The sequence below is a fragment of the Culex pipiens genome, chromosome 3, assembly GCF_016801865.2.
Source record: "Culex pipiens pallens isolate TS chromosome 3, TS_CPP_V2, whole genome shotgun sequence".
Taxonomy (NCBI): Eukaryota; Metazoa; Arthropoda; class Insecta; order Diptera; family Culicidae; genus Culex; species Culex pipiens.
Genome location: NC_068939.1, coordinates 5,083,721 through 5,147,081, shown reverse-complemented (window position 1 = coordinate 5,147,081; position 63,361 = coordinate 5,083,721). Strand labels below are relative to the sequence as shown.

Here is a 63,361-nt window from a genome sequence, read left to right as displayed (position 1 = left end):
AGTGATAAAATCAGATACGAGATTTAAGCGTAGATATTAAAGAAAACATCTATAAAAATGAAACAAAAAAAAAACATTAAGCATGCAGAAACAAGTACAATTTAATGTTAGTTATTTGATTGTAAAAAGAGAAAAATAAAATTATAAATTATTAGAGTATAAAATTGGAACCCGGTGTTGTTTTTAATACGCAGTTCTTCGAATTCCAAATTAAATTATTGTCGAATTAAAGTGTTTCAGAACAAGAAATAGATTTTTTTTATTAAAAAAAAAACTTTGTTTCGGAGCTATGACCAAAACAGCAAAATGGTAAGTAAATTTTCAATAATCTGAATCTCGGGAAGGAATTTTTTAACCGATTCGATGTTTTTGGCAAAGTTGTGTGTAATAAGCTGCCGTTCTACGCATAATTTTCCCATGTTCAAAAAAGTGCAACTGAGAAAAACGCGATTGAAATTTTTCGACCGATTTCTGTGATTTTACGCATAATTGTCCCGTGGGTCCCTATTCATCCTATGTGTCCCTAAACGCCCCAGTTAGCAGTTTATTACTCTTTTTGGTACTCACCTTGCTATACAACAGATAAACAAAACTCAATGTTTCGTGAAATTTATGATTCCGTGGAAGAAAATACTTGGTGGGACAATTATGCGTAGAAGAATACGTCAACCTAAACTGAAAAATGCTAAAAAGTCAAAATCGTCAAAAAACGACATCGGACAAGTATGCGTAGAACGGCAGTAAGGACAAGGTAAAAAATGTAACTAAATTTTTTACATAATTTCGCTGCCGGCCAGCATTTAATAGTTTTTGTTATCTTTATTTTCTCAAATTTACATCTGTCCCGCCCGTGTGGATCAATCGGACCGCGCACTGGACTCACAATCCAGAGGTTGCTGGTTCAAATCCCGCGGCTGGCGCTCTAAAATTCTAAGTGTAAATATGGGTATCCAGCGCCGTCGCTCCGTGCCATACTCAAACACTTAGGAGCCTAGGGCGGCGAAGTTCTTGTAGTTAAAAGGAAGACACTAGTGGTTGGTACTAGCAATGGTGGCCGACAGCTATAAAGTCAACTTCGTTTTTACATCTCAAACAAATCTAAAGAATCTTCAAAACAGACAATTTTTCGAGTATTTATGTTAACGTTTGTGTACGGCCAATTGCCCAGATTGAGTAATTATCTAAAATTATTTTTTTCCAATATTGTAATTTTTTTATTTGGAATAAACTTTGTTTATGCATTATTTTTGTCAAAAAAGATATTTGCATACAAAAATACACAAGTTATTATTTCCATACAAGAAAAAATCCAAATATTTTTATTAAATAAAAATATAAAAATAATCAAATTTTGATTTTTTTATTATATTTAATTCATTAAAACGTAATACGACATTTTGCAGTATTGTGCAAATTCTGGTACCGGAGATAATATATAATATATATATTATTATGATAATGATCAATGGTAAAATTGAAAAAAGAACTGTTTAAAAGCTAACTGTCGTAAATATCCGAAATAAGTGTTTAAGTTTGTGAGGATATTAAAATATTTGTAGCAAGAATCTTGGTGCACAAGTTTTGGTTGATGTACACCATTAAAGCCCTTCAAATGTTTACTTAGTTTTCCCATAATTTCGTTGCCGGCCATCACACACATCACACGAAACTAGTTTTTCTGACCTTTATTTTCTCAAATCTACATCTTAAACAAATTTAAAATGTCTTCGAAAGATATAATATCTCGAGTATTGACAGTTTTGCACAGGCAATTGCCAAAATTAAGTTATCCTCTAGAATTTCATATTTTTAAAGTTTGTTCATGCATATTCCTTCTGTATTTGAGAGCAGATTTCCTGATCGATTTTTTTTTTGCTTGGGAAGGTTGCAAATTATGATTAGTCGTAACTGTCCAAAATAAGTCTTTATAGCCCTTTCAAAAAGTTACTTAATTAAGGGTGCACAGCAACCAAGGAAGTCTTCTTATTCCAAAATTTGCAAACTTACGGAGCCAATCCTGCAAAAATCTGATTGTAATAATAGGTAAATTTTGTTGTAGTGGACAGTTTCTAAAATATCTAAGCAATATCTAAGTACTTGTTTTGCGAAAAAAAAACTTTTTGTGACACTGGTACTGGTAAATTTCACAAAAATGCAAGATTTTTTTAAATGAACCCAAACAAGCTGAAAATAATTAACAGCGTAGGAAAATGCATTTAAAAATATTTTCAGTGGATAAAACATATACTTTCATTGAAATTTTTGAAGAAATATTTTTTGCTTTTCGAACTTTCGACACATTTTGAAGGGGAGTGACATAAACTTTGAAATTTGCAACGGTCGGTCTTTCAACGAAAAAACATAAAAAATATATTGTCACTCGATATCCTTTAGAAAGCATTAAATTTCCCTGTCCAAAGTGTTACTTTTAAATATACAAAAACCGCAATTTTCTTAAAAATAGTATATTTTTACCACCCTAAACCAATCAAACCCGTGCGCAAGTCTCATTCACGTCTCACAACTCATTCATGAATCGTGCTCACAAACTCATTCATACTGTCAAAACACCGTTTTACTGCGCCTCTCTCACCACAAACTTGAGCGAGAGAAACCCCAATCCCATTCAAATGCCAGGCCAGGTGTGTTCTTTAATCTGTCAAAAGGTTCGCGAGTGTGTGTGTGTTTGGAGACGCATGTTTACAACTCGCGTTTTCGCAATCCGTCCAAATTCGGCGCCTTCTCACCATTATCCCTCTCCTTCCCTCCTATAACAGTACCATGCGTGCGGACTTCAGTCCGCTTTGAGGTCCCAAAAGTAGGCCGGTGTGAGTGCGACCACGTGGGTGTGTGTGTGTGTGCGAGATGAGATATTTACTGCAGCGTCGAGACTCTCGAGAGCTGCCACAGCTGGAGAAGGTTATTCTTTCGTCGACGCTGACTGCGATTGGGTCAGTTTTTGACTCGTCCAAGTACGGTTTCACACGTGCATAGTTGCACGCGCGCGGGGGCCACAACACGCTACGCGTCAAGGACGTAGCGTTTTTTTTTTGTGCTGTTGGCAGAGCAACTGGGACCTTTAAACCGTTCAGAACCATTTTCTACGTGAGTGAGAAAGTGCCTTCCTGGAGCCGGAGAGAGCGGCGAAGAGAGTGTTTATTTAAAAATCGATTTGGTGATAGTATAGTGACGTAGTTGTGGAAGGAATCACATGTGTGTTAAGAATATAAGGTTGAAGGGAAGAAAATTGCAGTATTAGAAGAACACAAGTACAATATACCCTGGGCGAGAAGGGATTTTAGCGCACAAGTACAACCCAAGGGAGCTGCACAAACACAACACTGCCATCGTAATCGTCGTCGTAGATCGTGCGAGGAAGAAAAAGTGCACACAGAATAGTGTGTCCCTAATTAAATTTAACATCAACACAACGTCCGAAGACAACGACGACGGCGAAAAAACATGAACTCGAAGGTAAATCCTCGTGGGGCCGATTCCCGCAAATAGCACTCTGGTGCCGTTCGCGGAATTGGCCGCGCCACAGTTCGCGGTAGGCGTTCCGAGCGGAACCATCGATCTCGACTTTCAAGCTCTCAATGCTGACTCTGCTATCTACAATGAGTGCCTTTCTGTTTAATCTACTCCTGAAGCCTCCGTCCCCGGCCAACGGAGCAGCAGCCGGGGGAGTCAATCAGCCGTTCGTGCCGTACAACATCGACTGGATCTTCCCCAAGTTACGCCGTCCGTCGCGCCTCTGGCACATTGCCAGCACTGGAGTCATCGGCCTCGTCGGGTTCTTCTCAAAGATCGTGATCGGTGAGTGGCGGTGGTTCCATCAAGGTCACTAGTGTAGCGTTACATAAGCCAAGCCCCAGAAACAGGTCAAACCTCTCCGCAGACTTGCAGTGCAATCAGCCTAATTTGTCTGAACAAGCCTGGAACGATTCCGACCTTTCCGACTAGACCAATTACTGTGCTGTGAAGAAGGTTGCACAACTCCCAGTGAGCTCGCGGCATTGATTTGGCCAACCTTGTGGTGCGTTTTTCATAAGTTGTCTGTTTCTTATGCTTTCCTCTTTTTTTTGTGTGAGTCGAACCAGTCGGTCGGTCGATTCTCGTCGCGGCTCTTTTATTTGGGAATTTTACACGCACATCCGACGACGGCGACGGTATTCGGTGTGGCGCGAGTGTTTGTATGTAGATTAGCGTTGGTTGGGTAATGCTTCTGGCTGGCTTAGCTGAGACTTGTGGGGACTTTGTGGGACTGCATTGAGCTATGGCAAAAGGAGGAACGGAGCGTCGCGATGAATGGACTTTTGTGAACGTCAATGGACTTGAATTCGACGAATGAATTGATATGATTGACAAAGATCATTGATATCATATACTGTGTCACTGAAAAATCTTGGATCAAATTTGCTTGCTCGTATAAAACAAAACAAACCTTATCTGAAGTCAATTCTGTGTGCTAGGTATCAGAATAACTTAATCCTCTACTTTTAAATATGTTTTGTCTGTGTTCAGGAGGTCATCTTGTGCAATTTTAGGTCCACAAAAAGCTTAACTTGTTTTGATTATTGTCTTTTTACAATTATTTTTAACATTTTTGTTTGCATTTATCTTTGCAGATAATTTTCAGAAATTTGTATGAACTTATCTCACACTCCGGAGCCAATCTCACTCTTGCTAAGGGTATTAAATCTGTTGAAATAACCCCCAATCAAGTTTTGGAAGTATTTTTAGGGGAAGGTGGGGCAAGACGACCATATGGGGCAAGAGGAACAATCGCTCGTACGGCCGTAATTTTTACAATTTTTATTATTTCCAATATGAGGAATTGTTGCTAGCAATGCAATTAGCTGATTCTACTACCACGTAACCGTCAAAACGACGTAAACGCCACGGGGCGTGAGATTTAATGAATTTTTTTTCAAAACCTTTGTTTTCTTATAAGATTTGGATAGTACAAAATAAGGCTTAGGGTTCGTTTTAAGGCTCATTTTATCAAAATGCTATTTTTCCTAGATCAGTACTGTCCCTACCAATGACATGCACCTATTACAAAGTATGATTTAACTTTTGGTTATTTTTGTTGAGAGCGTTTAAAAAATCTTGTTCAGGAGGGGCAAGTGTACCATATCGATTTTTAGTATGGAAAAAAATACGAATTGCAGCAACAACATATTTTATTGGGAAATAAATACATAAAAGTACTTACAAATTGATAAACAATTGTTAAAAAAATTGTCCATGCTAAATATAGTGATATTATGAAAATTTCCTTTTTTTCATCCAAGTAATAAATTTTTTTCGTAAAAACGATCAATTTTTTAGTAAAATATTATGATTGAATCTAAAAATTAAAGAAACGTTTCAAATACATTCTAATCTGATGTATCTAAGTGATAATAGTTCAATTGTTAGCAAATTAACATGTTGTTTCATGCATTGTTCCTCTTGCCCCAACGGGTTGTTCGTCTTGCCCCACTAGTTGAGAAGAACGTACGGAAAATTATTTTTTTTTAAATCAACTTTTTACATTGAAAAACAGGATTTTTAAAAAACTTGTTCTATCAAAGTCTTAGTTAAGACCTGCAATAACATGATTATAAAAAAATCCGACAGATTTTTTAACGTTTTTGATGGGGTATAACGAGCATTTCCTTAGCTTGTTACACTTGCCCCACTTTCCCCTATCTCATTTTGCCACGTTCTGTAAACATTGGGTTTCCAGAACACACTTCAATTGAAAGAATTTAATTTTGGTTCATTTACTGTTTACTTATTCTGACTCAAATATTTGCCAAAAGCACTGTTAAAGTGGGTGAGTAATTTAACGGCATGATATTTATAAAACAAAGGTTTTATGATGTTTGTGTCGTTTCGTTTCAACATTTTTTAACTTCAGCAATTATTTCATTCCATACCCGTCTTGAATGACCGGCAACGTATCAACTCGCTCCGCTCAAGAAGCAAGTTCTAGATGAAACACATTACAATTCTATCTCCTACTCTAATGGGAGCTTATAGTGCAAAAAAGTTGAGGGGAATAACCAGGTCGCAATGACTCGATTTAGGGAACATACGTCGCTAATACACAGTTTGAAGTTCGAAAATTAAGTATACCAATTTAAAAATGCATTTATCTGGATGTTTTATATGTGACTAGATATTAGAGTGTAACATACTAAGCCTAAATCCAAAATATGAGCTTGATTGGACGTAACAGAAGCTGGCGCTCCACCTTTCAATTTTAAATGGGATTTAACCCGTAAAAAAAGATTTTTTCAAAAATGTCACTTTTTGAGGCATTTTGGCCACTGAAGCGTTTATTTTCAACATCATTGGCGTGTAGGCCAGATCCTTGCGCATCTTTTGGTATATATAACATTGACATTTGGAGCACCCTGGAGCTCGGTACAGGCCTTCAAAGTTTGGCATTTTTTCGAAAAATCGGTCCCGGCAAAAAAGATAGGGTATTTTAACCATTAGTGGACCCCCTAGTAGAGCCGATGCACATTTTTCACAAATGTTCAATATTTTAAGCATTTTTTCATAACCCTTTGTACAAAACAATGAAATCTGAAGTCTTTTGAACAATTTTGACTATTTGTTTCATTAGTTATTTGTTTTTGAACAGAAAAAAAGCCATTTGAAAAAAAAGTTTTTTTGCCTTGTTATGGACCCCCTTTTCCTATAGTGGACCCGGGTCCATAATCCGATTGTGGACCCGGGTCCACTATAGGCAAACTGTTATTTTTATACCAAATTTAACCGATATTTGATGTTTTGATGCATGGTGTAGGTCTAATGATAGATATAATGAATAAAAGATGGATTTTGCTCACTTTTCATTATAAACAAATATGTTTTGTTAACAAATTTAGCTTTAAACAACAAAAAACTTAACAGACATTTAAAAACATTTATTTCCGAAAAAGATCAGAGAAAACGTTTCGAAAACCACTATAAACATAAAAATAATTAAAAAAAGTAATCTTGATGCAAATTTTTCCATATTAATTACATAAATGGTTGACCGAAACTAAATAATAGATTTGTTTACAGTTGCTGATAAAATCACGCATGTTTATTTAAAAAAAATGTGTTGTTATTGATTTATTATTATAAAATATCATTTCAAACTGCATTTATGATGCTTCAGTTAAGTACAATCAACTATAGTTTTGATTAATTATAAATTTTCACGGCTTCAGCATTTTTGGTACTTTTAAAATGAAAACATCTATATTTATACTCATAATTGAAAAAATATGCGTTTAGGTTGATAACAACAAGCATTTATTGTATGTTTTAGAGAAACTTTTGCTTGAATATTGCTTGTGGATAGGTAATCAAAAGTGCTTTCAAGGACCTTAAGTTTGCACATTTGGCAACCCTGTCTAAAGTTAAGACTACTTAATAGATATTATGTACTTTTTTGAACCCCTTTGGAGGCTAGCTATTAACTCTTTAAAAAAAATGCGCGAAAAACCAAGTAACCTTATTACAAAAAAGAACAAAGAGTTAATGAAAATTGTATCTGCATCATTCATGTGACCCATTTTTAATTAAGGGTGGGGAAGGCATCATCTACGTAGGTGTTTATGTTAGTTTGTTTGTAATAAAGAAATCATATGGATTTGGAAACAAATTGAGTTTCATAAAACCATCGCAAATGTTAGAGATTCAGCTCTATAGTATACCGATGGAATCTATAACATCACTTTTAGTTTGTGAAGAAAAGTAAATCACTACGGAGCAGAAACTACCCGAAGGTGCACACAGTTGCTGGGTAAACCACTTCTATCCGATCGCGCAAGTTGTTACCGCTTGGTTGGACCGGTTTGCGGAATCGCGAACTAGAATGTGCACACTTTCATTGCACAAATTAAAACTGTTGAAAATATTTAAATTGAGAAAATTTAAGGAAACTTGAGATGTTAAGAATTTTTTAAAGATTCAAGAAATAATTCTAAAGACTGTTTCTCAAACATTTTGAAGCGTAATTTTACCCCAACATCCTCAAACACTGTAGGACACGTGCAATTGCGGCTTCTGGCTCTGCCGTTTTGCCGTTATACGTATGTAGTTTGTTAGTACGCTGCAACTTTACTTATCTCGTGGCTGTTTTCCGGTTTTGTCGTTGTGCAAGCGTAAAACGTGTTTTCGTGCTCAGTTTATGAATGTAGAGTAAATGTTGTGGTTGGTGTTACTTGGAAATTTGTTTTTCATTTTTAAAATTTGGATCATTTTCTATCAAACAAATTTAAGGACAAGCTGAAAACAACAGGTTAAAAAAACTCGATCTAGAATCGACCACCAGAAACAAGTAGTCGATATTTCTTTGTCCAGGCTTTGTGCCTCCCTCCCCATCATCAGATCAACCGACGTTGCAACCTTCATTAGGATCTTCCTGTTTCAGTCTCGGCGGCGTCAAGCTTACAGAGATCGTTTCTTGTTCGCGTGTTGAGCGGGTTGATGAGCTCTACTGCGTCGTAAGCATTTCCCTATCAAAGTCGGTGTGAATCAGAGTGCATCTTAGAGCAAGTCTGCGTCGTGTCTCTGCTCTTCATAACGCGATGACGCACGATATTAAGTTCGTATGAGGTATAGTTTGAAACTGTAAAAACAGCTTCAAATATTGTAAACAACTAACAACCGCGATTTAATTGCACACGTCAAAGCCGCGGCTTAAGCCATGTGGCTCGATCGATGTATTGAACCAGTTAACTACGCACGTTTGTATTCGTTTTGTCTATGGGAAGAAATTGCAGTGCAGCACCACAAGTGCAGTAGTGCAACAAATACAGCAAAAAAAAACGCGCTAAAACCGCGACTAAGACCGACCAACCGCGAACGACGTTGGTTGGTGAGCACACGGCGAGAGAGTGACCCTGAAATGTGCGTTTGGCGGTCGTCAGTCAGTCAGTCAGTAATTCTTCACCCGTCGTTCGTTGTTGCGTCGGCATGGCCATTGTGATCTTTGCACAATGCATTAATCGGATGAGTCGGAACGAGCGAGGGGATGGTTTGGAATTACGTTTATATTGGTTTTTTTGGTTTAATTATTGTGTTTTAAAAAACATGAAATGTTATTGTTTTGTTTTTGTCCCATGAATTAGAATTTTAATAATTAGGGTCATAGCATGTACGTTGACAAATTTATTTGTTACAATAGTATGAAACAGCAAACTGGTTTGAATTAGGACCGAATCCTTAAACTATCAAACTAACTGGGCAAATCAATCACGAATGGGTCTTCAAAATATTTTTTATGACCCTTTTCCTCAATTACCTTTTGAGTGACTAGAAATTTCATTTATACTTAATCCTTCCGCTTCAACATAAAATCGATACTTTTTATGTTTGACATTACTTATTAATGATTTGTCCAAACTGGATGAAATGGCTCTGAGTAAACATCCTTAAACAGATCAAGCAAGAAAAATAAGGCCATTTCGTTAGATATTTTCGAAACATACCATCAAGTAAAAGTAAACATGTAGTGGAGCTACTATGGCCGAAATTTAATCAATATTTTCAGTCAAATCGGAGCAGATTTGTCAATTTTGTAAAACAAAATGGCCCATTTTTGGGCAAAACCAATTTAAACCGAAAATCCCAAAAAATATGATTTTTCTTCTACAAAACCGACAAATTTGCACCAATTTGGCTGAAAATTTCACCGGGCCGTATTTTGATCCAAAAAGAAATCTACTTTGATAGAAAACAAATGTTCTAAAATTAACCTTTTGGGAAAACATCTTAAAAATTGAAATCGTTGACCAGGGATGGAATTATCGAAAAAAAAATAATTTTCGCTTGCGAACTTATTTCACCCGCGAAAGAGCGACAAGGCAGATAACGCAAAAGAAAATCACTCCCGAAATTCTTCATGAAAATCAATCTGCTGATGATTTTTTGTGAATTTCCTTGTCAGCACCACTTAATAATATTTATTTCACTTTGTTTACACACATTGCCCATCTACAAATAGTGACAGGTAATTTTTCGACGTGTGACGTTACACTTGCAAGTGTAGTAGTGAAAAAGATGTTCCGCCGAATAGAGTTATCTAAGCCCGAACTCACGCACACTAGCACCCAATTCGTTTTGCTGGCGGGTACAAAATTTAACCTCAATCTTTTTCATGCAAGTACACGCAATACATGCGCACGTAGATAACTCTATAATCAAGATGATGATTTTTTTAGATTCTTTTTACCAATTTTCCGCGCGCGAGAGAGGCGAGCCATGCCCCCTTCGGATTTTTTCTCTTGTTGAACGTCCAAAGATTTTCTTTTGCTGATGATTATTCCTTCACTGGCGTTGACTAAATACATACAAAAATACAAATGTCTTTAAATGTAGTTCAGTTTCAAAGTATAATAATTATTTTTGATATTGGTTTCCGTAATTTTGAATGGATTGAATGGATTTAAAAAAAACTGCGATTTTTTGTTTTGCAAAATGTTATTTTTTCACAAAAAACGCAAATGCTAACACTTTTGAATTCAATATAAAATACTGAGATCTTCATAAAAAAATATTTTTGGTTTTGGAAAAATACTCAAATTGTTATAAAGATTTTTATTGTGTTATTGTTTAGGTATAAAATATTCAAATATTCACAATAATATGGAATTTACGGTTTAAAGGCTATTTTGCAAATAAGGGCATTGCAATAAAAGAAAAAATAAATTCAAGAAGTAAATAACATTAGTTATTACAGAAATGCAGAAATAAAAGAACACAAATTTCAACCCAAGGTCAGCCACCTTATGGCTACTTAAATTAATCAACATTGCGTTACAACTACGATGCATATTAATTCCGCACCCCAGTCACCCTTCACTGACCCTCCGATTATAGTATAATTAAACACTCATTTCCCACTTTGTTCTGTTCTTTCCGCAGTATGGCTCAACAAGGCGCGCGTCCACAACATCCAGGTGCTCGAGAATGCCCTGGAGAACCGACCCAAGGATATTCCCCTGCTGACGGTGTCCAACCATCACTCGTGCTTTGACGATCCTGGGATGTGGGGTAAGTTGGACCCTGTTTTGTATGCTAAATTGCATTACTTTCTTTCAGCTTTGATGAATTTTCAATATATTTCATGAATTGTAACACATTGTTGTGTGTTTTACTTTTTTTTCACTTTGTAATACTCATTTGTGCTAAACAGGACTCTTGACGCTTCGTAAATTTGACGATCTTTTTTTGATGGATTGAAGGTTTTTACTAATTGGACTCATTTTGCCGTTGTAGGACTGCTGAAGCTGCGAAATGTGTGCAACAAGAACGTGATCCGATGGTCGATGGCTGCCCACGATATCTGCTTTACGAACAAATTGCACTCGATGTTCTTTATGTACGGAAAGTGTATTCCGGTGGTGCGTGGAGGAGGTGTCTACCAGCCGGCCATTGATCTGTGCATAGAGAAGCTGAAGCTGGGCCACTGGGTGCACGTGTTCCCCGAGGGTAAGGTCAACATGACCAAGGAGGATCTCAGGTAAGCGTACGTTAAGATCAAAGTTCAAGGTTGATATCGCTGGATATTCTTTCGCAGGTTCAAGTGGGGCGTAGGTCGGATTGTGTACGAGACCCCGATTTTGCCAATTATCATTCCAATTTGGCACATTGGAATGGAGACTGTGCTTCCAAACGAGCCACCCTACTACCTGCGGACGGGCAAGAAGTTGACCTACAACTTTGGCGAACCGATCGACCTGAACAGCCTGATGGAATCACTCCGGAAGGATCCGGTGAGCGAGGAGCAGGCCCGCAAGCTGATCACCGACCGCATCCAGGAGGAGATGATGGTAAAAATTTGCATAAATGCACGTGTTTCTTGCGTAACATTATCTTAATATTTCCCATTTTAGAAATTGAAGGAAGAAACGGAACGGTTACACCACGACTACCTGAAGAGCTGAGCCGAGGAGTCGGCCCGCGGCTGAATCCAGCTCGCCGGCCACTGCTCAAAAAGCATGCCTTTTACCCCCTCTTATTCTAATTGTAATAATGTGACGTGCATGATGATTATTCATGATTATATTCCATCCGCCATTTCTATGTCTTCAATGCTCACCTCACCACACCGGACAATTGACAAACTGAACTAACGTATTGAGAGAGAACTAGACAACTTTCAAAGCTAAACCAGGAAAGTTCCGATGCATTTTTCTCACCTTCACGAACAACAATCACAAAAACACACACACACTTACGCTAATGATATCGATTACTACTATTTCTATTATAGTAAGAAGGTTCGATCATTTCTAGTCAAAGCTTGTGGAACTCAAAACCGGGGGGGCCGTGAAGTAGTTGGAGAACCTTGGGATAGAGAATTACATAAAAATGCCTGCTAGGAGAGAAGCAAAGAACAAAAGAAGCAATCGCGGCGGAGAAAGAGGCTAAGGAAATACCTTTCTTTTCGGTTCTTCGAATAGATTAAGTAGTAGAGTAGTAGAATGATTTTTTTTATTTGACCGGTTAAATGTTTCATAGATTGTAGTTAGCTGAATGCTTGTTAAGATCAATCGTTAAGACAATAGAATAAATTGCTGATGAATTATGAACAAGACTTTCTTTACGCTGGAAATCCCTGAAGGTGGTATTTTATTGCGCGAAATTGTCGTTGCAAACTAGGCAAGAAGCTCACCTTCGACAGTTTCCGAGTTTTTTTTTTAAATCGTGAAATCATTAAGATAAAACAAAATTGTAGGGGTCGTGCATAAACCACGTGGCCCTCAAATTTGAATTTGTTAGCCCCCTCTAAATTGCGTGGCATTTCTCCATATAAATTTTTGTAATAATTTTGTAGTATTTTTGTATAGAGCGAGGATTTTTCCTGGATCATGCATGTTCAATAGATAAGTCAAACTTTTATTTAGTCACAATTAAAGAAATTTGAAAAGTAAGCATTGGTAAATAATTTTAGTAACTTTTATTCTCATATTTCATCAGGAAAATGTCTGGAGCTACATTTGAAAAGGGTGCATACGCATTTTGACAGCTGCAATTATTTTGAAAGTTCCGAGACAACAAGTAACTATTTAACAAACCTAGAAGTGTTGAGAGATAGCTGGGGAGGACACTGCGAGGTTTGTGAACAAGTTTCCTAAAGCTCGGGAATTAGCAAAATAGTTCAAACTGTCAAAAGGGCGAATTTCTCGTGTTGCTCCAGATATTATGCATCGGTAGTCCCTCGTATTTTTTGCTCCACTCACTTAGTGAGCAACATTCGTTGGCTGGGCTACTTGCTCAGCCCAGTTACCGAACAAGTACTGTATATATTTTTATTTTATAACTTATTCGATTTTACTTCAGAAAAATCGTTTAAAATCAAAGGATTTATTTACATATTTATCAAATTTCTTCTGTAATTCTGATAAATTTACATATTTATCAAATTTCTTGTGGAAAAACCTTGAGACACCTAAATACATATTTCAAAAAAAGTTAATCTAAAAATAAAAAGTTTCAGATTGAATTTCACCACATTTTCAGCTTTCATTGAAATTACACAAAAACCTAAGCTGGAGGAACAAAGTCCATCGAATAAAAATCTTTTCTTTGTTCATGAAAATACAGCAATATATGGCCCGGATACTAGTTTGAGCATCAAACAATAGTTAGCTTAGAGTACTTCATTAAAAAACTATTTACATATTACCCAAATTGCTCCCAAAATTATTTTTTCCATCTTTTGCTATTATTTTTTCCAGATTTCGGAAATTAATCGAAATAAGAGCGCGAGTGTTTTCATCCCACGAAGCAATTTTGGGAAACAAGACTAGAAATGTATTTTCTCGAATTTGGCCGCCATCTTGGGTTTATTGGTTTTGTAATTCTTAACTTTAGAGTAGTTTATTAGGGGTGATTCAACATAAATAAATAACAAATCACGTGTTTTTCTAATTCCAGATATTTATTTTTCCAGAAGTTGTTGCCAACAAATGGTGGCTAACAAACGAACACAATATTTTATTTGACCACCGTGATTCGTGGACGCATAAAATAATTTGGATTATTTTACAAAACACCTTAAAATTCCTAGAATAGGAAACACTAAATCTAAACACAATTTAACAAAATACGATAAAATATGATGCAGACTTGCAATCTGCGGCACGAAAAGATAAAACTTAAGTGCTAGAGACGTGACAAACAGAAAAAAAAACCTATACAAAACTATTTACAACAAGCAATCCGCTCAAGCATGTCGTGCAGCGTGACTCGGACATCCCCGGAGGAAGGACGCATGGTGGCCTCGTGCTGCCAGCACTTGCGATACAAACAGCGATAATCCTGCCGGAGATGATTCAGCTCGATCGAACTCACATCCACGCTTTGACGGAAGATGGCACCGAGCGTGGCGATGCTCAGCTCATCCGGATCGAGGTTTTCCTTTGCGGAAGATGTCCCGAAGGAACTGGGCGGTTCCACCAGATCAATGCCCTGCTGCTTGAGGACATCGCTCATGGCAGCGGCGGCACACTCCACGTTCGGTGGCAACTGTCCGGAAATGTTCGAACACATCCGGATGCTGCTGTGGAAGCTTCTTTGCGAGCTGGTTCTGAAGTAGGACTGAGCGATCTCCAGCGAGTTGTCGCTGTTTTTGCGTGCCCGGAAGGCTTGGGGTGGTGGCTGGAGGTTAGTTTTGGGGATGGGAACCGGTTCGGAGCGCAGAATCGCCACCGTTGTGACACTATCCGGACGGAGTTTCTTCTTGACCACGTTGTACGCAACGGCTTCGTTGGACACGATCGAGTCGTACGGATCTTTGCCCTCCGACAGTTGCCACATTGTGATCCCGAAGGAGTAAATGTCTGCTGTTTCGGTGACACCAGCGGTTCCACGTAGCTGTTCCGGAGCCATGTACCGAATGGTTCCCCGGTTGCTGGACTTTTCGTTGATGTTGATCGTGTTAAGGGTCAGTGAGGAACCGAAATCACACAGCTTGCAGAGGTAGTTTCGCACGTGGCTGCAGCTGGAGTCGGGATATCCCGGAACCACCAGACAGACCACGACATTTTGAGGCTTCACATCCAGATGGACGATGTGGTTACGATGGCAGAAGCACAACCCGTTGATGATGTCACACAAGATCCTTGAATACAAAGAGTTTTAGCTTGATCTAACCAATAAAATATCAAACTCACATCAACCGATGATACACGGATATCTCGACGTTCTGATTCAGCACCGTCTGCAGACAGTGTCCGTCGAAGCGTTCCATGATCACCAGCCCGTACTGCGCCCCGGAAATGATCTTCAACACCCGCACAATATTCTCATGCTTCAAGTTCAGCACGTTGGACTCGTTCCGCAGCGAATCGTACCGACACTGGTGCTTCTTGTGCTTCTCCAAGATCTTGACCGCCACCGGTCGGGCTTTGTAGCGTGCCTTGATGACCACCCCGTAGCTGCCCCGGCCAAGGATGGTGTACCGATTAGGGCCACCGCTACCTCCACCGCGACCCTGCGGATACTCATCCCGCAAGAATCGCTCCCGGTGCGGCGTGTCAAAGTCGATCTCGATCTTCGGGACGGTTAGCGACGAGGGAGGCGCGGGGAACCTGGCATAACCATATTTATTTTTAATAACATAATTTGCTGTTTGCATGCCAAACGATAGAGTACTTACATACTGGGAGTTCCAAACGACTGATGGACTCATTGAAACCTTGGAGATTTTACGCACCGTGGTCTCAAAATTACTATAAAATTTCTAAAATACTTAATTTTTATGATAAAAACTATAAACGTGTTTTTTGTACGACGTGCACACGGGATCATATACTTCACAAACAACAATCCTTTTGTTAGTTTGTAGAATGCTACAAGAAGGGTAGCACATGGAACGATGAATTCGTCGGTTCGTCTTGAGTTTACGATCACTACTTGAGGATAAGTCGTGCTCTAGCAGTATACATTCAGGCGCAATCGTTAGTGGTCGTATGCACCAGTATGAAATACAAACTTTTTTTTAATTAGACTAAAGAATTATAATCAGATTTTGTCTTTTTATTAAAAAAAAAGTGTTTTTAAAATCATTCAGTCGAACGCAAAAAAACATGCTCTATTTTTTCAAATTTTGATGCACTTCTCAAGATTGGACTGGTTTGCAGAAATATTGATGAACTTTGTAGAAAATGTTCAAATATTCGTAGTAATTTTACAAATCAAAAGCAATAATAATAATACAATTTTCAAAACAAATTAAAAAAAAAGCATTGGAAGGAGCATGTTTGAGATTACATTTGAATGATAAATGATTGAAAATTTGTTGGAACTAAGATTCGTAAGAAATATTTCCGTAGTAACAGTTCAGTAGGGCGAATCTGCGATTGTAAACAAAAAGTCTATCACTTTTGCTCAAGTGACAGTTCACGTCAAGTAAGAGGAGGATAGACTGTTTACTACAGATTTGTTCAAACTTCCAAACCTCTCAACTTGCTGAAAATGCATATGGGACATTAATGCGAACATGGGCAATAAAAGATCAACCTATGAGGTAAGGTTGTCAGATCTTCATACTTTAAACTTGACTATCTTTAATCAGTATAATAAAAGATAATCAAAAAAGAATAAAACTTAATATTCTAAATTTCGGAAAAACAAACAAATCTAGCGAACTTTTTGAAAAGTTTTTCTGCAAAGGACATACTTTAGCTAAACCTTTCTTATCCGCACTTGCGATCGATCCCGCAATCAGCCGATTACGCACGCACGTAGAAGCAATTATTTCATGTTCCCATTCTCAACAACCCCAAAGTTTGAAGCAGTTATTATTATGGGTGGTGGTGTGGTGCGCCTCAAAGCTCAAAAACTCCCGACCCGATTGGATTGAACTGAACGAACGAAAATAAAAAAAAAAAAAACTTTACTTAATCCACCTTTTGGTGTTTGGTGCCTTCCTTACATTCATAAAGTGAATACACTACACAGCGTATAAATAACACTTATTTTTATCAAAATATCTGAGATCAGGCCTCAAAAAAAGTGTATTGAAAACACTAAAATACTTATAACTTTTGATAGGGTTGTCAGATCTTCAATCTTTTGGGGTCGTTGGAAAGGTCTTTTTACTGCCTATCCAACGATGGGTCGCATAATAGATCCGGACAACTTTTTCGTCAAAATATTTGAGATCCGGCCTCAAAAAAGTGTATAAATAACACTTAAGTGCTCATAACTTTTTATGGGGTTGTCAGATCTTCAATCTTTTGAGCTCGTTGGAAAGGTCTTTCAAATACCTTTCTAACAATATATAGCATGACGGGTTTTCTTACAAAAACCACCCTTTTTACAATCTTCCGAAGTTTAGCTAAAACCGTTTTTTAGCATAACTTTTGAAGTACTTATCTAAACTTCATAATATTAACTAGGGTCTTGTGGGACGCCAAGACGGATCGAATGAGACCAAAACAGTCTAAATCGGTTCAGTCAGTCCGGAGATAATCGTGTGCATATTTTTGGGTGCACGGACTCACATCCAGACACACGCACAGACATTTGTTCAGAATTTGAATCTGAGTCGATAGGTATACGTGAAGGTGGGTCTAGTAGGTCGAATAAAGAAGTTGATTTTTCGAGTGATTTTATAGCCTTTCCTCATTGAGGTGAGGAAGGCAAAAAACAGGCCAATATCTAATGTTGTATAAACATACACAGTGCGAAACAACAACAACAACACGTGGCATCACATTCCTGTGTTCAGTTATGAGGAGGAGTAGTAGCAGCAGCATAGCGGCCAATCCACCCACCACCCCCACTGTTGTTGTTGCTGTGGTTGCTGCGATCGGTTTGGGTTTGGGGGTGGTGACCAGGCCTGCAAAATGTTTCCAACCCAGCGTACACATGAAGCAAACCAAAATGTCAGTTCACTGCTAGCATTTGACTGTAAGCCTACTGTGTCCGTTCAACCACTGCCGCCTGACTCGTGCCGGTCGGCTGCTGGAGAATGAGAGACGTGAAAAATTGAGCTACACTCACTCAATTCGTGTCGTATGACTGACTCGTAAAATCCTCTCTAAACACTATTTTGACTATTTTTAAACAATTGAATGGTTCTAGACTGTGCAAAACACTTAAAACAACCATAACTTACATTCAAAATTACATTTCCACGCATAAATACGAACTTTTTGTGTAAAAACTTGTTTCTTTATGTGTGTGCGTGCAACGTCGAATGAGCGTTGGTCGACTACTGCCTCGCATTGCAGCTGCTCAGTGAGCTAGGGCACTCACGACTGAGTCGGGTTTGTTTATGTCACGGTTTTGCGGTTTAGTGAATGGATCTCAAAAATTCGAGTCAGCGTCACCGATTTTCGAGTCAGGACCCCTGACATTTTCAGCTCTGGTGGTGACGATGAGCAAAGTGCAGTATGGCGGCTGGGCACGCAACAATAATAAAATAACTGTTCGAAGTGAAATCGAAACACTTTATTTAGCAGCAGCTCGCTTTTGGTTTTGCTTCTGGAACGAATACCTTCACCACAAGGTATTTAAAATGTTCAAATTTTAAAAGCATTTATTATTCTATGAATTGCCTTAAAACAAATGAGCTTAAGCGAATTTTAGTTATAATTATAATATATCTAAATAGATTTTAATTTAATTTTGTTATTCAATAAGAAGATTATTTAAGTTTAATCGTTTTCAAAGAAAGCTTTAAATGCCTGCAAATGAACTAAATCATGCTAAAACGGGTAGAAATGGCTACACCGCCCTAGTCTGGTGACTGTGGGCAATGTTGTATTTAGTACCATCAACTAAAAAGCTTCATTGCTCGCAATGGTACAATACACTACAACAGAGCAATTCTCTAGATGATCGCAATTTTTCATGATGTTCCTTATCATTGTAGGGAAGCGATTTACCATAATAATTTAGTACAAGTAACCTCAGAGGCATCGAAACGTTGAAAAGTTGAACTTTTCAGCACGCAAATGACAGCTATGATAAATTTATGAACGGAATTGTAAAAAGCAGTTTTTTGCATTCAAAAAATCAACTTCATAAAAACCTGCGTGGGAAAACTAATGACGCAAAATTCAAAGAAAAATCTATTTGCGAAAACCTAGAGAATTACTCAACAACAACGAAAACACAGACACAGCCAGTCACTGTTATTGCTATATTGTTTTTAACGTTGATGTTTTCGTTGCCTTTTGAGTTGTGATTGTTGTTCGAAAGCGCGCGCGAAATAAATGTGCTAAATGCACGACAGGAAGCGCGCCACCATCGTCGAGCCTTAAAAGGGTGACGAAAGTGTGCTTTTGACCTGCGGGACTGAAGGTGCCTATACAATGGTTAAATTGTAATTTGTAATAAATGAAACGTGACAGTCAAATGGCAGCCTCATATTAGTTTTCAAAAAAATGGCAACAGGTTAATCTTCAAAGAAAAATATTGAAATTGTTTGTCGACTCCAAATTGTATGACCCTTAGAATAATTCTTTCTTAAAAAAGAATTATTAAATTTAATTTTCATTAAAAAAAAACTCTGGAAAAACAATGAAACCGATTGCATCGTGGTGGTATGCCGCAAAGCCTGCTTCGATCCACCAGCCATGTCCTTCCCGATAAACTAAACAAAACATCAAACTTTCCGTTGAGTAGCCTACTAAGGTGCGCTACACCCAATCAGGACCGCCGGCAAACTGCACTCTGTGCGGCAGGTGTTGCTTCGATCCAGGATAACACAGAGAACTAAAAAGTGGAACGGGAACTAAAAAACAAAAACCCTACCCCGGGAAGGGAAGGTGTCGACACGACCTACTCCCCTCTATTCTGCGGGGCCAGAGGCGTTTAGGTTCCAAAAACGGGGTTCGTTCTACAATCCCAGTTCCTCACTAAGGCAGTCGGTTTGTGGAGTCCCGCTCGTTCACGCGCGCCATTGTTTTTTTCGTTCCGCGCGTAGTTTCGGTATTGCATTTTTTTTTGGGTAATGAAAGTGCCATTACCTGTGCTGTTGTGGCGGTATCGATAGTTTGGTTGATTGGAGTTTGGTTTGGTGGGCTTTACTTGGTGAAGAGGGCCGTTGCACTTTCCATTGACTTTTAGTGACTACGACCCAGTAACGACGACCCACTTGGTGCATCGCAAACATGGCTAATTGGGGTCCCGTTAAAGTTAACAGCAAAGAGTAAGTTGGATTTATGGATACTAAACTTTCGCTACGGTTTCCTAGGTGTTGATGGATCTACTTAAAAAGAACAATAAATTGACTTTTAAAATTGCAAAACTTAATTAAAAGTTTGCCATCCATTAGACCATATCAATAACCTTTTAGTATGTTGCTTTTAAATACATAAAAAAATGAAAAAATATGAAGAAAACTAATTTAACTTTTTATACAAACGGCGACCTTGGTGAAACTAACCCAAGAAATAACAATATTTACAGTACTGTAATGTACAGCAACATAATTTTCGCAGTGCCATTTTAGCCTGTTTTTTTCACGCCTCATTAAAACAATAGTTTTAATTCATCAATATTTAAAACGGGTAATCTGCACGTTTTTGAGTTAATGATGCAGTTTGGTTCAAAATCGGGTGTTCTTTCAGAAAAGCATATAACATCCAGTACTACAGTTCTAGAAATCAGGAGGAAATCCAGTTTTTTCACGAAAACTTAACACGTAGCCTTATGTGTGGGACAAACTTCAATGCGTTTTTCTCAGCTTGCTGTTTTTGCATATGGGACATTAATTCTCCGTCAACTCACATAGCAGTTGCCCCGACAGCTCTTCGATTTGCGTGATTGGTCACGATCCCCTCGAAAACAGCATTTGTTTGGCCATTAGGGTGACCTACGCCGTGTTAGGGTGGTCCGAAAAAATGGTCATTGTCGAAATTTTTCGCAAAAACCACTTTTTTCAAAAAATTATACACCCGATTTTAGCTGTCTTAGACGCAAAAGAAAGGTGATTAGTTTGGCTATTTCGGAAAAATAGAAGGAAGTTTCAAAAATCTAGCTTAACATTTGAAAAGGTCGTATGAAAACTTAAAATGCTGTTTTGAAGGTCTCGGGACCAAAAAGCCTATGTCTGAAAATATTTTTAACTGATTCCTTGGAAAATTTTACATAGCATATCAAAAAATGGTAAAGTTATGTTTTCAATGTTCTGAGAAACGACAAAAAATCGACTTTTTCCACTAAAGCTGCAATAACTTGAAAATTTCAGCGATGACATATACATGTTAGGGTACCAAAAGTTGCGTATTTCAATTTAAGTACCCTAACATGTATAGGTCATCGCTGAAATTTTCAAGTTATCGCAGTTTTAGTGAAAAAGTTGATTTTTTGACGATTTCGTCACATTCCCGTTTTCGCGCGTGGCGCGTCGCAGCATTTTAAGTTTTCATACGACCTTTTCAAATGTTAAGCTAGAATTTTTAAACTTCCTATTATTTTTCCTTATAGCCAAACTACCTTTCTTTTGTGTCTAAGACAGCTAAAATCGGATTAAATAACGCGGAGATATGATTTTTTGAAAAAGTGGTTTTTACGGAAAATGACGAAAATGAGCATTTTTCCCCCTAAAACGGCGTAGGTCACCCTAATGGCCAAACAAAAAAAAATACGGGTTTAATTATTTTGGCCAAGGAACCCCTAGAAAAATTTTGAGCCCGCTCGGAAAACTTTTTTTTAAATCATGCTGTTTTCGTGGGGAATTGCTGTATATAGGGGCGGTATGACCAATTCTACTTTTGAACATTCGAAAAAAGACTTGTTTTCTCAATAAATTTCAGTCTGAAATGGTCAATGGTTTGAAAATTTCGTGTCAAAAAACTTTTTTACGTTCGAATTGATGGCGTAATTATAATTCCAAAAATCGTTTTTTTCATTTGAAAAAATACAATAATTCTGCTAGTTTTCGTTGCTCAAGTGGAACATATTTTGACCCATGTAATTTTATGCACCCAAAATTCAGAATCGAGATAATCGTTCTCTCAAAATTTATTGAGGGCTCAGTGCCAAAATCGATAGAATAATGGTACCAACTCACACCATCATAACAAATGAGTTCATTCGTTAGTTGAATCAATAAATCTCCAACAAGTGTCATACATCGACTTCTGACTTCTCTATGGTCACCAAGCTGTGGTGGCTGAGGCAGCTAAGTCATTGGATTGGTTTGTCAAAGGTCTCTGGTTCGATTCCCGTTGTCGACACTTTTGGTTTTTTATTTGACGGATGAACTTTTTTTGCAAATGAACCTCGAGAGAATAGTTCTATCGCCCATCTCGAGCTGTGTTCTCTGCGTCCGTGAATGGTACCACTATTCTCTCGACTCGAGACCATCATTTTCTCGGACTAGCGCTGCCAGTTTTGGGTGTGGGAAATTTAATGTATTTTCGAATCTGCAATATTTATTTTCATTTAGAACAAAAGTTTTTATTTCAGAATTTCCAGTTTTCATGTCTTATTTTGAAAAATATGAAATTCCACGAAATATATTCGAACTCAGACATGTTTGAACTAATATTTGAAAGAACGGAAAAACGAACAAAAACATTACTGAATACAGAAAAAAATATTTTGAAAAAAAACTCATGTTCAAAAAAGGGAAAAGATAATAAAAGAAGAAATATTTAATAAACAAAAACTGAACAGGATTTGGTACGATGGACATTGGGGTGGTTCAAATTCCAAATTTGACGAGATAGCTCTTCGGTGTATTCAGTTCTAGGGAACACTGTTCTGAGCAATTTTGCTGAGGAGCACAAAACTCTATCTTCAAAGGGATTTTAGAGCCATTTTTGTGATTTAGGTTAAAGTGTTTATGATAAAATGAGTTTTTTGAATTTATCAACTCAGGCTTATGTCGTAGCATGTTGATGTCTTCTAGACTTACACATTTACACATTTATCTTCCAAGACGACAAAAATTGAAGCTATAGCCAAAAAACGACGAAAAAGACGAAAAAATGCGAATAACTTGAAAAGGTGGTGGAGTTTGACCTCTCTCACACATTCTAGAGTACATTTGCTGAAAATTTCTCTTTTTTCTTTAATCTTTTTTGTTTAACTCATTTAATCTCAATTTGAAAATGAGCATTTTTAAATCGTTTTTTGCCCATCACTTTGACCAAAATTCAGTTTTCAAGAATAAAATTTTTGACAAGCTCTACAATTGTCTAAAAGGGCCCAAAAATGTGAAAATGATCTAGTGATTGTAAAGAAGAAACAAGTTTTAGCTGATATATTTCAGGAATCCAGCGTATAAATGTTATTTTTGTGCAGTTTTTGGGAGTTTGGGCAATTCCGAAGAGTTGTTACAAACCAAATTTCTATAAAGTTGTTGAAAAGGACGAACCACAAATTTTAGAGATTGGTTTTTTTTTTTGCTTTTGAAAAATTCTATCTGTAAAAAGCTAAATTTTAGAATTCAAAATAACAAAATTTTAAAAATTAAATATTCTTTGTTGTAAGCTTATTTCTAAGAAAGGGAATAAAATTGAAAAATTGCTCAGGTTTGTTCAAAAGAAGTTTTTTTTTGTTTTTGAAACCACGGGGTTTAGAAATGATCCCATCGCTTTTGATTACTTTTAAGGTCAATATTGTATTCGTTTGAAAAAAAAAAAAAAAATACAAACTTTACGATTTGGTGTGAAAGTTTTAACATTTCTAAAGTTTAAAAGATTCATAATGAGATTTCTATCCATATTTTTCCACATTTTACCTAAATCAACTCCACCGTGTTAAAGTGCCTCCACTAATTACGTAATTTAAAAATCGTTTTCCACGCCGTTCTGTTCCCCTATCCCAAACAGGAAGCTCACGCGAAGTCCCAGCAAGTCGAGCGGAAGTGGGCTGTTTAGCGAAACGTTGACGGCCGCCCTTGGCAAGCGCAAGAACAGGTTCAAAGAGATCACCGAGGAGCTTAATCTGCGTATTAATAAGGAGGAGGAAACCGAGGAACTGTACGAGCCGCCCTTGTTCAACGTGGAGAAAATCCAGCGGATCATGGAGCGGGTGGTCGAGAAGCAGTTCGAGGTGAAGGACGAGGAGGAGGGGGCCAAGTACATTTACGATCCGGCGCTGAATTTGAAAATGTGTCAAACGATCGCCAAGCAGATCAAGGATCGCGTCAAGGCCATGAATTACAAAAGGTTGGAAGAGTTGGTTGGGGTATTTGGAGGTTGGTTGATGTAATGGCTTGTTTTGTTTTCAGGCACAGAATTATCAGCTTGGTATCGATTGTTGAAAAGCAGCATCAGGGAGTTTACTACAAGATGAAGTATATTTTGGATCCCAAGATGGACAACTTTGTGCGACATTACCATGAGACACCCTATGTTTATATTACTGCAACTGTTATATTAGTTCATAAGGATTGAATAAAGTTATTTAAAAATGTTGTGTTGCGGTTTCTTTGGTAAAAATTCTAAAAATAAAGTCTCTTATTTCACGAAACCGTTGTAACCAGATCCAGTTGAATCGAGCAAATCGATACTTGACTTATTTGCTCCAGTGTCAGCATCTCAACGCGAGAAGATTGATTAGTCACTGGATAACCACTAAACCAATGCGTCATCGTACCTTCATTCAAATGTACCTATATCTACTACTAGCACCACTTAATACACATGTAATGGAAGTGTTGTGTTTGTAGTCAAGTCACCGCGAGATAGCCCCGTGTATCTCAACACCGGAAAGCAATCCATCTCGCCGAAAGGTCTCGCCGTCTAACGTGCTGACATGGACAAACAGACGAGGTTTATTTCACCGCCGGTGAAACGGTCTAATAAGACTTGTACCAAATTTATTTGAAACAAGCCTTACCCGACAAACTTCGTCTTGCCTTTTTTTCTTGACGTTTTTAGTTTTTTTACTTGTTCAGCCTCCTGTGATCAAAATTTGATTTCTACGTAAATTTTCCCATACAATCTGCAGATGCTCCGAAATCGGTCCAGAGTGGCCAAAGTGGCAATTTTTTAGCATATAAACCTTCCTTGGGCTTACACGAACCTACTGCAACAAAAAGCACCTCGATCCGACGTTCCGTGTTCAACTGATTCGCGTTCGAACAAAACCATCGAAATTTTTTATATATATAGATTTCTCAATTCTTCTTTCAAGAAAGCAAAGTTCAATTGTCTAGGGCACTTCAAGCGCGAAGCACACAGCTCTGGACAGTTTGTGGAGTTTTGACATCACGGCCTGGTTCAAATGCCTTCACAAACAAACACGCTCGGCTTGAAACGTGATACTTGTGAGTGACTAAGCCAACCAAGTGACGCCAGGCGTATAGAACAAATACCTGAGCCAAACAGACCCGAAACCAAAACCACGAGCAAAAAAAAGCAAGTCGAGGAGAGAGAAGCAAAAAGTTTGTTCTTGCTTACAGTTGCAATTTGGTGGGCCACAAGTGCTCGAAAAAATAAATACTGCGTCAAATAGCTGAGCAGTGTGGGCTCCTCTGTTGGCTCCAAAATTCGGTTGTATTTGTGGCCGAGCGAGCGTTCCGTTAAAATTGCTCTGACCGCTGGCTGCGGACACATGTGGTGTGGGAATTTGTGTACTGCTTGAATTTCAGTCGGTTTCTCTCTGCAGTGCTAAGCAGCATAGAGAAGTGCGCAAAAGTACAGTGGGGCAGTGGTTGACATCCTAAATCCAACTTAATATTAAAAAAAATGTCTTTGCGCATTCAACATTTACCCAAAAAAAAAACAAATTATTCAAATAATGGTTTACCTAATTTGAAAAGCTATTCAATCGATTTAAAACATTTTAGAAAACGGTTTATAATGTTTTTTTTTTTCAATTTTCAATAAAATCAAGCACAAAAATAAATTTTAGACCACAGACTCAAAAAAAAAACATTAGGCAATTCTCTGCAAAAACGGCCGATTTCGACCAAATTTTTTTTTTATTTTTTTTTTGTTATTTGGCTCAAACTTTGTGAGGGCCTTCCCTATGACCGAAGAAGCTATTTTGTGTCATTGGTTCACCCATACAAGTCTCCCTACAATTTTGGCAGCTGAAAAATGGTACGTAAATATTCGAAAATCTGTAACTTTTGAATGCATTTTCTGATAAATATGGTGTCTTTGGCAAAGTTGTAGGTACTTTTGAGGAATATTCAGAAAAAAAACAATCAACTTATTTTCACAAAAATTCTATTTCCCAAAATACGTATTTTTTTTATTTTCGAGATTTTTTAATATGTTTAAGGGGACAAGAATCCGCAATTTTTGAGCCATAGCCATAAATTCTGCCGCCGAGTTATAATTTTTTGGAAAAATAGTAATTTTTGGAAAAAAAATCGAAATTTCGTGCAAACAAATTTTTGACCTATTTTCTTATGTAAAATTGGATTTATAGCATAGCATAGCATAGGTGTCTACCCGTAGCTGCTACTTCGTTATTGACCAGGACCCCCAAACATTGCTCCGTGGACCACAGATGAAAAGTAGGAACCAATCATCACCCCTTCGCAATTTTCAAAGGTCCCTATCGTGCTGATCAATACCGACGCCGGCCACGACCAGAGGTAAGACACGGGGAAGTGGATGGGAATGTTAGCCGATACTTGAGTGCTGAGACCGCTAAATCGGCTGCGTCTCCGACAAAGTATCACATGAGTTTTGAGGGGTTAGTAAGATGGGTATGAGGTCAGGATTCACTGTGGTAGGCGATGCGACCATAAGCAATATGGTTATCGGTTGAAATTTTAAAAATCTTAGGCAGCCGGCTGCGGAAAGATAGCTATCTAGAGATTTAAATATAGTATCAATTCGACCGCGATTCTCCAGAAATTTTACGTCGGCGTGCCTTCCGATCAACGGTGATGTAGGAAGGGCTTCATTCATTAAAATTATTTTATATCATAAGCCTTAAAACATATTCGTCAACGTGCCTTCCGATCCTCGATGATATGGAAAGGACTTAATCCAGCAATACGACTTGCTTGTCTCAAAAAAACAAAAATCAGATCGTTTCTATCAAAGACTATATAAAGAGAACAAAAAAAAACTCATCGGCCAACGAACGCGCGAACTAAAAAAAATTAAAAAAGAATAAGAAAAAACCAATCACCCCATGCACTCGAACAGCAACACAAAAGATACGGAAAATAACACGAAAAAACAGGACTGCGCGTCCCCACAGGCACCGCACTACTGGTCATTCTTATGGAGGCATCATGTACATTGTACATTTTGACATTTTTTGGGTTATTGCATATTCTGAAAGTACTCCTAATAAGCTACCTCTCCACAAAAAATGAGGAAAAGTTACTTCAGTAAAGTCAGTTTAATAATGATTTTAAATAAAGTAACATAAACAAAATCTCTGGCATCAGCAGTGCCTGTTTATAAAGCCCTGTCAACCTGTGAATTAAAAGAACATGAACCTCGTGACGAAAAAAAAAAACATCATGAAAAAGACGCCATGTACATTTGCTGACGTAAAGCGAACCATAACAAAACTTCCCCTCTGCTTACAAATAGCGCCATGTACATTCGGCAAAGAGAAACGAATCATAACAAAGCTTCCCCTCCAATGACAGCAGGGTGATACAAACATTGGTGGTTTCAAAAGAAGTTATGTTTGTTTTTCTTAAATATAATGACGGAATCAATGTTTTATTGAATATTAAAAAAAATCATGTTCTATTTTATGATTTTTCGATCGATCGAACTCGCGATCGTCAATCAAACCAGGTTCAACGGCTTGAAGTCCTCTGGCCCAGGTTCGCCGCTCAAGTATAAGTGGGAAAGCACGTTGTTTGTGTGGATGTGGTGAGTGCGTATGGCGATTCTCTCCGACTAAGCTGCGGCCTGAGCCGCGTCCGTGCTCTTGATGTGTCGGACGCGGGTTCAGGTTCAGAGAGTAAGCAATACACGCGGGCTTCAGTTTCCAGTGGCCGCCCGTAATGCAAAGTTCGATCGAGCGCGCGCGCGAAAACTTAACTTCTCTCGAAAATTTTGTGTTATTTTGCGCGTCTTCACACTCTCTCTCTCGTCAATTTACATCTGCCTGAAGATCGCGCGGTTTAATGCGATATAATTACGCACACATTAAATTTTTCGGTGAACAGTGTGAGAAAGAGAGTTTGATAACTTTTTTTGAATATTTTTTTCGGGACCAACTTGAAGTGCGTTTGCGGGAGGATCGTCAGTTTCCAGCGGATCGTCGCGAAAGATAGTGTTCGGGAAGAAACTTTGGACAGCCGGCAATACCCCTCGTGTGATCGTGAGTGTATGTGTGTGTGCTTCAGGGTTCCAGTGTCTTTGTTATACCTGCCGAAATTGCGTTACACGCGAAATAGCCCAAGTGTCTAGAGTTGGCCAGATGATTTAACCGACGACTCGGGCTCTACGGGCCTCAAAAAAGTGTTCATTGATTCGGGTTGAAAAAAAGTAATCCACAAAAGAGAGGGAAACCCATTATAACTGTGTATAGTGAATTTAATGACCCACGGGGTTCGTTATCAGTAAATAACCACCGCAGTCGCGCGGCTCGAGAAGAGTGAAAACGATAAAGCCCCAGCAAACAAAAGTTTAAAGATCGCACCATTTTGCAATTGTAATTGAGGCTGCTGCGAAGAGATATTGGTGACCAACGACCAAAACAACGCAACCATGAGTACCATGAAGGCGGAAAACAAGATCTCGCTGAAGATCGACCCATCTAAAAATAACATGATCAAATCTCCAAGTAAGTACCCCCTTGCCACAGCGGCGACTTCTCCAAAAAACAACACGCCGAGGGGTCCTCCACCTTTCTTTCGAGAGTGCCACTTTTAGTCACTCTCTTTGTCGTCAGTTTAGTAGTTGATCTGCGCGTGTTCGGTTGACATCTCTCTTCGCGACGACCTCCAAAGTTAAACTTCCCGTCTTGTGTCGAGTTCCGCGACGCGACTGTTCATTTATTTATTATTACTTGTGTGCCAAAAACCGCCAATACTGCAACTTAAATGCAGACCCAATCCACCAGACACTCTGGCGAAACCTAGAAGTTCTCATTCCTGGAGTGCTACCGCGGCTTTGTCCAACAAAAAATTGCTGGTTCCGTCTGGGTCGTCAGTGAAATTTATTGGATCCGTCCTCCGACGACGTGGTGACCTCGCTGTCTGACTCCTCAGTTCCTCTCCTCGCTCTATGGACGTGGTTATAATTGAACCAAGGCAGAAACCAGAACGGAAGAATCTGAACATGTCGCAGTCACAGTGGGCCAGATATGGTAATTTTGGTGCAATTTTTGAAAAAAGTGAGACGATATGTGTTGTTATGGGATTTTGAATTGAACAGTTTTGTGAAGAGTCATTTTTAAGTTTAAAGGTGTTATTCGGTATAAAAAAAAACAGCTGACTCATCGATTTAAAAAAAATCTTTGCAAGATTGATGACTATGTTATCAACCACTAACCAGGGGAAAAACGTGGAAAGAGTGGCTCAGTATTTGGATAGTAAGCATTGGCTGAGTAATTCATTCATTGACAATGTTTGCAATAAATTTTAAAAAATATATATAGAAAAGCTTATCAAAAATTTTATTCAAGTTTTAGAGTATTTTTTTTTTTACTTTTCGAAAGTTCTGATAATTCAGATCACTGATTGAAAAAGACATGACAATTTATGATATCTTTTCATTCAAATAGAGTAATTCTCTGAAACAATGTTTTTATTTTAATTGAATGAAACTTTGTGTGTATTTTTTATGACTTCGTTCTTTTACCAAAATAGTCAATTATCATAATCAGTTCGTCCTTACAATTTTGTATAACCTATATTACAGCCAATAAAAATGGTTATACAGACGACTCTCTGGCTGTCGATCTTCTCGATATCAATATTACTCCATCTATCGATGAATTCTTCAGTCCCTTAAACTGCATACTTCGATTGGCTTTATTCCTCGATATTTTCTCTTGCTTGAAGGATCTCTTCCTCGACGGTCCCTTGGATTCTGTTTGCTTTAAAAATCTCTTCCGGTTGTCAATATTGTCACTATCTCATGGCTTGCATAGACATTTTTCTTTGCGAAACGAAGCTTTGAAGGGTGTTTGACATTAGTTTGTTTTTGTTTACTGGACGTTGCCATGATTCTCTCCCATAGCTGAGTACCAAGAAAAACATATTTTCAATCGAGTCTTCATTTTGCATCGTTCTGTAAACTGATGATTCTCTTCCTCGACGGTCCCTTGGATATTGACAACCAGGGAGTCGACTGTAGAAATATTCAAAAAGCTGTATTTTGACAACGGATTTTTTTTTAACAATTTTGTATTTATCTCCGGCAAAGTTGTAGGTATTACTTAGGACTTTAAAAAAAGTTATTTAAAATACCATACTATTTTTTTTATTCAATAAATAATGGATTGAGCAGAATAACAATTTTTGAAAAATCTTATTTTTGGATATGTTTTAGATGAAAACGATTAACATAAATTTGGATATCGTGAACCGTTTTCAAGTTATACCTTTTAAAAATAGATTTATTGTTGATAACGTGACTTTTTTACCTTTAGTCATGAACAAGCTTGACCATATCTGAAAATATTTTTTTTCGAAAAGATCACAAAATTTACTATAAATTTGCTTCGAAGATATCTGCGCTAGCTAAAATTCCCGTCCCTCAAAATCGAGATCTACAAACTGACATGGTGGGCGCCGTTGGTGGCCAATGACTGTTACCTGTTCGCAACTGAGTTAGTTTTAGCTATCATGGTGTTTTATTTTTTCGGCGCATTCACACATGCTGTTGATAAGGGAAACACCACTAGATCGGCGAAGCCTATGACCAGTAGTGCTGAAAGGATATTACGGTTCTGTTCAGCAACGGAGGGGCAACCATGGGTGGTCTCTCATGCTCTCTCTCATGCTATAAATTTGCTTCGAAGATATAAAAGACTGGACCAATGTTTGATTTAGAGAAAAACAAAAAACATAAAAATCTAGAGTGGTTACTGCCTTCCTCACAGTAACATAGTTTTGTTTTTAGTAAAATTAAAATATTCAACCTACAAATGATAGGTTTAAAAGATTTTCAATCTAATAGTATCAATTAAAAGGCCTTCTCAATATCTAACAAACGATGGACAGCACTATCGATTCGGATATTGCTTTCATCGAACAAACTGAGATCCGGCCTCAAAAAAGTATATAAATAACTCTTAAGCACTAATAACTTTTGATAGGGTTTTCAGATCTTCGATGTTTTAGGCACATTTGAAAGGTCTTTCAATTATCTTTCAATCCTTTGACGACGGGTCGCACGGTGGAATTTCTTACAAAAACACCTTTTTTACGATCTTCCGGACTTTCCTAAAAAAATGTTTTTTTTAGCATAACTTTTGAAGTACTTTACTAAACTTCATAATATTTAATAGGATCTCATGGGTACCCAAGATGGTTCGAATGAGATCAAAACGATTAAAATCGGTGCAGCCAGTGCTGAGATGATTGAGTGAGAAATTTTCGGTGGACACATCCACATTCAAACACAGATATTTGTTCAGTTTTTGATTCTGAGTCGATAACAACTGTAAATTAGACGAGTTTATTGATTAATCGAGATATGGATAGATTTAAAATATTTCTTTGAATTTAATTTTGCAAAATAATCTGATTTTTCTAGACATCAAGGCAACGGAAGCTGTTTTTCAATTAACCCAGTTACCTCGAGCCGCCTAGCACATTCTACAAATCGGATAGTTTAACGGCAATTAATATCTAATTTAAGCGAATCCCCAAGCCGCACGGGAAACGCTTAACTTGATGTGAGTAGAATAGTTTATCTCATGTTTCCACACTTGGACTCGTACTCTAAGCCGTATACTATGCAAGTATAAACCATTTACAAATAAATTACACTCGCTGGTCCAGTCTGCTACAGCGCGGGGTACAATGACATATGGCGACTCTAGTCACACTCCCTTTACTAGAGTGAATAGACTTGGTTAGTTAGTATACCCACATCAAGATTTAGAACTCGTCGCGGCAACAAAGAGTGTTTACAATAAGAGAGACCACAGTGCAGTGCACTACAACCGGTATCGTATCATACTCTTGGCATCATCTGACGACGATCCGCTATAATAATCCAGAGTATGTACAGAAGAGCAGATTGTTTACAAGCGGATTCAAGTCCACAGATTAACTGCGGCGATATCTTTGGTCAGGGACAGGCGAGGGATAATCATCTCGATCATCTTGGTCGTCGCATTTTTTGTTCGTGGAAGGCAATTAACGTCATGATTCGAAATCCGGACACTTAGAAGCATATCATTTTTGTTATAGCTGGCAAAAAATCATGTAATAAGTTGGAAATGTAGAAATATCATAAGGATGTAGTATAAACAGTCAGTTTCAAGAAAATGCATGCAAAATATGTCTTTTAAAACAATTTTTCATCAGAATTTTAAAATTAAAATGACTTGTTGTGCTTCGAATCCCGGACACTGATAAAAGCTGATTCGAAATCCGGACACTTTTGCTTCGAATTCCGGACACTCGATTTTACTTATGAATCGCACAAATTTGGACTGAAATGTTAGTGAATGGCATTCTTTAGGTCTCAAATAAGCTGTTAACATCAAAACAATCGATAGTTTATATAAAAATTTGCTAGAATTTAAGGAAATCGTAACCATAAATTTCTGCTTTGCCTTCCCGGTGATTCGAACGTCTATGAAATATTTCAAGTGAAATGTTTCGCATTTTTGGTAAACTTATAATTATATTGTATTTAATTGTTTTGGCATTAACTACAGCGTTCAAACAAACTTTAAATGAAAGTTGATGTTGGAGTTCATCAAATAACACAGTTTTGGCATTCATAATGCGAACTTATATCCAAATAATTGATAAAACAAAATGAAGTGTCCGGGTTTCGAAGCGTCCGGGAATTCGAATCATGACGTTATGCCACTACAGTGTTTTATACAAGTTTCTAAATTATGGGAAAATATGTTTAAATTTGAAAAGTTTTTCCACTTACAGATATTTGACAAGTGTTAGGAGAAATTCTCGTATGTTTGGCAGGTTAAGCACTGACTCCTAACTCCGTCCAAATTGCTGATTATTTTGTGGAAAATCAAAATTGAGCTATTAATCACTCGATTTCAGTTGAAAACGCTTTTTTGGAGCTGTTATTGAACGTCAAAGTGCTGATATGGCAACATTAGAGGCACGATTTAATTAGATGCTGTTCCCCTAATTGATAATAAAACAGCGAAGGTAAATCTCAGCACACTCAATCGAATGTTTGTTTGCTTAACTCAACACATCCAGGTGTGATTTATCCTGCTGTGTTTCAGAAGAGGAAGTTGGATAATTGAAGTTTCAACCATGATAATACCAAACGTATGCAAAAGAACTCGCACTTTTGCTCTGTTTCGACCACATTTCGGCACCTAATTTAAAGATTCCAGCCAGCTGCTGGCGCTTCCCGTTCCAGTTCTGGCCAGCAGTGCACACCAAAAATAGGCAGCGTGAATGAAAAGAAGCTAATTTTCAATTAACAGCAGAAAAACCGTTCGAACTAATTTCGATACTCTCAGCCCCTTTCCCCTCAATCCCACCCCCCTTGAAGAGTTTGTGTGTTAAGAGGAATTTTCACCTGCCCTTTTTGGCGGAGTTCAGTTTGATGCGGTGTGAAGTGAGTGAGGGGAAACTTTCGTTGCTTTCTCATATGTATATGAAAAAAAAAAGTTTAGCTCAAAAATTGCTTTTTTTTATCACAATGCACACAACTTTTTCCGTTTCGACGAGCTCGTGGCCGCCCGGAGTCAATAGCCCGAGGCCGCGGCCAATCGTACCTCCAAAAAAGAGAAGCAGATTTGGTCCATGTTTGGTTTAGCGTGGAATACCCACACACGCACTCCCCACAAAAAAAAAAATCAAAACTAATGCAGCGTGCATAAAACGGTGTGGAGAGTACTCAAATATCCAAAATACACACGATTTGTTATGATTGCTCCATTTTTTTCTGTTGTTATTTCATTGGCACTAACTTTATTATTTTTATTTTCTGCTTTCTTTCTTGTTTTGCCGCGCTTCCACCATGACTTGTGTGTGTGTGTAATCTCATCCGGACCCTGTGGGATCGTGTTCCTTGAAAATCATCGGACAACGGACAAACCCCTTTCCACACACTGGCTCCAACTATCATCACCACTGTCACCACCCAACAGCTGTAAGTATAAACTGAGCTTCTTTTTTTTTATTTACCTCATTTAGCTTAATTAGTTTTATTTAATATTAACAACAGATTGTTATATGTACTGTTCTATTTGAAAGACATTGTCGTTGTTTAACATGTAAATATTTAAATATTTTATGATAATAGACTTAATAGCTAGATTTTAGATGAATTCAAACAACTCAATTTTAGTAAAATAAACATAAAGAATCCATTATGTTAAAGCAATTTGAAGTAAGTTTAAACTTCTAACAAAAAAAAAATGTTAATGGTCAGTGTTTTTTTTTCAGAAAGTGTAGTACATACAACGAGTCTTACCGAGTTGGATAAATATGACGAGTGCTGATAAAATCGATTTTTGAAACGAGTAGTAAACCCACTATTTGCAGTGGCACAAACATGTTTCAAAGCATAATGATGTTTGTTTGTCGTATTTTTTCAAGGCATCTTCAAGATGAATGTTGAAAAGATAATCTTTTTGATGCTGTTTTAAAAGGTTGTCGAAACTTTTCAGAAATCAAAATGGTGCTATAATGAACTTTTCAGAACCCTTGTGTAATGTTGAAAAGTAAGTTGATATGCGACGGCTTTGAAACAAACTTGTTGTTCAAAACAAAATTTATTGCCCATCAGTTTGGAAAATAAAATCCACCATCCTTTTTTGTTAAATCTCAATTTAGTAATTTTTCCTTGCAATAAAAAATATATAGATGATGTCTAAAATGCCAATTTTCCTTAGTGCTAACGCTTTGACTTTTGTTTTTCAAATCGTCGTAATTTTGAAAACTAATTTATGGTCATTTTAACCAGCATCCTGCCTAATCCTACCTATCCTTTACCAGGCTCTAAAAACAGAAATGGAAACAGAATTTTAATGGTTAAGATATTTTGCTAGTCGAAATATATTTAAACTTTTATTAGTACTATTCGATAGAATTTATTGTTGAAAAATAAATGTGAAAAAAATCAGATAAAAAAAAGAAATTTAGTAATTCCTTTACAATAAAAAACAATACACCAAAATTCATCAGGGAATGGTGACAGATTTTGTGCAAAAAAAAAAATAACATTACATCAGAAACTTTTGAATTTTCATCAAGTTCACATTTTTACACATTTTTTAGGTAAAATTACTCAAAAAAGAGGCAGGCGAAATATACCATTTCCAATCAAACACCTATCTTCGTCATAAGGAGAGTTTGATGCTCGATTAAAGCAGTGTTCCCACGAGCCTAAGCCATCGGCTAGGCTAGGTTCATTTTTTTGGTTCAGGTTCACACCACACGTCGGCAAGCACCGTCGGCTCAGGCTCACTGAGTGCCGTGAGCCATGGTTCATTTGGTTCAAACCAGGCGAGGCTAGCCAAAATGAACCATTGGCTTGAACCTGGCTTGAACCTGATCAAAGAATGTTAGGCTAAACGGCAAGCTTTGTTACACCGTAGTATGCTCAAACCGTAACATTCGCTACACCGTAGTATGATTACACCGTAACATTGTTACACCACAACATTCGTTACACCGTAACATTGTTACACCGTAACATTGTTACACCGCAACATTCATTACACCGTAACATTGTTACACCGTAACATTGTTACACCGTAACATTGTTACACCGTAACATTGTTACACCGTAACATTGTTACACCGTAACATTGTTACACCGTAACATTGTTACACCGTTAAATTGTTACACCGTAACATTATTACACCGTAACTACGATGCAACGAATGTTGCGGTGTAACCATGTTGCGGTGTAACCAAACTACGGTGTAACGAATGGTACGGTGTAACGAATGGTGCGGTGTAACAATGTTACGTAGTAACACTGCTACGGTATAACAATGTTACGGTGTAACCAAACTACGGTGTAACGAATGTTATGGTGTAACGAATGGTGCGGTGTAACAATGTTACGGTGTAACAATGTTACGGTATAACAATGTTACGGTGTAACCAAACTACGGTGTAACGAATGTTATGGTATAACAACGTTACGGTGTAACAATGTTACGGTGTAACAATGATACGTTATAACAATGTTACGGTGTAACAATGTTACGGTGTAGCAATGTTGTGGTGTAACAATGTTACGGTGTAATCATATTACGGTGTAACGGATGTTACGGTATAATGAATGTTACATTGTAACATTGCTACACTCTAATATTTGTTACACAGTGCATTATTCCTATGGTTCTCATTAGCCTGGTTAGCCTGGCTTAAGCCATGGTTCATGGTTCACTGAACCAGGATTGAACCACAAATTGAGGCTTAAGCCGAACCAAGTTTATAGGTGAACCTAGCCTAACCGGTTCATTTGGGAACTCTGGGCTATTAACTTACCAGCAACAGCACCGCCTCGAGTAAGCACGCAAATATATGCTACTTGCTGGCCGAAAAGATCAAATTAAATGCACTTTTGATCATAATTTCTATTTTGTGAGACCATTTCTCATCATTTTGGTGGCACACACAGTGACACACGTGAGAAACCCTCAAACGCTTAATGAATATCGCCAAAATCAACTTTTCCCTTTCGCTTACATTTTCACGGCGCTTTCGATACAAAACTGCCCCCAACTTTCGGCAACATTTTATTTTGCACATTAGTTGGTCACTCACTTAAAAAATAATCCCGAAACATGTAAATAATAAACAAGCGCCATAAAAAAAAACAAACGCGCCAAGTTTTTTGACGTTTGACTTTTGACTACCCATTCCAAACGAAGGCTGAAGAAAACCAAGCGAGAAGCGAAGGCAAATAAATAACAAAGGGTGGCTACCTACACCACCAGCGCGCCTGTTGGAGTGAGCCAGTGATGTCAGGAAATTTTCTCTATAAATGCTACTTTTCGTGAGTGTTCGCTTAAAATTTCATCAATTTTGGCAACACGAAGTAGACGCAAAAGAGCGCTGGAAGTAAAAAAAATTAAGCTGAAAATATAAAAATGGGCGTTGCCCAATGCAATCGTTTGATTAGAATACATTTTGGAAATATTTTTTTTTAATGCTTGTTGTAGAGTAACTTTTAAGAAAAGTGAAAATCAACAGAAATATTCACAAAAAGTTGCTCTACTCGTTTGTGTACTTGGTTTTAGTAAATTTCAAAGAACACTCCAGATTATCCAGCATCATTCAAACAACTATAACCGGAAAAAATAAATAATCAAAACCTAAACCAAACAAGCTTATGGATTTAATATTCGGGCTTAGTAAACCCATAAAAATTTAACTGCTTGCAAAAAAAAAGTTGATTCATTCTGTAATTCTTGGTCAAGTGCTATTCAAATGAAACAGATCACTAAATACCACTCATCTATACCAATCACGACTGATCCTCTACAAAAAAAAACGTTACTTTATCCACCTTAAGGTGGATGGTGCCTTCCTCACATTCATGTTTCATATTTTAGGTTGTATTTTCAAATTATTTTAAGAGTTTTTTTTTTTATTTTTTTTATTACATTTTTTTTTATTTAATTTTATTTACATTTTGAACATACCTTCTTGAGCAGCACTCAATGATTCAGGATATCCTAATTGAAAAAAAAAAAATAATGAAATCGTGAATCTTGGTTGTGCCACCAATAAATCTAAAAATATCTAGTGCTTGTCATGAGCCTGATAAGCCACTATATTTAAAGTTAAGTACCCCCTTTCGAAGGTGTAGATTTCTATACCCTCCTGAGCCACATGCTAGTAACACCCTTGTATGGCCTCATCATTGCCACCACGGCTGGTCAGACTCAGTCCCCGGTGATGGACAGTAAGTTGATATGTTGCCACACGACACGATTTTCTAGCTAAACACTACAATTTGACTAAGCCAGCACCACTGACATTGCATCACTTTCTAGGGCAAGCGAGCAAAAAAAAAACAACTGCACAAACTGCAACAGCTATTTCAAAATCACGTAATGCTTAAGCATTTGGTGCACTTTTACATCCACAATACCAGTAGCCAAGTATGAGCTGCTATACTCAGCATGGCGATATGGTTTCAGCGTTTGTTGTTTTTAATTTTTTCCATGTGCGGCGACAAAGTCCGACTGGCGCTCCGGCCATGTTCATGCGGTGATGGTCATCGTTCTGCAAGGCATTTGCCGTTGCCGCCGACACGTGTGAATGCATACGAGTTATGAGTCCCCGGAAAGTCCCGCCCGATTTGCGGAAAAAAATAAACGCGGAGTGACCAGCAGTGGCCAACACTGCAACAGTAGTTTGCAACAAACTGAGCGTAAAATTTGCGATGTTATTTTTTAATAGTGTAAAGTGATCCCTCCACGGATGAGGTCGAGCGCCTTTGGTTGGAATACAGAAGGTCTCTAGCCAGGAAGGACTATCGTGAACATGATCGTGTGGATAAGTGAATTATTTAATTGGTTGCAAAACTAAAAATCCACAAAGCATTAACTTCTATTGATGATTTTAGAAGTTAGCCTCGGCCTGCGAGGCTAGAGAAAAATGAGAAAAATGTCATTGCTTTTTAGATAACAGGGTGACAGATCTAAAAAGTGCCAATTTGATTTTTTAGACTTTTTAGATCACTGTATAGTTTAAGTAAGTTTTGTTTGGACAACTCGTTTGGACATAACATTTCAAAACAATAAAATTTAACCACGCATAGAAAAGCGATTACGTTTATGATCTATTTAATTTGAAGCGCGTAAGGTGATAATTTTCATAAATTTAGGATAACATACATAACACTCTCCATCCAGTGGCATCCATAATTCATTAAAATCGTACTAGAAAACAATAGTAAATTTCCTCAACCGTAGCCTTACTAATTTGATCAAACCACCATGAACCACGCCGCCGCCGTCTGGTGCAAAATCGTTACAAATACGATGCGACCAACACAGCAGAGTGACCATTTCACGCGTGCAATCATAAAATAAAAGGAAATGAAATTATCCAATTCTCTCTCTCCACTGACTAACTCACTGAATGACTGACTGTGATGATGACCATGGTCCGGGGACCACCGTCTGTCACTCAATCATTTCGACGGATTTGTGATCAAATCGTCGTTTTTTATGTGTTTCACTTTGTGCAATTAACGCGAAATTCCAGCTCAACAAAATGCACTTTTGGCGCTCTTTTTCCGAGTGATTTACGAGTTTTGTCGAAATTTATTGCACTTTAAAGGGTTTTATAACTGCTCGGCTCGATAAACGGCTAAGTGCCATTTCATAAAAGAGCCATTAATTCAGTTTGTTTAATTTTACGGTAATTGATTCGCAATGGCGCGCGAACACAAATGCAACGTGCATGCATTCTGAACGTAAACAATCATTAATATATTCTAACGTTGAATCAGTGCAAAGAGAAAACGCGAAGACGTTTTGAAAAAAAAAAAATATCTCGGCCCATTTATGGGGAAATTGAGCGACCACAATTGACCCCTTTTGCCGTTGCAGAACTGCCAACGTCGTCGTGGCGACGACGCACGGTGGCGACGGAATTGGGGTCATTAATAACACTTGGTGCTCCTGGACACTTTGTGTGGACATCGGCAATCATTGTTTTCTATCAGCGTACGAAAAGGGGCTTGCTCGTAAAAAAAATGGCAATGTGCCATAAATTTGCAAATATGACGCGCCGCAAAGTGCTTCGTTGGGGTTGAGACCTTAACATTCAAGTTATTCAAATAGGATTTATATTACAGCAAACATTATTAAACCACATTTTCCCCTAAATTTTTGTTCCAGGTTACACATTCAAGAGACAGATTGCACCCTTCCAAAATTCCACCCAGGCATCCCGTTAGTATGAATAAACTATTTTCAAGTCTTCGTGTGCCTTTCCACCTTGGTAGATCGATCAATTCATTGTCTTTGTAGTTTTGCTGATTTTTGATTTTCGACGCCTGTGAATACCTCATGAGTTGTTTTAGATTCTCCAAAATTTATTCATACAATGTCGCCCATTCCATTCATGAATCAGTTCATTCCATTGTACAAAAAAAAAAAGATTCTAATGACCACCCTAATGCCATCTCCCACAACCTCATCCAACACCCATTGAGATAACTAATTGAGTGTGTGCTGTGTGCAGTAGAAGTACATGATTTTGTAGAACCGAAATTTCACCACCCCTTCTCCGCGTGGCCACTTTCGTAACGTTTGGGCAGGAGTCGGACCACGAAACACGCACACCTGTGATCGAAGATCCAACACTTTTCACTTTCGAAAAAAACGAGACCGCACTCGATAATGACATGAGACTAGGCTCTAGTCAATTACGATGGGTCGTCAACCGCGGTCAAAACTGCCGAAAATGTGCGCCGATTCGATAACAGGCCGCACAGTTTTCAAATTGAATATGGAATATCTATCGATCAGTACGCATGTAGGAGGTAGGTATCTGGCCTAGGCCAGTCACGGCGATACCCGATCGTCAATTGCGCGTTGATCAACGATACCACCACATTTTATTGGCCGCCAAGATGGACCGTCCGAGATTCACCTGATTTGCAAGCGGTAACGGTTCCACGGTCTTGTCTTTTTTTTTCGGAACTAATGCGGCCATCTATATTCAATTGCTAATTCGGCACTTACCTTTTGCAGAGTGGGTCGCGGCGCATCGATCATGTTTGGGGGTTCGGTTGCGTCTCTGAGCTGGCCCAATTGATCGTGAGTGCGAATACCTGTAGAGTAAATCAATCAACAGGGAACAGCAATGAATTAGTCAACAGTTAGTAACGTTTGTCAAAAGGAGGCAGATTTATTCAAGAATAAATTAATTAATTTCCACTTGCAACAACTATTTACTTTTTATAGAAAGTAAAAATTGGGCCTAATAACTCTTGTAATTATTACGGGAGTATCATTGTCATTATTTGATATGGTTAAATTATTGTTGTACAAAAGAACTTACCAAAAACTGCATTTTGTATTTTTTCATCACAGAAATTGTTTTCAGGAACTTCACAACAAAAAATGTTAAAATATTCAATTACAAGGTAATTCAAGTATAAAATTTAATATTTTTTTAAACAAAACGTTCTTTTAGTTAACTGTCCAAAATTTGCGCCAAATTTGCAGAATTGTTTACAAGGTTTTCTCAAATAAATAACCATAAATTTGCTGAAAATATGGGTTTCCTATGCTGATAGGTTCTTCTGAAAAGGTAATCTAGAATTTTAAAGTTAAGTAGTTCTGAGTAATCCACAAAACTTGCTACAAAATCGATCTCATTATTGGTTATGGTTTAAGTTTCATTTATAGAACAATTTTTAAACACAATTTGACCTAAATTTTATTGACACTTTTATTTATCAAAAGCACCGAATTTCTCAACATTTACAGTCAAAATTTGTGAAAAATAAATTTACGCACGTAAAAACTTCCGCCGAACGAAATCAAAACAAACCGCCCTTTCCAACTTGCGCGCGCTTTTACGTCGGTTGTACTAAAAAGCTCTCATACGACAAACACGAAAGCTTCCAACTCCTCCCAAGGTGCTAGAATTTGTTAGGTGTGATCGACATTGAAATGTGGAAATTTAATTATGTAATTTTTACATTAATTTTCACATTTCAATGAGGATCACACCTAGCAGTTTGCTTTTTCTTATTTAAAAAAAAACATAATTTAAATTATTTTGTTTTTGTTGGACAAAACGTCAGTTACATTTTTTTTCAAATTTTATTATTTTTTGTTGAGATTTCCAAATTTCTAAACTGTCCGATAACGATTTTTTTCACAAATTATAAATTGTATGTGAGCTCATACTTTGGTTGATATTTACACTTATTTTTAACGGTACTCACACATACTATATAATATCTTGAACAAAACCAATTATTTTTCCTAAAAGCAAATTGAAAAATTGAAACTATCAATATTAAAAACACAAGGTATTCCAATTAAATTGAAAAATCTAAGAAAAATATCTTCACTCTAAGAAATATTTTTCATTTCAATTTTAAAGATGTATTATTAAATAAATGGTTATTTTTTAAACATGAATTAAAATTTGAAATTGAAATAAATAAGTGAATAATGTTCAATAGAATCCCATAAAAAAAGAATTTGGAAATTTAAATGAAAATAATCAATAAAATAAATGAAAATTGTTGGAAAAAACCTACTATCAAATTATAAGCCCAATTTCAAAAGTTTTGGATGACAAAAACTTGAAGCAAAATTTCTATTTGCCTAATTGGGCCCTAAATGTAGTTTTCAGTGCGGTTATAAAATTTCGTAATGCTATAGGTAGCTATTTTTATTAAGCGTGATTCTTGGCGCGATTGCACTTTTATCGGCTAATAATTTTTCAATTTTAGAAAATATTTGATATTTTTAATTGGTTTTAAAGCCCCGGCTGGATTTTGTATAAATCAAACTATCATAATTGTTGATTGAAGAGCTTGTTGAAGAGTGTTATAAGTTATTTGATCAGAACGGATGTTGATAATATTTAAAGCAACACGAGAAATGAGCGGATAAGCATTTTGACAGCTGCACACAGAAAAATGTTTTGTAGAATCAGCCTGTATAGAGTTATCTAAGCCTGAGCTCACGCACACTAGCACCCCATAGATTTATCTACGTGCGCATGTATTGCGTGTACGTACACGAAAAAAAGTGAGGTTAAATTTTGTACCAGCCAGCAAAACAAATGGTGTGCTAGTGTGTGTGAGATCGGGCTTAGATAGCTCTATTTGTTTTGCTGGTGGGTACAAAATTTAACCTCAATCTTTTTCGTGTACGTACACGCAATACATGCGCACGCACTCTATGAGGTTTGAATCAACAAAATTTTTGTTAGATATAATCAACGCCGATTTTGCGTTGAAACAAACCTTGATTTTTTCAATTCCACAAAAGTCTTTTGTTGCTTCGAAAAAGCTGCTTTAACGTTTAGCGTTGATTCAACAAAAATAATGATTTTCAAATCAACAAAACGTTTTGTTGATTCAAATATGCCTTATTTTTCTGCGTGTGGAACTATTTTGAAGATTCCGAGACAACATGTAACTTTTTTCACAAAACTCGAAGTGTTAATCAATAGCTGACTTTCCCAGATAACTTCTAACATTGCGGGTTTTGTTAAGTTACTGTTTAATAGTTACCTGTTGTCTCGGAATTTACAAAATGTTGCTCCAGATATTAAATTTGGTTTATCGCCATCAGCTCCTTCCTTTTATGCCTACCTTAAATTTCAGTAGCCTTGAGAACCGGCACAGCTCTGTCGTAGCTCGCTGTCATCAACATTTTAGAACGTTTTTTAGACCACGCATGTTTTGCATCTGTAGTAGTACCTTCTAATGTATATGTGACTCCAGCGTTGCCAGAGCAGCAAAAGATAATAGTTTTGCGATTATTTTTTTTTAATAAATTAATAATCAGGAGTTTTTTTTTAAAAAGGCCCAATTAACCAAATTTCCAGTTTTTGCTTTTAGGGTGTTTTTGAAACCGCCTTGAGTCAGGGGTATTAAAAAACACACAATAAACAAACACTGAAAATTTGGTTTCTTTGACCAGAATTCTAGAGTTTTTTTAAAAATAGGTCCTATAAACATACGGAAGACAATAATTTATAGGTCTTATTCAAAAAAGAAACTCTGGATATTTGTTAATACTTAATAATATTGTTAGAATATTATTCCTGATTCAATGTAATGTTTAATAGCTCTCACCTCTCATTACATCTGGCATCCCTTCTCGCGATTCTCTCCAGCTCCTGGAGCTTTGCCTTTGCTTTGCGATTCGTTTTCATTCAGTCTGGTTGTGACAAACACTGGAAGCGGTGCTACCCCCTGCTCGTCTGTGTGTATTTACGAGGCGTCGCGTCGCGCGTGTGTGTCGTCTCTCTCTCCCTCTCTGGCTGTTCTCTTCTCTCCCGTTTGAAACCGCCGCTCCTCGTCCACTGCTGCTGGGCTGGAGAAGAGTGAGGAAGAAAAAAGGAAAGAAAGAAAAAGGAGGAAGAACTCCGTCGTCGAATCGGGAGTCCGGCTGAAGAAGTGTGACCGTTTTTCGGCAGTTTTCGCGAATTTTTGGTGGGTAAACGGTTCCGGAAAGTGCGCTGCAACGGCGGGGGTGGGCGGTGTGTGTGAATTTCCCACTGTAAAGTGCGTCCCGGGGGTGGAAGTGGCCTCGGAAAAGTGCAGATGCGCCGCACGACGGCCTGGCGGAGGATTTTCTTCCTGTTTTTCTTGTTCCTGTCGCAGCAAGCCATTTTAGTGTTGGTGTGTTTGTGACATCACGAAGCAGAAGAGTTGACTCAGCTCCGTTCCTGGCGGCGACGGCTAGGCCTGCTGGGATTGTGTCCTGCTGTCAGCCTTGAATGAATCGCTGCGAGGAGGGAACCTCCAAGTTGTAAACAAAAAGGCTTTTTGACAAGAGGGAAGAACCCAGTGGGAAGCCTTATTTCCCGGAACCGTTCGAGGGGACCCAGGTTTGTCGTGGTGGTGTTCGAGGGACACCCCCCAAAAAAGGAGTCCTCGATGAGAGGGTGTAAGCAAGTCCGTCCTCTTTGGTGTGTGAGCAAGTATTGGTTTGAATGGGCCTGGTGTTTGTGTGTGGTTCGCGAGACTCAATTACGCCAACCGGAGAACACTGTGTCTGGTGGGCTCTCCTGTGGACAAGGATTAACCCGGACGACGACGGCTGACTCGATTCCCAAATTACCCAGAACGAAATCTCCACCAAATCGTTCCAATTAAACTTAATCAACCCCATCAGCCAGCGAACAAATCGCGCCCCAAGTCGCTCTCTCATTGAACCTTGCGGCAATAAATCAGCAGCCAACACCCTTAAAAAAAGAGCGCTGACTAAAATGACTGCCACAGCAGCAGCCGAGTCAGCAGTCGTCGCCGCCGCGTCGATTTTGGGCTTGTCGTCTTCGAGAAGGAACAAAAAATCAAGGTTGCACAAGGCTCCACTAACTGAGCGGACTGTCCACAAGTCGGAATTTCGTGATGACGACAACATTCGAGTCCAAGAGTGTTGGTGCGCTCGTTAGTGCGATTATTGTGCAATGGAACACCACACAAGCCTCTTTTCCTCTTCCTTGTGTCGAAGCCCCTGTGTGCGGTCGAATTTATTGGCGTTATTAAAATTAATACACTGTCTGGTCGTTGGGCTCGCGATTTATGTAAGCGGGGGATCCTCCGAAAGTTAGTCTGCGACTCTAGTCTCAAAGAGTAAGGAAGAAGCGATTAGGTGTAGACGACGCAGCAAGCACACATGGTCAGACGATGCGAATTTGATTGTGCCAAGAGATCAATACAAATCTCGTTAGCAGCAAGTGTTGCTGGTCGCTCTTTGGCTTATCGAGTCGCTGAACAGTTCTTTGAATTTTGGAACTTAGGATGGAATCGATAATGCTCTCAGAAATGTGAGATGACGGAACTTGTTTGATTATTTATTCAAAAAATTTCTCTCGTTCTTATCAGACTGTCTATTGTTTTTGATAAAGAGCTTTTTCCTAAGGCCTGTCCGACGATATTTTGTGTTTCTGTAAAAACCCTTGATTCCTGTTTGTGAGTACACCTATATGTTTGTATTGTCTTGAATTAAACGTCAAGTTGTTGACCAGAAAACGGAGTGGAAAGACGCCAAATTCGAACCGAGGAAAACAACAACAACAATCCAAGTGGTCAAATAAAATAGAATATAGAATACAATACATTCAAGATCTTTGTGCAAAGTTTTTTGTCATATTGGTCATGTGTAACATTACCATCTTAGCCATTTTTTTATGAATTTTATTTTATTATTTTATAATATATTGGTTGTTGGTAGCATTTTTGTATGGCTAGCATAAAAACCCTCTCAAAATTTCTCATACTCGAGGGAATTGCTCTGTACCTTATACCTGTAGATTGGCCAGTATATGGAAAATGAATTTCAGGAAAAAGCTGACAAGAATAGTGGCTATTCTTGAAAGAAGCAGACACAGTCAACTTTCTAGGAAGTCACCATTCTTCCCGTGCACCACTTTTTAGAACCGTAATCAACAAAATGTAACAAACGGAGAAAGGATTAATTTTCATCCGAACAATATTTATCCCACAAGCACGGGAGGGAAACACCCACACAAACAATGCAATGCCTCAAACAGAGAAAGAGCTCTGCAAACGCAAACAAACAAACATCCGTGGCATGTGAATTCCTTCAAGAATGGAACGGCTTCAGCATATCTCTCAACACACTCGTGACTCTTCTTTCACCATCCAGAACCGAAAGGAACGAATCTTTTTTTCTGTGGTTGGTTCCCTCTCGTTATTCTCGCCGGAGATGCGCAATAACAATAGTGCACATTGTTTTTATTACATTTTCGAAAGAAAATGCTTGCCTTTTTCCCCGAGCGAGCGTCATCCAATATTCATGGATGATAATGCTCTCAGCTCGGCGCTGAATCCCTTGGCAAACCGCAAAGGATGAACGTTAAATGAAATCTCTCGGTTCCCGGGGGTTCCGTGGACAGGAAACCACATTGTCTTCGACTTGCTTTTTTGACTGCCTCGGGCTCGGTGTTCCAAACATGGACTCTCCACCTGAACCTGCCCATGTCCATAATCGACGTTTGCCTTTTCGCTCCCTTCCGGTCCGGCTTAAGGCATCTCGTTCTCAATGCTTCAATATTGATTGACAATCGAACCAACGTCGAGAAGAGACACTCAGGTATGGTGCTTTCGGGATTACGACGCTGTGATTCTCCCGAGCCCAGGGCATAAAACAGGTTCCAACTCCAAGGCAAACAGCCATGGCGATGCACACATAATGGCAAATCGATGACTGATAAGGCCACTACTTCCCCCCGACTCAACAAATATCAACAACAACAACAACAAGTGGTCTTCGTCGCCGTCATCTTACCCGTATCGATAAACTCTGGCGAGACCTTTCCCAACACTGATAAGGCGTGGGGAATGCGCTAGTGTGGCCTCCTTCCATTACAGCGGGACTAGCGCGGCGAACAAGCGAAGCTAATCGAAGAAAATATCAGCCTTGACATAATCGAGCAGGAATGACACTGTTTTCTTTTGCCATCGGGCAGAAGAACGCTGGCATGAATATTCATACCGAGTCAGTATGGTGTGTAACACTTTGCGTTTCTGTGAATTGACTCGCAATAATGCAGCAAGCCGGAAGGAGACGGAGTATAGAGGACCGCTAAATTGAGCAACTCATTCAAATGTGTCAACGCGACTTGTTCGGGCCCCAGGTCCCTCTACTCCACTCATTCACACAAAGGTTAATTCGTTCAATTTGTCACATTGTGTTTGGATCTGCTTAGCTAAATGGTGTTACTGTGTAGTTGAAGTAGATTTGCATACCTCAATGGGGCATAGGACTTTTGAGCTATTTCCTAACGTTAGATGGAATGAAAAAACGGATTTAAAAAAAAAAACCAACGTGTAGAATCGATTGTTCATGTCAGTTTAGTTAATATTGAGAGGTACCGTAAAACGGGGTGACTTTGATAGCCGGGGTGACTTTGATAGGTTCGCGATTTTTCCGCAAAGAGTTCAATTAAAATACGTATGGAATGGTTTAGAATCATACTGACTGTGGTAGTGAAGTGTTCAAAGTACCTCAAGAAGAACTTTTTATAAAATTTTGAAAAGTTTTAAATGTTAGTTAACTGTAATTAAGAAAATGTTGATGAAAGTCATTATTTTAAACTTCTCAAAGTTTCATGATTTTCTCAATGAACATAATTTTGAATCGGTAAACGGAATGCCTTTTCGGATTCATTGGACAATTTTCCACTAGGAGAAGGTTAAATAAATTTATAAATAAAAAATATACCTATGTATTTTTGAAACACAATTTAAAAAAATCTATAAATTTATAGACAATTTCAGTTGAACAAGTTTCATGTAAAATGTGAAAACTTGTGATTCGTGCTTCGAATTTAGTATAAAATGCAATATAAATAAATCGATAATTTTGAAAGCAAAACGAGTTTTAACAAAATTCAGGCAAAATTCAGACTTTTTTACAATTTTACCTAAAATTTAAATGTATTTTGTTAAAAAGCTTATAAACTTAGATAACTAAATATAAACATTGATTTTTTTCTTAAAAACTATATTAGCTACTTTAGTGATGGTACATTTAACGTACAAATAAAGTTTGAACATCAAACCTAAAATATTAGTTTTGCATAAAATTTAAATTAAGATTTTTTTTAATTTAAAGATCAAGATTTTTCTTACACACAAAATACACTCTTTTAAATATTTTTCGTGGCTTGTACCTCAGCAACAAAAGCATGGATCAAAAATGTTCAAAAATGAAAGCAGTTAAGAATTTTCTCAACCATTCCAATTTTGGAGATAAAATAGAATTATTGAAAACAGCTACAACTTCTGAAAAGTACTATTAAATAGAATGTTTAAATCTAAAAACAAAACAGTTCTTGAAAATCTTTTGTATGTATATTTTGTGTAGTTTAAAAAATCTCTGTTTCAACAACAATTCGTCCGTACATAAAAAAAAATAAAAAAATATATGGGATATGTATGTAGAAATGAAAAAGTCAATGAAAGTTTGGTTTACAAAAGGAATATTCCCAATTGTGTTGACATTTTCAGTAGATAGTTTAAAAGAAATAACGAAATACATTTTATTTTGAAACTTTACTAAGAAAACTGATTTTAAGAAACGACGTTGTTTGGCCTATCCAGTACAAGTTTTAAAACAAATCTAGAAACAAGATTAAACTTTTCAACAATATTTAATTTAGCATTGAAACACATCTTTAACGACATTTTTAATGCTTTAAAATTCAAGTCTTAATCAAGCATCAATTGAAAATTTACACAAAAATAAAAAAAAATATAATAAAAACCCATAGTCTCAACATTTGAATGCAAAAAGTTTTTAAAATGCATTTTACACTAGTTCAGTTATTTTGCAATCATTAGTCTTCAAAAAATGTAAGATTTGACGAAAACTAAAATGTCAAAGAAAAAAAAAACTTTTTACGATACTAAAGATCGACCATTTTCACCAAATTCAAGAGACTATTAAATCAACCCAAACATGCTTAAAAATGATTCTAAACGCAAGGGAATGCACTTTAAACATATTTCAGCTGATTAAAAAAAAATTGCCCCCTGATTTTTCGGGTCAACTTTCAAGGGGGGCGACAAAAACTTAAAATAAAATTTGTATCAGCCTTATGTGTTGTTGAAAAAAATCGCAGAACGGTAATTTTTTTACGATTTTTACCAGTTTGTGTTTTGGGTTTTATAGAAAAATTATTTTCGAAAAATTCCAAATTTTATTAATGTGTGTATTAACTTACCAAAGATAATAAATCGATAAAAAATCTCAAGGTACTGATTTTTTTACATTTGTATGGAACTTTTCCTGCACTGCTGCCAAAGTGCATACATTTTTGTTTGGGCTAATGATGCGAAAAGACTTTTAAAACAGTACTTTCAGTACAGCCAAAAAATAATAATTAATTCTCAGGAATTGATAATTCTAGGAAGAACCTTTCTTCTTGAATTCACAAAACCTTTTTTTCAAAGAAAATTTACGAGCATTTACAAAACATTCCATTTTCTGCTTTCTAATAATAATTTATGTTATTCTAAAAAATAAAAACTTTTTTTTTATTTTGAGTTTATAAAATCTGTAGAGCATGATGATGAAAAATCCCAATCATTAAGGAAATTAGAGGTTTGGATTGGAAACAGATAAAAACGGCTTCGTTTACAACTTACTTACTTTGTTCTCAAGATATTTAAAAGGAATTCTTTAGGAATTCAAACTTTGAAACAAATTTATGCGTTCAAAAAGTATGTTGATACTAACGTTAGCCTGAAAAAGATTGAAATTTAGTTTAAAAACATTCCGGAAAATTTCTTCTGGTATCGGGAAAACCGAGAAATTGAAAACCGAAATGTAGTGGCCACCCTGATTTTACTAAACACTATTAAAAAAGCTTTTTTTTCTAAAATAGTGCATGGACTTTGTGTGGCCTACCCCAGTACATGTTTTAAAAATAATAATCTTGAGAAAAACCTTAGCTGTTGGAAAATATTCCAAAAACAATTTGAAATCCTATCAAAGTCACCCCGGTTTACGGTACTATAAATTGAAAGAAGAGTTTGGTGAACGCTTGTTATCCTTCAAATATTTATGCACTCAAATATTTACGGTACTTGAAGTTCACATCTGTGTTTGGAGATGGAAAATTGTAGGTACTTGAAGTTCACGTCCGTGATCGGGAAGTGCAAATGTTGTTTGGATTTTTTTAAATAATTTTGCTTGTTCCATAGTACAACGCCAACATTTTAAATGACGTTATGCACATGTTGACACTTTCTGGTTTTTTGTGTGTTCGTTACGAAGAAAGTTTGATTTTTTGTACGCATTTTTAACTGACCTGGGCTAATAGGTGGATCGATCTTAAACAAATATTTGTTGTAACAGGTTTGTAGATCGCATTGAAGGTCCCATAAAAAAATGAAGTCTTTTCAGGGTGCAAGCAACCAAGGAAGTTGTTGTCTTCTTATTCCAAATTTGTCAAACTTACGGACCCAATCCTGCGAACATCTGATTGTAAAAACGGTGCAAAAGATTTGTTAATGTGTACCGTTAAGTGAAATATCTTTTGATAATCAAACCTTAAGCAAGATTTCAAATGTAAAGGATTTCTCTACAAATATGTTATAATATATTCTTTAAGATAGATCAGCCTGTGAGGCCGTGGAAAGTTTTAAATCCGTACAAAAATCAAGAACCTAAAAAATAAAAACGCTATTATTACAGATAAAATATTTTTATTTATACAAATTCTGATTCAAACCGGTAAACACAACTTTCTACGTATAAACCTCCGATGGGGAATCTCGGTTTATAAAATTTTGTTTCGCACCAAAATTTTTGTTTCAGTAATTTTTGATAGTTTTTGTTTTAAAATCTTGAAAATGGGCTTGGATTTTGTTTTTTTTTTCATGACTATCATGACCAGTACCAGCCTTTAATTAGCAAAAGGAAAAGAAAAGCTTGGAAAATTGCAGAAAGGGTTCATCCACAAACCGCGTGGATATTTTTTGGAGCCCTCCCCCCAGGGGTTTCCTCGTGGTTTATGGATGGTTCCAAAAAGAGGACGGTGCGCCTAAAATAGAGTTTACTAACATTACATAAATTAATTACAAGATCCTCTGTTATTACCCTTAGCTTTACAAAACTGTAATTACAAAAATCACTGTGGAAAAATGAAATCGATTACTCCAAACAACATAATAATCACTGGCCAGGCCTACCACTCAGAGTTATCCGCTAAGATGATTCGTTGGCATTAGTTTAGTGTAAGCAATAGTGTTCGAACATAAGCACATATATCTTCAGTGTAGAGGGAAACTTGTAGAAATGTTTTGTTGAAACAAAACATCGTTAGGAACATTGAAAACTGCTTAATTTCGAATATTCAAAGTCCTTCGGTATGTTTACCCCTTTCATAACATAAACTAAAACCAACAATGGCTAGACACTCTCCAAAGAAATGCCCAAAACAATAAATACTGAAACGTATGAAACAAAACGGTCAAATTACGCCCGAAAACACCGATATCAATTTCGAGACTAATTAGAAATGAGTAAACAACCAAAACAGAACGACGAGGAGGTTCTGCGTGTGAACGTGCGTGTACCACAAGAACAGTCTTCGTCGTCGTAGTCTGATGGATGAACCCATGACGAAAGCTGTCGAAACGGCAAATTGGGGTGAACCGGGGTCGTACCCCGGTTCGAGGACGTTCCATACGTTCATAACTCATAACGTTCATTTTTCAATGTGATGAAGTTATTACTCTTGTTGGCGTGAATCCAACATATATGCGCTTCACTAGAGACTGACTCACAGTTTGCCAGAACCAATTTCCCGGGCTATGAGCAATTAGCTGTGCGTTTCGTAAACCAATACACAACTACAACGGGGTGGGGTAACGGGAGCCGTTGTTTGGAGCCGCGCAGCTGAGCTGAAGAGTATGATGTACGGTGTTGCATTCCCGTTTCTCGACGTGTCCTCCCCGTGGGCGTGGAGAGAAAATTGAAAAAAAAAAAGTTCGAGCAAGATTAATGGCTTTGGAGAACTTTGTTCTTGTTGCAATCTCCAATGCAGTTGTTTGGCTTATCGTAGCTGCTTCTCCTGAAGAGACTGCCCTCGTTCATATTGTTTACCTCACTGGCGCACGAAATTTGATAACACCGCAGAGCGGTGTCGCGATCGTTACATCACACACTCAATTAAACCAGTTTTATCTCTGATGAGGTGATCTACCCGGGTCGGGTTGCACCTTCATCCTCCGAGTCTCAAAAAAGGAAAGCCACAACAAAGCGAAAAAAAAAACTTTTTCCTTCCACCTGTGCGGACGAACCGCACAAACCACAACTCTGAGTAGAAAACTAGGTCTTTGCCCCTACCTCCACCTCCTCGACGAGGCTGACTTGCATTTTTCCTGCATAGTTCGGGAAAAAAGAGTTGCAAGATTTTTCTAATTCCGATTACGAAATCCTGCCGAGGTTCCGAGAGTCCAATGACCGCGGTGGAGCCGATTTGCGGCAAATTTGGAATCGATTCGTCGTGTGAAAGTTTTTCGCTTCGCCAGAGCCTCCAAAATTCAATCACGTAATTTTTTGGAAAGGTAACGGACTGATGGTGTCGGCCCGAAACAAGACACAACTCAACTCTCGCTATCAGCGTCGTTGGCCCGCGCACAAACAAGACCTGCCCTGACCACCGAACAGCCAGCCAGCGAAATGATTGATTAATTAAAACTGGATTTCGGTTTCTCTTGGTCGAGTGACGTCGACGAGGGTCCAACATGGTCCAGAGAGCGAGGCCGGTTTGTTGTTTTCAGCTTCGAACACGACACGCTCCGCAAACTTAAAAATACATCCCGGGTTCAGACAGCAACACTAATGCTGCTGAAGAAGTGCCCATCGCTTTATGGTAGTAATGTAACAAATAAACAGCTCGTTCTGCGGCCATTCTCCGCCAAGATTCGCGGTCCGCTGCTTCTGGTGTTGGCGAATTGGGTGTTGTACAGTACCGGTCTACAAGCGCCAGACTAGCCGTTCTCCAGCACGGTATTGATTATACAACAGCAGCAGCAGAAGCTCCTCAGCGAGAGGGATTACGACGCGGGGTGCGTAACCATAAAACGCAACGCCGCTGCTCTTTAGCCAAGTAGTCTGCCAACATAAAACCTCGCCTGGCCTGGAGGAGAGGTTCCGTTCTGCGATGATGATGAGCAGCAGCAGGAACCCGTTTTTGCGCTGCGTAGGATTTTCAAGGCCACTTTCAAGCAGGGGGGAGCGACAGCCAGAACACGAATTCGATTATCTGTTTTTTTTTTTTCGGGGGTTTACGAGCGAACTCAACAGTTGAACGAACATCGCCGTCGCAGACGGGGGATTCGGTTAATTAGTTTTATTGCCCGGGTTTTTTGGGCATTTTTTTTTTGCTTTGTTTTGCTTTCGAAGGGGAGCAGCAGCAATCAAACCCACTGACACATTTGGGAAGGCAGCGCCTGTCTGCGATACAAGAGGGAACGACGAAGGTACGTGCCAAATGCCCAGCTGATGAGGCTTCCCGTAACGGGCAGAACAGCTAAAGTGGTTGGGGGATTTGCACTAATGCTGCAGTTATCTGGGTGAGCTCTTCGGTTATTAAATTCGTGAGCACCGAAATAGTTTGCATGCAACGCGGAGTTCGTCCAAGGGTAATATAAATTGGATCAGCTGAGGTGTTTTCAGCAATTTTAGGCCTGATTTAGACAGCACATAAAGTCTAGAATTACACTTTAATGTTGTTGTTTTTACTTGTTGGACAATACTCTTCAAAATATTTCTGGTGTTTTTTCTGAAAAGGTCCAATAAACCAAATTTCCAGTTTTTGCTTTTTGTGCGTTTTTTGAAACCGCCTTAAATCAGGGGTATCAAAAAACACCCAAAAGAGTAATTCTCCACGAAATCGGTCTTTTTTCTTCAATTTTAATTTTTGTATTTGCAGGCCAAGTGCGAATGATTCTGATGATACCTCTTCAGTTGACGCTCAGGCGAGGAACATCCTGGAAGGAGCGTCACTGACTACGTCCGTAGTCCTGTTAGATCATTCTTGATCAAGACAGTATAGCTCTGGTTCCTTGCAAGTGTCCTATTTTCTTACCTCCACGTTGGCTTGGTTTTCATGATGACCTAGCTGGTGGCCTGTGGAAACGACTCGTAAACCTTTGACCAGCGAGGGTCAGAGTAGAGACGGCTAAAAGAAAGGGGCGCGACAATGTGTGAAAGGGAAGTAATTTGTGATTGTAGACGGTATTGTTTTGATTCGCAGTATGTTGAGTCAACTGCTGTGGATGTACCTGAAACATCGCACAACGGGGTTTCTCTTCTCTTCATTCTCAGCTACCACCTATCTTCTGTTTATTTTGTTTCACTGATTTTCTAACGTGGCTTCTGTTTACTATCCTCTATTTGATTTCGATTTTATTTATTTGATTCTCTTATTTCTCAACGCTTTTCCACTCTATTTTACCAATTGATGCTGCTGTAACAAACTGTCTGTTTTTCCTTTATTTGGCAGCGATGTCAATTTTGTTTATCTTTATTTATCTTTTTGAATAATTTTTCATCTGCCCTATAAATTGCACTTAATACAATCTAAGCTTGTTTGTTACCTCTTTTTATTAACTATTGTTAATTTCATTATCTACTTTATAAATTACTATCTTTCTTTTACAATTGATTCTTCAAATAGTATATTTCTTTCACTGTCCATTGTTTTCAATCTTCACCAAACAAATGAGGTTCGAGCCCTTACTCAATTTTTGGAATGATCAAAGAGTTAACACAAATATTACTATTGTACCTTTGAAAAAAACTTTTATAAAATGCTTAGGACCAAAAATTGTAACAAAACACCGCGACAAAAGAAATAGCAACATCTAAACACGACTCAACACTAGGAAAAATTTCAGGAGAAAACAAAACACAGTAAATAACAATTAGTTTTTGAATTCAAACTAAAAATAAAACAGTTTTTGCTTTAATGAAAGTTGATAGGCACACTTTAAACGGTTAGGCGCTTATACTTACATCAAACCCTACGTAATGTACCACCCCCGGCCGAGTTAAAATGCGTAACCGGAAAAGAAGGTGTGCATGCCTGGCACGAACACTCAAAGCGTGTTCTAGCGTGCTGCTCGTACTGACTCAGAGCAAGGGTGAGATGTAGGTGTAAGGGCAGTGCGTGTTCGTCGGGAACCTGGTGCATAAGATCGGTCAAGGCCCGTTCTTACACTGAAAATTGCGAATTGCGAATTTTAATTTTTGTATTTTTTAATCCAGCTGAAACTTTTTTGGTGCCTTTGGTATGCCCAAAGAAGCCATGTTGCATCATTAGTTTGTCCACAAATTTGGCAGCTGTCCATACAAAAATGATGTATGAAAATTCAAAAATATGTATCTTTTGAAGGAATTTTTTGATCGATTTGGTGTTTTCAGCAAAGCTTTAGGTATGGATACGGACTACACTGGAAAAAAATGATACACGTAAAGAGATTGGTGATTTTTTATTTAACTTTTTGTCACTAAAACTTAGGGCGTCCAATTTTCCCGGGTTTTAAATTTCCCGGGAAACGGGAAAAATATTTTTGAAATCCCGGGAATTCCCGGGATCCCGGGAAATTTTTAAAGCTGTCATAAAATCTATGTTTTCATAATATTTGATATGTTTTCAAGCTTAAAATCATAGAATAAGCTGAATAATATTAATTGGTGACAATCTACACTTCAATCTAAACAAGGACGACCGTTTAGCTTAAAAGAAATTAAAAATTGATTTTTTGGTTCTTTGTTGTGCTTTGGATTTAAAATAAGTGTTTTAAAAGAATACATAACTTTTTTTTGAAAATGTCTAAAAAACAAAAGCGTTTACAAATAAAATGATTCCAGCCAATATTTAATATTAGATATGTTTTGAATTTCTTGTTTTAAATAAAACATATTTTACAAATTATTTTTATGTTACCACCGCCAACTGTTGAAAATCGGGACTACAGTCTGGATAGGTACAGAAGATTTTAGAGGAATATAATTGGAAATCGTATACTAGGAATTGTAATGTTCTGTTCCTGTTTTAACCGAAGTCATTCAAAACATTATGCAAACAAATGGCTTGAATAGCTAATTCGTTACATTTGTCCTGATTTGCCCCAGATGCCGGTATTTGATGAAAAATAGTTTTATCTGATTTTTTTTAATTCAAAATTCTAAAGATAAGTATATATAATACTCAGACTGACTTTAAAAAATATATAAAATAAAATAGAAGATATTTAAAATTTTAACAGTTTTCTCTTATAAGCTAAATTAATGCTGGTATATGCTGAATACAAATTGTAATGCTTTAAAATTCGTATCGATTACTATGTTCGGAAATTCCCGGGACAAATTTTAAAAAAATCCCGGGATTCGGGAATTCCCGGTTTTAGAAAAATCCCGGGATTTTTGTCCCGGGAATTCCCGGGATGGACGCACTACTAAAACTTGATTTGCAAAAACACTATTTTTTTATATGTTTTAGAGGACATTAAATGCCAACTTTCGAGAAATTTCCAGGTTGTGCAAAAAATCTTTGACCAAGTTATGCATTTTTGAATCAATACTGATTTTTTTTCTTCAAAAAATCGAAATATTGGTCGCAAAAAATTTTCAACTTCATTTTTCGATGCAAAATTAAATTTGCAATTAAAATTTACTTTAGTGAAATTTTGATAAAGTGCATCGTTTTCAAGTTAAATCCATTTTCACTTTTTTGAAAATAGTCGCAGTTTTTCATTTTTTTAAATTAGTGCACATGGTCCGATTTTTAATGTTAAAATATGAAACATTCGTGAAATTTTCCGATCTATTCGAAATAAATATTTTCAAATTTTTTAAACCAAGACTAACATTTTAAAAGGGCGTACTATTGATTGTTTGGACGAGCTTTCCGACAAAAATATTTTATCGAGACTGAAAAATCAAGTCTGTCATATAGAAATTGCCAAAAACCATCAAAAAACCTATTTTTTCAACATTTTTATTTTTAAAACCGCTGTAACTTTACAAGGATTGGACTTAGGACAATGGTCAATATGGAGACTTTTATGTAAAATTGTCTGGAGAATCTTCTCTCGTGTTCGGTTTTTGAAAATTTTGACGTTTAGAACACTTTTGAAATAAACAGTTTCAGTAAATGATTTTTGTATTTTTTTAGGTGAGTTGCTCCTTCCAGCAATTTTCGTGAGTCTTTTTGTAACATCTTAGGCTATTTTCACAAAAAAATTGAACGAAACAAAATCGTGGGCTCACCTTCAAATTTGACTTTTAAACTTAAAAACCAAAAAATCTCATAAAAGTAGAGTTTTTTTTTCTTTCAATTCCGTCAAATTTTCTACAAGTTTGTCTTTGACCACTTTTTGATACGATGCAACGGCTTTAAGATACAGCAATTTTTAAATTACGAAATACAAAAATATTTAAAACTTGCGCCATTCTCAAATGTCATTATCGAGTGTAACCGGCTCCATATACACAAAAATGGCTTATATAAGCGTAGGATAACATGTCTACAAAAGTTTCATTGAAATCGGAGAGGGTCGGGTAGGTACAACCGATTCCCTATTTGACATGGAAAATTGCTCATGGTTAAAAGCAAAAATTTCAAAATTCCACCAAAAGAATGAGCAATGTGTCGGATCATTGTCAATTATGAGATTCTTATGAAAAAAAATTATGTCAATCAACTTTGTCGAAGATTGCAACACGATCCGAGTTAACCCTGAAGAGTTAGTAGCAATTTGAAGATGACGTTTTTGTGTGAAAAGTTTATTTTATCAACGTTATAGACTGTTGGCGACTCTTAAACCATAACCAACTTCGCTGAAAATTTTCGCAGTTACTTATTTTTGCCTAAGGAATCGAATCAGGATGTATCCTTGAGGTCGATTTTTTTTATTGTCACCCTAATGGACAGCTGTCAAAATTGTATGCAGACTTGAATGGGTGAGCCAATGACAAAAAAGGCACGAAATCGTCCGACTTCGTAGACGATTGCACTACACAGCAACTCAAATTAAAATCAAATTTTGGGTTTCAAAATATGGATAAATATGAATCGAATCAGGCTTCAGATAAAAAAAAACTATTAGTTGGTCATATGATTTTTTTTTTGTTTACGGAAAAGTGTTCTTTACTAAAACTGTTGAAATTTGCACTTATTGTTTATTTGATACCACAGTCTCAATTGACTTCTAGACGGGATACAATCTAAACATTTGACAAAAATCTTTTTTTGATAGAATTTTCAGTACATTTATTTTCGTAGTTCAGAACATTATATTATCCTAAATCTCAAAAAGTTACTTAATATTCCACGAAAGATTTCGTAGCGTACTTCTCAATACCGGACATAGAAATAATCCGTCGGCATGCCCTTCGAGCAGCAGTGATATGGGAAGGACTTCCATTCAAACTTTTGTTTCAAATTAAACCAATTCGTACGTTATCCGCCGACCCCTTCAAGTAACTCCTCGAACCGTCAATGGAGGAAAGAAGTGTCCCATCCCAACAAGCGCCACCATTCACGTCCTCCGCGGTAGGCCCTTCGCATTTTTCCTAGAAAGTGCACTTCACCCAGAGAAAGAAGTAACGAAAAAAAGTGGTCGTATATGTTTACACTGTGTGTGATTGTGAGTTTCACGCTCAACACAGAAGTGTGCAGAGTGAGGAAGTGTAACGCAGGGGGAAGGCGGGACACGTTAATGATAATGAATGCAAGATGCATTCGGAGCACCCTGTGCATACATAAAAGCAGCACATGCTCTCGGTATTGTGGGGTTATTCAGCCTTTTCGTTTAATCTTTCTTAGAGATTTTGAATGGGGGCGCGCAGACACGTACTATAGTGCTAATATATGGCCATTGCGTGCTGGTCAACCCTATAGTTTTTTTGCAAGATTTGTTTAAATCTATTCAAAAGAAATTTTAACACTTTGCCATCAAACTCAAACTATTTGAGCAACAAATTTTCAACTGCTGTAAATGATAAATATTTGTTTGGGTCGAAGCCCCTTCCCCCCTTCAACCTTTAGTAATACAACGTAATTTCAAACAATGAATCTATTTGTTCACTACCTCTCGGCCTCTATGGTTGCGGAGATGATCGTGAGATTTGACGGTGGGTTTATTTTTTCAAGTGGTTCAAGGAACGCTGCGGCTGCTGGAATTCCGCACTGAGGGTTTGTAAGGGAAGAGGCAGGGTGAGGCCAAACCAAGTGAGAATAGAATTGAAGCAGATCGGCTGAGCAGTGTGGTGTGGTGCATTAGACGATGCAGTTGCTGCTGGCTGTCAGTAATGGGCATGTAAACAGAGATGCATTTCTGATTGGCGTCAGCAGCGGTTTGGAGCAAGCAATCTCAGTTCTTTCTCAATTTTCTATTATAGCTGAGCAGTGCTTGGTTAATTAAAACGTCAGAAATCCATTAGATTTGTGCATTTTTCGTTTTTAGCTCAAAACTGTTTTTTAACCTTTTTTAATATTATTTGAAAATGTCCTATTCAAGGGTTAACCCAGAAGCACCGCCCCGTAATTGATGTTTGCTTTGGTCGATGACCTCAGCCTGGTTCTACTGACAGCAGTCTCTACACAGCCAGGACTCTTGTAATCTCTAACCTCGATACTTTCCCCCCTCTTAGTATCATGAGCATGAGATGAAAGACCTAGAAATTGCATTCATCCATTCATGCTGGGTGATGGCGTGCAACAGCTTAATCATAATAGCTATACACATCTATCGATAGTTATCACCTTCGGCAGCTCATCAACCCCCCACCCTAAAAAACGAACCTTCAAGAAGGCTTTAATCACTCTCTCACACACACCGACTATTTACGCGCCGTTTAGCTCGGTGTTTAACTACTTTTCACCATTCCTCGTTCATTATGATGTGATGTGCATGCATACCTACTTCAAGTATACTGGCGTTGCGTTGCTCACTGATGAGATGAGAAGGGGAGCTTTTTGTTTGCAATATGAGAATGATGCGCCGCAGCATGTGTGATGAGGATGATGATACTGATGATGGTTGGTTGGTTGAATGAATGAAAGGGAAGCATAAAAAAGAGCTACAGTTATCGTACAGATTTGGAACATTTTCAGGATACTTTGTAAGTTGTTGCACTCTTTTGTGTTGGCTTTATATGAAACACTTTTATTAAAGAATCACAAAGAAAAAATCATAGTAAAATTCTGGAGTTTTTTTGAAAAGGTCCAATAAACCAAATTTTTCAGTTTTTGCTTTTTGGGTGTTTTTAAAACCGCCTTGAGTCAGGGGTATTAAAAAACACCCAAAAAGCAAAAACTGAAAATTTGGTTTATTGGACCATTTTAAACAAAACTCCAGAATTACATCGTGGAACAACGACACATTTTGTGTCTAAAAGAAGTGTAACTTCACCTCCAAAATATGTAAACGTGATTTCACAATTTTCACATACTTTACGTAATTTGAGGTTGAAATTACATCGAAAATTTATCTTATAGGGTTGGGTTGAGTGTAAAATATATTTCGCAGTATGTTTAATGAAATTTTATGTAATCTTACTCGTAAAATCACGTGAAAAACTTGAAAATAATGTTTATTATTTATTTCCGATAAGATTGCCCGAACTCTACACTGAATTTATTTGTTTGTTCGCTTTTAAAAAAGAAGAGAATCCTCTAATTTCTTTACAGAAAGCTACAATGAAGTAAAGCATTGCTGTCATAAATTTTCAACCATTCTTGCTTATTTATTTTCAGCAATCATGTTAATCGAGATTAATACTTTCATTTATTTTCTATTAATTCAAACTTAACAGTGGTTCTCAGTTTTGTATCCACCATTCGTCCTTTTTGATTTGAAAAGATCCGTGATTTTTGTCCGATATCTATTTTTTATATGCACGTACAGTCATCCCACATAACAACAAAATAAATATAACCAAAATATATGCCTTCTCGTTTGTAATCATAGTAGCCAATGTTTTTTGCTAAAAACGCTTAAATACCAAGAATTTTGAAAATTCGTCACTTTTTCTTCACTAAAATGCAAATATCTCGGTTTTGCGTGGACATAAATTGAATGTTAAAAAAAGCAAAATGATCTCCGTAAAATTTTCTATAAGCTGAATGCATTAGTTTTAGCTGCAAATTTTCTTGGCTGATTTTGGGGAGTGATTTTTGAAATTTTTTGTCTAAAAAATACAAATTTTTCTCCATAAACGCCCTGCCATGCCCAAACACAAGCTTTTATGGACTATGTCTATATAGGAATTTGTTCAGGGGACATTAAACTATCACTTGAAGCCCAAGGCGACCAAATTTGAATGACTTTAGTATGATTGCTACGCGCATTTCTGAAAAATACTCGGAAAATGCACTTTTTTCATTCAAGCTTCGCGCGCGGGTTGTAAACCATTTTTGGGATTTTTTTGTTGTATGAAAACATTGTTCCTGACATCCTAATCTATCATTCTAGGGGTGAGCACCGAAGATTTGACAACTTTTCATTTTTTCATATCAGCAAAATACGGCCCAAAATTGCCTGTTCCATAATTGTGGGATGTTATTGTGCCTCCTACAATTGTAGAACACCTGAATTTAACTGATATTTTCACAAAAAAAAAAATTATCAGGCCATTCATAAAACATAACTAAGCTTGAGTTTCGTTCTTTTCAGTGCGTGAAGTCATTATTTTGTAAAAACTATGTACTCATGGAGAGAACCAAAGTTTGTTTACATCCGTAAGAAAAAAGTTTTCTGAATTTGAAGGGTCAAAGTTTTTCTTCAAAAACTTGATATAAAAGTCAAAATTTGCAGTTCTTCGATACAGCATTCGAAAGATCGCAAGAAAAACTTTCAAATGAAGGTAAAAGCGAATCATCAAGTTCAGTTATCGATTTTCTACGATTTTTTGCACATTGACCGATCTGTAAACTGTTCCGAATATGAGGGATGACTGTAGGCTTAATTGAAAATACACGTTCATAATCCTAAATTTCGACAAAACTGAAACATTATTAGATTCATTTTATTTAAATCGTTGTTTAAGCATATTGTGTGAAGCAACTATCCCTAGCTGAGATGTGGACTACCTTTCAACAGCTGATTAATTCAAAGTTGGGAATAGAGTTTGCTTAAAGAATCGAGTAAATTTACTGAAGGAAAAAAAGTTACAAATACCCTTCCGAACCATGATCTTTATCCTTTCGTATACCGATGCCCAGTGGATAGATAGAAAATTTTGAAGAAGTATGCTAGAATTATTAAATACCTTGTTTTAATATGCCACGATAGGTCGTGCAAAACAGAAACAGTTATAAAACAAACAATCAAATTAAATTATTCGCTCTTGCCTTGGCGTTCTCGATTACGATATTCCTACTCGAAACTAGGTGTCCGAAAGCTTGATTGTTGAGGCAATTGCAAACCTATTTTTGCCTTCCTCACCTTACTGAGGAAAGGCTATAAAATCACTCGAAAATGAACTTCTTAATTCGACCTCGTATACCTACCTTCACGTATACCTATCGACTCAGAATCAAATTCTGAGCAAATGTCTGTGCGTGTGTATGTATTTAAGTCCGTGCACCGAAAAAAATGCACTCGATTATCTCCGGACTGGCTGAACCGATTTGGACCGTTCTGGTCTCATTTGATCCGTCTTGGGATCCCACAAGACCCTAGTTAATATTATGAAGTTTTGATAAGTACTTCAAAAGTTATACTAAAAAAACGTTTCTGGCTAAAGTTTGAAAGATTGTAAAAAGGGTGGTTTTTGTAAGCAAACTCGTCTGGTCATACATTTTTAGAAAGGTATTTGAAAGACCTTTCTAATGAGCCCAAAACATTGAAGATCTGATAACCCTATCAAAAGTTATAAGCACTTTAGTGTCATTTGTACACATTTTAGAGGCCGGATCTCAAATATGTTGATGAAAAAGTTGTCCGGATTTATCCGGAGATCTGGCTTTCGGGATTTTGTTGATTTGAAACTCCCGGGAAAAATGAACAGATATATTTTTTACTGCCTTAAGGCCTAAAAAACTTTAAAGTAATATAACAATTTTCATGAAACAGCCCCGTAGGTGTTGTTCTAATATTACGT

The 63,361-nt window shown here is 37.4% G+C and overlaps 4 protein-coding genes across 10 annotated transcripts in view; 3 read left to right on the top strand and 1 right to left on the bottom strand.

Annotated features, from left to right (window-relative positions):
• The first annotated feature begins 2,753 nt into the window (after nt 1-2,753).
• LOC120422845 (tafazzin) lies at nt 2,754-12,593 on the top strand. Of its 3 annotated transcripts, XM_039586391.2 has the most exons (7): nt 2,754-3,474; nt 3,651-3,816; nt 10,921-11,049; nt 11,192-11,206; nt 11,275-11,518; nt 11,576-11,828; nt 11,892-12,593. In XM_039586391.2, the coding sequence occupies exons 1-7, from the start codon at nt 3,463-3,465 to the stop codon at nt 11,940-11,942; spliced, it is 870 nt and encodes a 289-aa protein (XP_039442325.1). In that variant the 5' UTR covers nt 2,754-3,462; the 3' UTR covers nt 11,943-12,593. The 3 variants fall into 3 exon arrangements, with proteins under 3 accessions (XP_039442325.1, XP_039442323.1, XP_039442324.1); XM_039586389.2 differs by lacking the exon at nt 2,754-3,474 and having other exon boundaries at nt 3,511-3,816; XM_039586390.2 differs by lacking the exons at nt 2,754-3,474; nt 11,192-11,206 and having other exon boundaries at nt 3,514-3,816.
• LOC120422844 (mitogen-activated protein kinase kinase kinase 6) lies at nt 12,098-15,937 on the bottom strand. The gene is made up of 3 exons (XM_039586388.2): nt 15,662-15,937; nt 15,177-15,593; nt 12,098-15,124 (listed from the first exon to the last, which is right to left on the bottom strand). Coding segments are annotated over exons 1-3 (1,338 nt in total). The 5' UTR covers nt 15,664-15,937; the 3' UTR covers nt 12,098-14,205.
• Nucleotides 15,938-19,581: 3,644 nt separating this feature from the next.
• LOC120422872 (uncharacterized) lies at nt 19,582-24,386 on the top strand. The gene is made up of 3 exons (XM_039586419.2): nt 19,582-20,167; nt 23,802-24,140; nt 24,203-24,386. The coding sequence occupies exons 1-3, from the start codon at nt 20,130-20,132 to the stop codon at nt 24,366-24,368; spliced, it is 543 nt and encodes a 180-aa protein (XP_039442353.1). The 5' UTR covers nt 19,582-20,129; the 3' UTR covers nt 24,369-24,386.
• A 19,519-nt stretch (nt 24,387-43,905) lies between these two features.
• LOC120422874 (septin-7) overlaps nt 43,906-63,361 on the top strand; it is a 50,350-nt gene continuing 30,894 nt past the window's right edge. For 4 of the 5 annotated variants that reach the window (XM_039586425.2, XM_039586424.2, XM_039586421.2 and 1 more), the window contains exon 1: nt 43,906-44,193. The gene's annotated coding sequence lies outside the window, so the exon portion shown is untranslated. The remainder of the gene's footprint in view (nt 44,194-63,361) is intronic. The other variant, XM_039586426.2, reaches the window with a different exon arrangement.

Bases quoted from the DNA above. Each gene is read 5' to 3' on its own strand.
- LOC120422845 (XM_039586389.2), top strand. From the start codon at position 3,597: ATGCTGACTCTGCTATCTACAATGAGTGCCTTTCTGTTTAATCTACTC. The intron at 3,817-10,920 runs GTGAGTGGCGGT...TTCTTTCCGCAG, and splicing joins CTTCTCAAAGATCGTGATCG to TATGGCTCAACAAGGCGCGC. The intron at 11,519-11,575 runs GTAAGCGTACGT...ATTCTTTCGCAG, and splicing joins ATGACCAAGGAGGATCTCAG to GTTCAAGTGGGGCGTAGGTC.
- LOC120422844 (XM_039586388.2), bottom strand. The intron at 15,125-15,176 runs GTGAGTTTGATA...TTTGTATTCAAG, and splicing joins TCCGTGTATCATCGGTTGAT to GATCTTGTGTGACATCATCA.
- LOC120422872 (XM_039586419.2), top strand. From the start codon at position 20,130: ATGGCTAATTGGGGTCCCGTTAAAGTTAACAGCAAAGA. The intron at 20,168-23,801 runs GTAAGTTGGATT...TATCCCAAACAG, and splicing joins GTTAAAGTTAACAGCAAAGA to GAAGCTCACGCGAAGTCCCA. The intron at 24,141-24,202 runs GTTGGAAGAGTT...TTTTGTTTTCAG, and splicing joins AAGGCCATGAATTACAAAAG to GCACAGAATTATCAGCTTGG.